The sequence below is a fragment of the Phyllobates terribilis genome, unplaced genomic scaffold (assembly GCF_046119375.1).
Source record: "Phyllobates terribilis strain yellow unplaced genomic scaffold, ASM4611937v1 Scaffold_12__6_contigs__length_324123572, whole genome shotgun sequence".
Lineage (NCBI taxonomy): Eukaryota > Metazoa > Chordata > Amphibia > Anura > Dendrobatidae > Phyllobates > Phyllobates terribilis.
Window position 1 is genome coordinate 312,511,982 of NW_027362772.1, and position 72,089 is coordinate 312,584,070.

Below are 72,089 nucleotides of genomic sequence, written 5' to 3' on the forward strand. Positions count from 1 at the left end.
TCTTGTACATAGGAGCAGTATTATAGTAGTTATATTCTTATATAGTAGTTATATTCTTGTACATAGGAGCAGTATTATAGTAGTTATATTCTTGTACATAGGAGCAGTATTATAGCAGTTATATTCTTGTACATAGGAGCAGTATTATAGTAGTTATATTCTTATATAGTAGTTATATTCTTGTACATAGGAGCAGTATTATAGTAGTTATATTCTTGTGCATAGGAGCAGTATTATAGTAGTTATATTCTTGTACATAGGAGCAGTATTATAGTAGTTATATTCTTATACATAGGGGCAGTATTATAGTAGTTATATTCTTGTACAAAGGGGGCAGTATTATAGGAGTTATATTCTTGTACATAGGAGCAGTATTATAGTAGTTATATTCTTGTACATAGGAGCAGTATTATAGCAGTTATATTCTTGTACATAGGAGCAGTATTATAGTAGTTAAATTCTTATATAGTAGTTATATTCTTGTACAAAGGAGCGGTATTATAGTAGTTATATTCTTGTACATAGGAGCAGTATTATAGTAGTTATATTCTTATACATAGGGGGCAGTATTATAGTAGTTATATTCTTGTACAAAGGGGGCAGTATTATAGTAGTTATATTCTTGTACATAGGAGTAGTATTATAGTAGTTATATTCTTGTACATAGGGGGCAGTATTATAGTAGTTATATTCTTGTACATAGGGGGCAGTATTATAGTAGTTATATTCTTGTACATAGGGAGCAGTATTATAGTAGTTATATTCTTGTACATAGGGGGCAGTATTATAGTAGTTATATTATTGTACATAGCAGCAGTATTATAGTAGTTATATTCTTGTACATAAGAGCAGTATTATAGTAGTTATATTCTTGTACATAGGGGGCAGTATTATAGTAGTTATATTCTTCTACATAGGGGCAGTATTATAGTAGTTATATTACTGTACACAGGGGGCAGAATTATAGTAGTTATATTCTTGTACAAAGGGGGCAGTATTATAGTAGTTATATTCTTGTACATAGGAGCAGTATTATAGTAGTTATATTCTTGTACACAGGAGCAGTATTATAGTAGTTATATTCTTGTACATAGGAGCAGTATTATAGCAGTTATATTCTTGTACATAGGAGCAGTATTATAGTAGCATATTCTTGTACATAGGGAGCAGTATTATAGTAGTTATATTCTTGTACATAGGGGGCAGTATTATAGTAGTTATATTCTTGTATATAGGGGGCAGTATTATAGTAGTTATATTCTTGTACATAGGAGCAGTATTATAGTAGTTATATTCTTATACATAGGGGCAGTATTATAGTAGTTATATTCTTGTACAAAGGGGGCAGTATTATAGTAGTTATATTCTTGTACATAGGAGCAGTATTATAGTAGTTATATTCTTGTACATAGGAGCAGTATTATAGCAGTTATATTCTTGTACATAGGAGCAGTATTATAGTAGTTAAATTCTTATATAGTAGTTATATTCTTGTACAAAGGAGCAGTATTATAGTAGTTATATTCTTGTGCATAGGAGCAGTATTATAGTAGTTATATTCTTGTACATAGGAGCAGTATTATAGTAGTTATATTCTTATACATAGGGGGCAGTATTATAGTAGTTATATTCTTGTACAAAGAGGGCAGTATTATAGTAGTTATATTCTTGTACATAGGAGCAGTATTATAGTAGTTATATTCTTGTACATAGGGGGCAGTATTATAGTAGTTATATTCTTGTACATAGGGGGCAGTATTATAGTAGTTATATTCTTGTACATAGGGAGCAGTATTATAGTAGTTATATTCTTGTACATAGGGGGCAGTATTATAGTAGCTATATTATTGTACATAGCAGCAGTATTATAGTAGTTATATTCTTGTACATAAGAGCAGTATTATAGTAGTTATATTCTTGTACATAGGGGGCAGTATTATAGTAGTTATATTCTTGTACATAGGGGCAGTATTATAGTAGTTATATTATTGTACACAGGGGGCAGAATTATAGTAGTTATATTCTTGTACAAAGGGGGCAGTATTATAGTAGTTATATTCTTGTACATAGGAGCAGTATTATAGTAGTTATATTCTTGTACACAGGAGCAGTATTATAGTAGTTATATTCTTGTACATAGGAGCAGTATTATAGCAGTTATATTCTTGTACATAGGGGACAGTATTATAGTAGTTATATTCTTGTACATAGGAGCAGTATTATAGCAGTTATATTCTTGTACATAGGGGGCAGTATTATAGTAGTTATATTCTTGTACACAGGAGCAGTATTATAGTAGTTATATTCTTGTACATAGGAGCAGTATTATAGCAGTTATATTCTTGTACATAGGGAGCAGTATTATAGTAGTTATATTCTTGTACATAGGGAGCAGTATTATAGTAGTCATATTCTTGTACATAGGGAGCAGTATTATAGTAGTTATATTCCTGTACATAGGAGCAGTATTATAGTAGTTATATTCTTGTACATAGGAGCAGTATTATAGTAGTCATATTCTTGTACATAGGGAGCAGTATTATAGTAGTTATATTCTTGTACATAGGGGGCAGTATTATAGTAGTTATATTCTTGTACATAGGGGGCAGTATTATAGTAGTTATATTCTTGTATATAGGGGGCAGTATTATAGTAGTCATATTCTTGTACATAGGGAGCAGTATTATAGTAGTTATATTCTGGTACATAGGGGGCAGTATTATAGTAGTTATATTCTTGTACATAGCAGCAGTATTATAGTAGTTATATTCTCGTACATAGCAGCAGTATTATAGTAGTTATATTCTTGTACATAGCAGCAGTATTATAGTAGTTATATTCTTGTACATAGGGGCAGTATTATAGTAGTTATATTCTTGTACATAGCAGCAGTATTATAGTAGTTATATTCTTGTACATAGGGGCAGTATTATAGTAGCTATATTCTTGTACATAGCAGCAGTATTATAGTAGTTATATTCTTGTACATAAGAGCAGTATTATAGTAGTTATATTCTTGTACATAGGGGGCAGTATTATAGTAGTTATATTCTTCTACATAGGGGCAGTATTATAGTAGTTATATTCTTATACATAGCAGCAGTATTATAGTAGTTATATTCTTGTACATGGTAGCAGTATTATAGTAGTTATATTCTTGTACATAGGGGCAGTATTATAGTAGATATATTCTTGTACATATGGGCAGTATTATAGTAGTTATATTCTTGTACATAGCAGCAGTATTATAGTAGTTATATTCTTGTACATAGCAGCAGTATTATAGTAGTTATATTCTGGTACATAGGGGCAGTAGTATAGTAGATATATTCTTGTACATAGGAGCAGTATTATAGTAGTTATATTCTTGTACATAGGAGCAGTATTATAGTAGTTATATTCTTGTACATAGGGGGCAGTATTATAGTAGTTATATTCTTGCACATAGGGGGCAGTATTATAGTAGTTATATTCTTGTACATAGGGAGCAGTATTATAGTAGTTATATTCTTGTACATAGGGGGCAGTATTATAGTAGTTATATTCTTGTACATAGCAGCAGTATTATAGTAGTTATATTCTTGTACATAAGAGCAGTATTATAGGAGTTATATTCTTGTACATAGGGGGCAGTATTATAGTAGTTATATTCTTGTACATAGGGGCAGTATTATAGTAGTTATATTCTTGTACATAGGAGCAGTATTATAGTAGTTATATTCTTGTACATAGCAGCAGTATTATAGTAGTTATATTCTTGTACATAGGGGCAGTATTATAGTAGATATATTCTTGTACATAGGAGCAGTATTATAGTAGTTATATTCTTGTACATAGCAGCAGTATTATAGTAGTTATATTCTTGTACATAGGGGGCAGTATTATAGTAGTTATATTCTTGTACATAGCAGCAGTATTATAGTAGTTATATTCTTGTACATAGCAGCAGTATTATAGTAGTTATATTCTTGTACATACGGGGCAGTATTATAGTAGTTATAGTCTTGTACATAGGGGCAGTATTATAGTAGTTATATTCTTGTACATAGGGGACAGTATTATAGTAGTTATATTCTTGTACATAGGAGCAGTATTATAGTAGTTATAGTCTTGTACATAGGGGTCAGTATTATAGTAGTTATATTCTTGTACATAGGGAGAAGTATTATAGTAGTAATATTCGTATACATAGGGGCAGTATTATAGTAGTTATATTCTTGTACATAGGAGCAGTATTATAGTAGTTATATTCTTGTACATAGGGGCAGTATTATAGTAGTTATATTCTTGTACATAGGAGCAGTATTATAGTAGTTATATCCTTGTACATAGGAGACAGTATTATAGTAGTTATAGTCTTGTACACAGGAGCAGTATTATAGTAGTTATATTCTTGTACATAGGGAGAAGTATTATAGTAGTAATATTCGTATACATAGGGGCAGTATTATAGTAGTTATATTCTTGTACATAGGAGCAGTATTATAGTAGTTATATTCTCGTACATAGGGGCAGTATTATAGTAGTTATATTCTTGTACATAGGAGCAGTATTATAGTAGTTATATCCTTGTACATAGGAGACAGTATTATAGTAGTTATAGTCTTGTACATAGGAGCAGTATTATAGTAGTTATATTCTTGTACATAGGGAGAAGTATTATAGTAGTAATATTCGTATACATAGGGGCAGTATTATAGTACTTATATTCTTGTACATAGGGGGCAGTATTATAGTAGTTATATTCTTGTATATAGGGGGCAGTATTATAGTAGTTATATTCTTGTATATAGGGGCAGTATTATAAAGCTATATTCTTGTATATCGGGGCAGTATTATAGTAGTTATATTCTTGTACATAGCAGCAGTATTATAGTAGTTATATTCTTGTACATAGGGGGCAGTATTATAGTAGTTATATTCTTGTATATAGGGGACAGTATTATAGTAGTTATATTCTTGTATATAGGGGCAGTATTATAAAGTTATATTCTTGTATATCTGGGCAGTATTATAGTAGTTATATTCTTGTACATAGGGGGCAGTATTATAGTAGTTATATTCTTGTACATAGCAGCAGTATTATAGTACTTATATTCTTGTACATAGAAGGCAGTATTATAGTAGTTATATTCTTGTATATAGGGGCAGTATTATAGTAGTTATATTCTTGTATATAGGGGCAGTATTATAAAGTTATATTCTTGTATATCTGGGCAGTATTATAGTAGTTATATTCTTGTACATAGGGGGCAGTATTATAGTAGTTATATTCTTGTACATAGCAGCAGTATTATAGTACTTATATTCTTGTACATAGGGGACAGTATTATAGTAGTTATATTCTTGTATATAGGGGGCAGTATTATAGTAGTTATATTCTTGTATATGGGGGCAGTATTATAAAGTTATATTCTTGTATATCTGGGCAGTATTATAGTAGTTATATTCTTGTACATAGGAGCAGTATTATAGTAGTTATATTCTTGTACATAAGAGCAGTATTATAGTAGTTATATTCTTGTACATAGGGGGCAGTATTATAGTAGTTATATTCTTGCACATAGGGGGCAGTATTATAGTAGTTATATTCTTGTACATAGGGAGCAGTATTATAGTAGTTATATTCTTGTACATAGGGGGCAGTATTATAGTAGTTATATTCTTGTACATAGCAGCAGTATTATAGTAGTTATATTCTTGTACATAAGAGCAGTATTATAGTAGTTATATTCTTGTACATAGGGGCAGTATTATAGTAGTTATATTCTTGTACATAGGGGCAGTATTATAGTAGTTATATTCTTGTACATAGGGGGCAGTATTATAGTAGTTATAGTCTTGTACATAGGGGCATTATTATAGTAGTTATATTCTTGTACATAGGGGACAGTATTATAGTAGTTATATTCTTGTACATAGGAGCAGTATTATAGTAGTTATAGTCTTGTACATAGGGGTCAGTATTATAGTAGTTATATTCTTGTACATATGGGACAGTATTATAGTAGTTATATTCTTGTACATAGGAGCAGTATTATAGTAGTTATAGTCTTGTACATAGGGGCAGTATTATAGTAGTAATATTCGTATACATAGGGGCAGTATTATAGTAGTTATATTCTTGTACATAGGAGCAGTATTATAGTAGTTATATTCTTGTACATAGGGGCAGTATTATAGTAGTTATATTCTTGTACATAGGAGCAGTATTATAGTAGTTATATCCTTGTACATAGAAGACAGTATTATAGTAGTTATATTCTTGTACATAGGAGCAGTATTATAGTAGTTATATTCTTGTACATAGAGGGCAGTATTATAGTAGTTATATTCTTGTACATAGGAGCAGTATTATAGTAGTTATATTCTTGTACAAAGGGGGCAGTATTATAGTAGTTATATTCTTGTACATAGGAGCAGTATTATAGTAGTTATATTCTTGTACATAGGAGCAGTATTATAGTAGATATATTCTTGTACATAGGAGCAGTATTATAGTACTTATATTCTTGTACATAGGGGCAGTATTATAGTAGTTATATTCTTGTACATAGGAGCAGTATTATAGTAGTTATATTCTTGTGCATAGGAGCAGTATTATAGTAGTTATATTCTTATATAGTAGTTATATTCTTGTACATAGGAGCAGTATTATAGTAATTATATTCTTGTGCATAGGAGCAGTATTATAGTAGTTATATTCTTGTACATAGGAGCAGTATTATAGCAGTTATATTCTTGTACATAGGAGCAGTATTATAGCAGTTATATTCTTGTACATAGGAGCAGTATTATAGTAGTTATATTCTTATATAGTAGTTGTATTCTTGTACATAGGAGCAGTATTATAGTAGTTATATTCTTGTACATAGGAGCAGTATTATAGCAGTTATATTCTTGTACATAGGAGCAGTGTTATAGTAGTTATATTCTTATATAGTAGTTATATTCTTGTACATAGGAGCAGTATTATAGTAGTTATATTCTTGTACATAGGAGCAATATTATAGTAGTTATATTCTTGTACATAGGAGCAGTATTATAGTAGTTATATTCTTGTACATAGGGAGCAGTATTATAGTAGTTATATTCTTGTGCATAGGAGCAGTATTATAGTAGTTATATTCTTGTACATAGGAGCAGTATTATAGTAGTTATATTCTTATACATAGGGGCAGTATTATAGTAGTTATATTCTTGTACAAAGGGGGCAGTATTATAGTAGTTATATTCTTGTACATAGGAGCAGTATTATAGTAGTTATATTCTTGTACATAGGAGCAGTATTATAGCAGTTATATTCTTGTACATAGGAGCAGTATTATAGTAGTTAAATTCTTATATAGTAGTTATATTCTTCTACAAAGGAGCAGTATTATAGTAGTTATATTCTTGTACATAGGAGCAGTATTATAGTAGTTATATTCTTATACATAGGGGGCAGTATTATAGTAGTTATATTCTTGTACAAAGGGGGCAGTATTATAGTAGTTATATTCTTGTACATAGGAGTAGTATTATAGTAGTTATATTGTTGTACATAGGGGGCAGTATTATAGTAGTTATATTCTTGTACATAGGGGGCAGTATTATAGTAGTTATATTCTTGTACATAGGGAGCAGTATTATAGTAGTTATATTCTTGTACATAGGGGACAGTATTATAGTAGTTATATTATTGTACATAGCAGCAGTATTATAGTAGTTATATTCTTGTACATAAGAGCAGTATTATAGTAGTTATATTCTTGTACATAGGGGGCAGTATTATAGTAGTTATATTCTTGTACATAGGGGCAGTATTATAGTAGTTATATTACTGTACACAGGGGGCAGAATTATAGTAGTTATATTCTTGTACAAAGGGGGCAGTATTATAGTAGTTATATTCTTGTACATAGGAGCAGTATTATAGTAGTTATATTCTTGTGCACAGGAGCAGTATTATAGTAGTTATATTCTTGTACATAGGAGCAGTATTATAGCAGTTATATTCTTGTACATAGGAGCAGTATTATAGTAGTCATATTCTTGTACATAGAGAGCAGTATTATAGTAGTTATATTCTTGTACATAGGGGGCAGTATTATAGTAGTTATATTCTTGTATATAGGGGGCAGTATTATAGTAGTTATATTCTTGTACATAGGAGCAGTATTATAGTAGTTATATTCTTATACATAGGGGCAGTATTATAGTAGTTATATTCTTGTACAAAGGGGGCAGTATTATAGTAGTTATATTCTTGTACATAGGAGCAGTATTATAGTAGTTATATTCTTGTACATAGGAGCAGTATTATAGCAGTTATATTCTTGTACATAGGAGCAGTATTATAGTAGTTAAATTCTTATATAGTAGTTATATTCTTCTACAAAGGAGCAGTATTATAGTAGTTATATTCTTGTGCATAGGAGCAGTATTATAGTAGTTATATTCTTGTACATAGGAGCAGTATTATAGTAGTTATATTCTTATACATAGGGGGCAGTATTATAGTAGTTATATTCTTGTACAAAGAGGGCAGTATTATAGTAGTTATATTCTTGTACATAGGAGCAGTATTATAGTAGTTATATTCTTGTACATAGGGGGCAGTATTATAGTAGTTATATTCTTGTACATAGGGGGCAGTATTATAGTAGTTATATTTTTGTACATAGGGAGCAGTATTATAGTAGTTATATTCTTGTACATAGGGGGCAGTATTATAGTAGCTATATTATTGTACATAGCAGCAGTATTATAGTAGTTATATTCTTGTACATAAGAGCAGTATTATAGTAGTTATATTCTTGTACATAGGGGGCAGTATTATAGTAGTTATATTCTTGTACATAGGGGCAGTATTATAGTAGTTATATTACTGTACACAGGGGGCAGAATTATAGTAGTTATATTCTTGTACAAAGGGGGCAGTATTATAGTAGTTATATTCTTGTACATAGGAGCAGTATTATAGTAGTTATATTCTTGTACACAGGAGCAGTATTATAGTAGTTATATTCTTGTACATAGGAGCAGTATTATAGCAGTTATATTCTTGTACATAGGAGCAGTATTATAGTAGTCATATTCTTGTACATAGGGAGCAGTATTATAGTAGTTATATTCTTGTACATAGGGGGCAGTATTATAGTAGTTATATTCTTGTATATAGGGGGCAGTATTATAGTAGTTATATTCTTGTACATAGGGAGCAGTATTATAGTAGTTATATTCTAGTACATAGGGGGCAGTATTATAGTAGTTATATTCTTGTACATAGCAGCAGTATTATAGTAGTTATATTCTCGTACATAGCAGCAGTATTATAGTAGTTATATTCTTGTACATAGCAGCAGTATTATAGTAGTTATATTCTTGTACATAGGGGCAGTATTATAGTAGTTATATTCTTGTACATAGCAGCAGTATTATAGTACTTATATTCTTGTACATAGGGGCAGTATTATAGTAGCTATATTCTTGTACATAGCGGCAGTATTATAGTAATTATATTCTTGTACATAAGAGCAGTATTATAGTAGTTATATTCTTGTACATAGGGGGCAGTATTATAGTAGTTATATTCTTGTACATAGGGGCAGTATTATAGTAGTTATATTCTTGTACATAGCAGCAGTATTATAGTAGTTATATTCTTGTACATAGTAGCAGTATTATAGTAGTTATATTCTTGTACATAGGGGCAGTATTATAGTAGATATATTCTTGTACATCGGGGCAGTATTATAGTAGTTATATTCTTGTACATAGCAGCAGTATTATAGTAGTTATATTCTTGTACATAGCAGCAGTATTATAGTAGTTATATTCTGGTACATAGGGGCAGTAGTATAGTAGATATATTCTTGTACATAGGAGCAGAATTATAGTAGTTATATTCTTGTACATAGGAGCAGTATTATAGTAGTTATATTCTTGTACATAGGGGGCAGTATTATAGTAGTTATATTCTTGCACATAGGGGGCAGTATTATAGTAGTTATATTCTTGTACATAGGGAGCAGTATTATAGTAGTTATATTCTTGTACATAGGGGGCAGTATTATAGTAGTTATATTCTTGTACATAGCAGCAGTATTATAGTAGTTATATTCTTGTACATAAGAGCAGAATTATAGTAGTTATATTCTTGTACATAGGGGGCAGTATTATAGTAGTTATATTCTTGTACATAGGGGCAGTATTATAGAAGTTATATTCTTGTACATAGCAGCAGTATTATAGTAGTTATATTCCTGTACATAGCAGCAGTATTATAGTAGTTATATTCTTCTACATGGGGCAGTATTATAGTAGATATATTCTTGTACATAGGAGCAGTATTATAGTAGTTATATTCTTGTACATAGCAGCAGTATTATAGTAGTTATATTCTTGTACATAGGGGGCAGTATTATAGTAGTTATATTCTTGTACATAGCAGCAGTATTATAGTAGTTATATTCTTGTACATAGCAGCAGTATTATAGTAGTTATATTCTTGTACATACGGGGCAGTATTATAGTAGTTATAGTCTTGTACATAGGGGCAGTATTATAGTAGTTATATTCTTGTACATAGGGGACAGTATTATAGTAGTTATCTTCTTGTACATAGGAGCAGTATTATAGTAGTTATAGTCTTGTACATAGGGGTCAGTATTATAGTAGTTATATTCTTGTACATAGGGAGAAGTATTATAGTAGTAATATTCGTATACATAGGGGCAGTATTATAGTAGTTATATTCTTGTACATAGGAGGAGTATTATAGTAGTTATATTCTTGTACATAGGGGCAGTATTATAGTAGTTATATTCTTGTACATAGGAGCAGTATTATAGTAGTTATATCCTTGTACATAGGAGACAGTATTATAGTAGTTATAGTCTTGTACATAGGAGCAGTATTATAGTAGTTATATTCTTGTACATAGGGAGAAGTATTATAGTAGTAATATTCGTATACATAGGGGCAGTATTATAGTAGTTATATTCTTGTACATAGGAGCGGTATTATAGTAGTTATATTCTTGTACATAGGGGCAGTATTATAGTAGTTATATTCTTGTACATAGGAGCAGTATTATAGTAGTTATATCCTTGTACATAGGAGACAGTATTATAGTAGTTATAGTCTTGTACATAGGAGCAGTATTATAGTAGTTATATTCTTGTACATAGGGAGAAGTATTATAGTAGTAATATTCGTATACATAGGGGCAGTATTATAGTACTTATATTCTTGTACATAGGGGGCAGTATTATAGTAGTTATATTCTTGTATATAGGGGGCAGTATTATAGTAGTTATATTCTTGTATATAGGGGCAGTATTATAAAGCTATATTCTTGTATATCGGGGCAGTATTATAGTAGTTATATTCTTGTACATAGCAGCAGTATTATAGTAGTTATATTCTTGTACATAGGGGGCAGTATTATAGTAGTTATATTCTTGTATATAGTGGACAGTATTATAGTAGTTATATTCTTGTACATAGGGGCAGTATTATAAAGTTATATTCTTGTATATCTGGGCAGTATTATAGTAGTTATATTCTTGTACATAGGGGGCAGTATTATAGTAGTTATATTCTTGTACATAGCAGCAGTATTATAGTACTTATATTCTTGTACATAGGGGGCAGTATTATAGTAGTTATATTCTTGTATATAGGGGGCAGTATTATAGTAGTTATATTCTTGTATATGGGGGCAGTATTATCAAGTTATATTCTTGTATATCTGGGCAGTATTATAGTAGTTATATTCTTGTACATAGGAGCAGTATTATAGTAGTTATATTCTTGTACATAGGAGCAGTATTATAGTAGTTATATTCTTGTACATAGGGGGCAGTATTATAGTAGTTATATTCTTGCACATAGGGGGCAGTATTATAGTAGTTATATTCTTGTACATAGGGAGCAGTATTATAGTAGTTATATTCTTGTACATAGGGGGCAGTATTATAGTAGTTATATTCTTGTACAGAGCAGCAGTATTATAGTAGTTATATTCTTGTACATAAGAGCAGTATTATAGTAGTTATATTCTTGTACATAGGGGCAGTATTATAGTAGTTATATTCTTGTACATAGGGGGCAGTATTATAGTAGTTGTAGTCTTGTACATAGGGGCAGTATTATAGTAGTTATATTCTTGTACATAGGGGACAGTATTATAGTAGTTATATTCTTGTACATAGGAGCAGTATTATAGTAGTTATAGTCTTGTACATAGGGGTCAGTATTATAGTAGTTATATTCTTGTACATATGGGACAGTATTATAGTAGTTATATTCTTGTACATAGGAGCAGTATTACAGTAGTTATAGTCTTGTACATAGGGGCAGTATTATAGTAGTAATTTTCGTATACATAGGGGCAGTATTATAGTAGTTATATTCTTGTACATAGGAGCAGTATTATAGTAGTTATATTCTTGTACATAGGGGCAGTATTATAGTAGTTATATTCTTGTACATAGGAGCAGTATTATAGTAGTTATATCCTTGTACATAGGAGACAGTATTATAGTAGTTATATTCTTGTACATAGGAGCAGTATTATAGTAGTTATATTCTTGTACATAGAGGGCAGTATTATAGTAGTTATATTCTTGTACTTAGGAGCAGTATTATAGTAGTTATATTCTTGTACATAGGAGCAGTATTATAGTAGTTATATTCTTGTACATAGAGGGCAGTATTATAGTAGTTATATTCTTGTACACAGGAGCAGTATTATAGTAGTTATATTCCTGTACATAGGGGGCAGTATTATAGTAGTTATATTCTTGTACATAGGAGCAGTATTATAGTAGTTATATTCTTGTACATAGGAGCAGTATTATAGTAGTTATATTCTTGTACATAGGGGCAGTATTATAGTAGTTATATTCTTGTACATAGGAGCAGTATTATAGTAGTTATATTCTTGTGCATAGGAGCAGTATTATAGTAGTTATATTCTTATATAGTAGTTATATTCTTGTACAAAGGAGCAGTATTATAGTAGTTATATTCTTGTGCATAGGAGCAGTATTATAGTAGTTATATTCTTGTACATAGGGAGCAGTATTATAGTAGTTATATTCTTGTACATAGGGGGCAGTATTATAGTAGTTATATTCTTGTACAGAGCAGCAGTATTATAGTAGTTATATTCTTGTACATAAGAGCAGTATTATAGTAGTTATATTCTTGTACATAGGGGCAGTATTATAGTAGTTATATTCTTGTACATAGGGGCAGTATTATAGTAGTTATATTCTTGTACATAGGGGGCAGTATTATAGTAGTTGTAGTCTTGTACATAGGGGCAGTATTATAGTAGTTATATTCTTGTACATAGGGGACAGTATTATAGTAGTTATATTCTTGTACATAGGAGCAGTATTATAGTAGTTATAGTCTTGTACATAGGGGTCAGTATTATAGTAGTTATATTCTTGTACATATGGGACAGTATTATAGTAGTTATATTCTTGTACATAGGAGCAGTATTACAGTAGTTATAGTCTTGTACATAGGGGCAGTATTATAGTAGTAATTTTCGTATACATAGGGGCAGTATTATAGTAGTTATATTCTTGTACATAGGAGCAGTATTATAGTAGTTATATTCTTGTACATAGGGGCAGTATTATAGTAGTTATATTCTTGTACATAGGAGCAGTATTATAGTAGTTATATCCTTGTACATAGGAGACAGTATTATAGTAGTTATATTCTTGTACATAGGAGCAGTATTATAGTAGTTATATTCTTGTACATAGAGGGCAGTATTATAGTAGTTATATTCTTGTACTTAGGAGCAGTATTATAGTAGTTATATTCTTGTACATAGGAGCAGTATTATAGTAGTTATATTCTTGTACATAGAGGGCAGTATTATAGTAGTTATATTCTTGTACACAGGAGCAGTATTATAGTAGTTATATTCCTGTACATAGGGGGCAGTATTATAGTAGTTATATTCTTGTACATAGGAGCAGTATTATAGTAGTTATATTCTTGTACATAGGAGCAGTATTATAGTAGTTATATTCTTGTACATAGGGGCAGTATTATAGTAGTTATATTCTTGTACATAGGAGCAGTATTATAGTAGTTATATTCTTGTGCATAGGAGCAGTATTATAGTAGTTATATTCTTATATAGTAGTTATATTCTTGTACAAAGGAGCAGTATTATAGTAGTTATATTCTTGTGCATAGGAGCAGTATTATAGTAGTTATATTCTTGTACATAGGAGCAGTATTATAGTAGTTATATTCTTGTGCATAGGAGCAGTATTATAGTAGTTATATTCTTGCACATAGGGGCAGTATTATAGTAGTTATATTCTTGTACATAGGGGCAGTATTATAGTAGTTATATTCTTGTACATAGGAGCAGTATTATAGTAGTTATATTCTTGTACATAGGGGGCAGTATTATAGTAGTTATATTCTTGTACATAGCAGCAGTATTATAGTAGTTATATTCTTGTACATAAGAGCAGTATTATAGTAGTTATATTCTTGTACATAGGGGACAGCATTATAGTAGTTATATTCTTGTACATAGGAGCAGTATTATAGTAGTTATAGTCTTGTACATAGGGGCAGTATTATAGTAGTTATATTCTTGTACATAGCAGCAGTATTATAGTAGTTATATTCTTGTACATAGTAGCAGTATTATAGTAGTTATATTCTTGTACATAGGGGCAGTATTATAGTAGATATATTCTTGTACATAGGGGCAGTATTATAGTAGTTATATTCTTGTTCATAGCAGCAGTATTATAGTAGTTATATTCTTGTACATAGCAGCAGTATTATAGTAGTTATATTCTGGTACATAGGGGCAGTAGTATAGTAGATATATTCTTGTACATAGGAGCAGTATTATAGTAGTTATATTCTTGTACATAGGAGCAGTATTATAGTAGTTATATTCTTGTACATAGGGGGCAGTATTATAGTAGTTATATTCTTGTACATAGGGGGCAGTATTATAGTAGTTATATTCTTGTACATAGGGAGCAGTATTATAGTAGTTATATTCTTGTACATAGGGGGCAGTATTATAGTAGTTATATTCTTGTACATAGGGGGCAGTATTATAGTAGTTATATTCTTGTACATAGCAGCAGTATTATAGTAGTTATATTCTTGTACATAGGGGCAGTATTATAGTAGTTATATTCTTGTACATAGCAGCAGTATTATAGTAGTTATATTCTTGTACATAGCAGCAGTATTATAGTAGTTATATTCTTGTACATGGGGCAGTATTATAGTAGATATATTCATGTACATAGGAGCAGTATTATACTAGTTATATTCTTGTACATAGCAGCAGTATTATAGTAGTTATATTCTTGTAGATAGGGGGCAGTATTATAGTAGTTATATTCTTGTACATAGCAGCAGTATTATAGTAGTTATATTCTTGTACATAGCAGCAGTATTATAGTAGTTATATTCTTGTACATACGGGGCAGTATTATAGTAGTTATAGTCTTGTACATAGGGGTCAGTATTATAGTAGTTATATTCTTGTACATAGGGAGAAGTATTATAGTAGTAATATTCGTATACATAGGGGCAGTATTATAGTAGTTATATTCTTGTACATAGGAGCAGTATTATAGTAGTTATATTCTTGTACATAGGGGCAGTATTATAGTAGTTATATTCTTGTACATAGGAGCAGTATTATAGTAGTTATATCCTTGTACATAGGAGACAGTATTATAGTAGTTATATTCTTGTACATAGGAGCAGTATTATAGTAGTTATATTCTTGTACATAGGGAGAAGTATTATAGTAGTAATATTCGTATACATAGGGGCAGTATTATAGTAGTTATATTCTTGTACATAGGAGCAGTATTATAGTAGTTATATTCTTGTACATAGGGGCAGTATTATAGTAGTTATATTCTTGTACATAGGAGCAGTATTATAGTAGTTATAGTCTTGTACATAGGAGCAGTATTATAGTAGTTATATTCTTGTACATAGGGAGAAGTATTATAGTAGTAATATTCGTATACATAGGGGCAGTATTATAGTACTTATATTCTTGTACATAGGGGGCAGTATTATAGTAGTTATATTCTTGTATATAGGGGGCAGTATTATAGTAGTTATATTCTTGTATATAGGGGCAGTATTATAAAGCTATATTCTTGTATATCGGGGCAGTATTATAGTAGTTATATTCTTGTACATAGCAGCAGTATTATAGTAGTTATATTCTTGTACATAGGGGGCAGTATTATAGTAGTTATATTCTTGTATATAGGGGACAGTATTATAGTAGTTATATTCTTGTATATAGGGGCAGTATTATAAAGTTATATTCTTGTATATCTGGGCAGTATTATAGTAGTTATATTCTTGTACATAGGGGGCAGTATTATAGTAGTTATATTCTTGTACATAGCAGCAGTATTATAGTACTTATATTCTTGTACATAGGGGGCAGTATTATAGTAGTTATATTCTTGTATATAGGGGGCAGTATTATAGTAGTTATATTCTTGTATATGGGGGCAGTATTATCAAGTTATATTCTTGTATATCTGGGCAGTATTATAGTAGTTATATTCTTGTACATAGGAGCAGTATTATAGTAGTTATATTCTTGTACATAGGAGCAGTATTATAGTAGTTATATACTTGTACATAGGGGGCAGTATTATAGTAGTTATATTCTTGCACATAGGGGGCAGTATTATAGTAGTTATATTCTTGTACATAGGGAGCAGTATTATAGTAGTTATATTCTTGTACATAGGGGGCAGTATTATAGTAGTTATATTCTTGTACATAGCAGCAGTATTATAGTAGTTATATTCTTGTACATAAGAGCAGTATTATAGTAGTTATATTCTTGTACATAGGGGCAGTATTATAGTAGTTATATTCTTGTACATAGGGGCAGTATTATAGTAGTTATATTCTTGTACATAGGGGGCAGTATTATAGTAGTTGTAGTCTTGTACATAGGGGCAGTATTATAATAGTTATATTCTTGTACATAGGGGACAGTATTATAGTAGTTATATTCTTGTACATAGGAGCAGTATTATAGTAGTTATAGTCTTGTACATAGGGGTCAGTATTATAGTAGTTATATTCTTGTACATATGGGACAGTATTATAGTAGTTATATTCTTGTACATAGGAGCAGTATTATAGTAGTTATAGTCTTGTACATAGGGGCAGTATTATAGTAGTAATATTCGTATACATAGGGGCAGTATTATAGTAGTAATATTCGTATACATAGGGGCAGTATTATAGTAGTTATATTCTTGCACATAGGAGCAGTATTATAGTAGTTATATTCTTGTACATAGGGGCAGTATTATAGTAGTTATATTCTTGTACATAGGAGCAGTATTATAGTAGTTATATCCTTGTACATAGGAGACAGTATTATAGTAGTTATATTCTTGTACATAGGAGCAGTATTATAGTAGTTATATTCTTGTACATAGAGGGCAGTATTATAGTAGTTATATTCTTGTACATAGGAGCAGTATTATAGTAGTTATATTCTTGTACATAGGAGCAGTATTATAGTAGTTATATTCTTGTACATAGAGGGCAGTATTATAGTAGTTATATTCTTGTACATAGGAGCAGTATTATAGTAGTTATATTCCTGTACATAGGGGGCAGTATTATAGTAGTTATATTCTTGTACATAGGAGCAGTATTATAGTAGTTATATTCTTGTACATAGGAGCAGTATTATAGTAGTTATATTCTTGTACATAGGGGCAGTATTATAGTAGTTATATTCTTGTACATAGGAGCAGTATTATAGTAGTTATATTCTTGTGCATAGGAGCAGTATTATAGTAGTTATATTCTTATATAGTAGTTATATTCTTGAACAAAGGAGCAGTATTATAGTAGTTATATTCTTGTGCATAGAAGCAGTATTATAGTAGTTATATTCTTGTACATAGGAGCAGTATTATAGTAGTTATATTCTTGTGTATAGGAGCAGTATTATAGTAGTTATATTCTTGTACATAGGAGCAGTATTATAGTAGTTATATTCTTGTACATACGGGCAGTATTATAGTAGTTATATTCTTATACATAGGGGGCAGTATTATAGTAGTTATATTCTTGTACAAAGGGGGCAGTATTATAGTAGTTATATTCTTGTACATAGGAGCAGTATTATAGTAGTTATATTCTTGTACATAGGGGGCAGTATTATAGTAGTTATATTCTTGTACATAGGGGGCAGTATTATAGTAGCTATATTATTGTACATAGCAGCAGTATTATAGTAGTTATATTCTTGTACATAAGAGCAGTATTATAGTAGTTATATTCTTGTACATAGGATCAGTATTATAGCAGTTATATTCTTGTACATAGGAGCAGTATTATAGTAGTCATATTCTTGTACATAGGGAGCAGTATTATAGTAGTTATATTCTTGTACATAGGGGGCAGTATTATAGTAGTTATATTCTTGTATATAGGGGGCAGTATTATAGTAGTTATATTCTTGTACATAGGGAGCAGTATTATAGTAGTTATATTCTGGTACATAGGGGGCAGTATTATAGTAGTTATATTCTTGTACATAGGGGGCAGTATTATAGTAGTTATATTACTGTACACAGGGGGCAGAATTATAGTAGTTATATTCTTGTACAAAGGGGGCAGTATTATAGTAGTTATATTCTTGTACATAGGAGCAGTATTATAGTAGTTATATTCTTGTACACAGGAGCAGTATTATAGTAGTTATATTCTTGTACATAGGATCAGTATTATAGCAGTTATATTCTTGTACATAGGAGCAGTATTATAGTAGTCATATTCTTGTACATAGGGAGCAGTATTATAGTAGTTATATTCTTGTACATAGGGGGCAGTATTATAGTAGTTATATTCTTGTATATAGGGGGCAGTATTATAGTAGTTATATTCTTGTACATAGGGAGCAGTATTATAGTAGTTATATTCTGGTACATAGGGGGCAGTATTATAGTAGTTATATTCTTGTACATAGCAGCAGTATTATAGTAGTTATATTCTCGTACATAGCAGCAGTATTGTAGTAATTATATTCTTGTACATAGCAGCAGTATTATAGTAGTTATATTCTTGTACATAGGGGCAGTATTATAGTAGTTATATTCTTGCACATAGCAGCAGTATTATAGTAGTTATATTCTTGTACATAGGGGCAGTATTATAGTAGTTATATTCTTGTACATAGCAGCAGTATTATAGTAGTTATATTCTTGTACATAAGAGCAGTATTATAGTAGTTATATTCTTGTACATAGTAGCAGTATTATCGTAGTTATATTCTTGTACATAGGGGCAGTATTATAGTAGATATATTCTTGTACATAGGGGCAGTATTATAGTAGTTATATTCTTGTACATAGCAGCAGTATTATAGTAGTTATATTCTTGTACACAGCAGCAGTATTATAGTAGTTATATTCTTGTACATAAGAGCAGTATTATAGTAGTTATATTCTTGTACATATGGGCAGTATTATAGTAGTTATATTCTTGTACATAGCAGCAGTATTATAGTAGTTATATTCTTGTACATAGTAGCAGTATTATAGTAGTTATATTCTTGTACATAGGGGCAGTATTATAGTAGATATATTCTTGTACATAGGGGCAGTATTATAGTAGTTATATTCTTGTACATAGCAGCAGTATTATAGTAGTTATATTCTTGTACATAGCAGCAGTATTATAGTAGTTATATTCTGGTACATAGGGGCAGTATTATAGTAGATATATTCGTGTACATAGGAGCAGTATTATAGTAGTTATATTCTTGTACATAGGAGCAGTATTATAGTAGTTTTATTCTTGTACATAGGGGGCAGTATTATAGTAGTTATATTCTTGCACATAGGGGCAGTATTATAGTAATTATATTTTTGTACATAGGGAGCAGTATTATAGTAGTTATATTCTTGTACATAGGGGGCAGTATGATAGTAGTTATATTCTTGTGCATAGCAGCAGTATTATAGTAGTTATATTCTTGTACATAAGAGCAGTATTATATTAGTTATATTCTTGTACATAGGGGGCAGTATTATAGTAGTTATATTCTTGTACAAAGGGGGCAGTATTATAGTAGTTATATTCTTGTACATAGGAGCAGTATTATAGTAGTTATATTCTTGTACATAGGGGGCAGTATTATAGTAGTTATATTCTTGTACATAGGGGGCAGTATTATAGTAGTTATATTCTTGTACATAGGGAGCAGTATTATAGTAGTTATATTCTTGTACATAGGGGGCAGTATTATAGTAGTTATATTATTGTACATAGCAGCAGTATTATAGTAGTTATATTCTTGTACATAAGAGCAGTATTATAGTAGTTATATTCTTGTACATAGGGGGCAGTATTATAGTAGTTATATTCTTGTACATAGGGGCAGTATTATAGTAGTTATATTACTGTACACAGGGGGCAGAATTATAGTAGTTATATTCTTGTACAAAGGGGGCAGTATTATAGTAGTTATATTCTTGTACATAGGAGCAGTATTATAGTAGTTATATTCTTGTACACAGGAGCAGTATTATAGTAGTTATATTCTTGTACATAGGAGCAGTATTATAGCACTTATATTCTTGTACATAGGAGCAGTATTATAGTAGTTATATTCTTGTACATAGGGAGCAGTATTATAGTAGTTATATTCTTGTACATAGGGGGCAGTATTATAGTAGTTATATTCTTGTATATAGGGGGCAGTATTATAGTAGTTATATTCTTGTACATAGGGAGCAGTATTATAGTAGTTATATTCTTGTACATAGGGAGCAGTATTATAGTAGTTATATTCTTGAACATAGGGGGCAGTATTATAGTAGTTATATTCTTGTACATAGCAGCAGTATTATAGTAGTTATATTATTGTACATAGCAGCAGTATTATAGTAGTTATATTCTTGTACATAGCAGCAGTATTATAGTAGTTATATTCTTGTACATAGGGGCAGTATTATAGTAGTTATATTCTTGTACATAGCAGCAGTATTATAGTAGTTATATTCTTGTACATAGCAGCAGTATTATAGTAGTTATATTCTTGTACATAGGGGCAGTATTATAGTAGTTATATTCTTGTACATAGCAGCAGTATTATAGTAGTTATATTCTTGTACATAAGAGCAGTATTATAGTAGTTATATTCTTGTACATAGGGGGCAGTATTATAGTAGTTATATTCTTGTACATAGGGGCAGTATTATAGTAGTTATATTCTTGTACATAGCAGCAGTATTATAGTAGTTATATTCTTGTACATAGTAGCAGTATTATAGTAGTTATATTCTTGTACATAGGGGCAGTATTATAGTAGATATATTCTTGTACATAGGGGGCAGTATTATAGTAGTTATATTCTTGTACATAGGAGCAGTATTATAGTAGTTATATTCTTGTACATAGCAGCAGTATTATAGTACTTATATTCTTATACATAGCAGCAGTATTATAGTAGTTATATTCTTGTACATAGGGGCAGTATTATAGTAGATATATTCTTGTACATAGGAGCAGTATTATAGTAGTTATATTCTTGTACATAGGAGCAGTATTATAGTAGTTATATTCTTGTACATAGGGGGCAGTATTATAGTAGTTATATTCTTGCACATAGGGGGCAGTATTATAGTAGTTATATTCTTGTACATAGGGAGCAGTATTATAGTAGTTATATTCTTGTACATAGGGGGCAGTATTATAGTAGTTATATTCTTGTACATAACAGCAGTATTATAGTAGTTATATTCTTGTACATAAGAGCAGTATTATAGTAGTTATATTCTTGTACATAGGGGGCAGTATTATAGTAGTTATATTCTTGTACATAGGGGCAGTATTATAGTAGTTATATTCTTGTACATAGCAGCAGTACTATAGTAGTTATATTCTTGTACATAGCAGCAGTATTATAGTAGTTATATTCTTGTACATAGGGGCAGTATTATAGTAGATATAGTCTTGTACATAGGGGCAGTATTATAGTAGTTATATTCTTGTACATAGGGGACAGTATTATAGTAGTTATATTCTTGTACATAAGAGCAGTATTATAGTAGTTATAGTCTTGTACATAGGGGTCAGTATTATAGTAGTTATATTCTTGTACATAGGGAGAAGTATTATAGTAGTAATATTCGTATACATAGGGGCAGTATTATAGTAGTTATATTCTTGTACATAGGAGCAGTATTATAGTAGTTATATTCTTGTACATAGGGGCAGTATTATAGTAGTTATATTCTTGTACATAGGAGCAGTATTATAGTTGTTATATGCTTGTACATAGGAGACAGTATTATAGTAGTTATATTCTTGTACATAGGAGCAGTATTATAGTAGTTATATTCTTGTACATAGGGAGAAGTATTATAGTAGTTATATTCTTGTATATAGGGGGCAGTATTATAGTAGTTATATTCTTGTATATAGGGGCAGTATTATAAAGCTATATTCTTGTATATCGGGGCAGTATTATAGTAGTTATATTCTTGTACATAGCAGCAGTATTATAGTAGTTATATTCTTGTACATTGGGGGCAGTATTATAGTAGTTATATTCTTGTATATAGGGGGCAGTATTATAGTAGTTATATTCTTGTATATAGGGGCAGTATTACAAAGTTATATTCTTGTATATCTGGGCAGTATTATAGTAGTTATATTCTTGTACATAGGGGGCAGTATTATAGTAGTTATATTCTTGTACATAGCAGCAGTATTATAGTACTTATATTCTTGTACATAGGGGGCAGTATTATAGTAGTTATATTCTTGTATATAGGGGGCAGTATTATAGTAGTTATATTCTTGTATATAGGGACAGTATTATAAAGTTATATTCTTGTATATCTGGGCAGTATTATAGTAGTTATATTCTTGTACATGGGGAGCAGTATTATAGTAGTTATATTCTTGTACATAGCAGCAGTATTATAGTACTTATATTCTTGTACATAGGGGCAGTATTATAGTATTTATATTCTTGTATATAGGGGGCAGTATTATAGTAGTTATATTCTTGTATATAGGGGCAGTATTATAAAGTTATATTCTTGTATATCTGGGCAGTATTATAGTAGTTATATTCTTGTACATAGGAGCAGTATTATAGTAGTTATATTCTTGTACATAGGAGCAGTATTATAGTAGTTATATTCTTGTACATAGGGGGCAGTATTATAGTAGTTATATTCTTGCACATAGGGGGCAGTATTATAGTAGTTATATTCTTGTACATAGGGAGCAGTATTATAGTAGTTATATTCTTGTACATAGGGGGCAGTATTATAGTAGTTATATTCTTGTACATAGCAGCAGTATTATAGTAGTTATATTCTTGTACATAAGAGCAGTATTATAGTAGTTATATTCTTGTACATAGGGGCAGTATTATAGTAGTTATATTCTTGTACATAGGGGCAGTATTATAGCAGTTATATTCTTGTACATAGGGGCAGTATTATAGTAGTTATATTCTTGTACATAGGGGGCAGTATTATAGCAGTTATATTCTTGTACATAGGGGGCAGTATTATAGTAGTTATATTCTTGTACATAGGGGGCAGTGTTATAGTAGTTATATTCTTGTACATAGGGGCAGTATTATAGTAGTTATATTCTTGTACATAGCAGCAGTATTATAGTAGTTATATTCTTGTACATAGCAGCAGTATTATAGTAGTTATATTCTTGTACATAGGGGCAGTATTATAGTAGATATATTCTTGTACATAGGAGCAGTATTATAGTAGTTATATTCTTGTACATAGCAGCAGTATTATAGTAGTTATATTCTTGTACATAGGGGGCAGTATTATAGTAGTTATATTCTTGTACATAGCAGCAGTATTATAGCAGTTATATTCTTGTACATAGCAGCAGTATTATAGTAGTTATATTCTTGTACATAGGGGGCAGTATTATAGTAGTTATAGTCTTGTACATAGGGGCAGTATTATAGTAGTTATATTCTTGTACATAGGGGACAGTATTATAGTAGTTATATTCTTGTACATAGGAGCAGTATTATAGTAGTTATAGTCTTGTACATAGGGGTCAGTATTATAGTAGTTATATTCTTGTACATAGGGAGAAGTATTATAGTAGTAATATTCGTATACATAGGGGCAGTATTATAGTAGTTATATTCTTGTACATAGGGGGCAGTATTATAGTAGTTATATTCTTGTACATAGGGGGCAGTATTATAGTAGTTATATTCTTGTATATAGGGGGCAGTATTATAGTAGTTATATTCTTGTATATAGGGGCAGTATTATAAAGCTATATTCTTGTATATCGGGGCAGTATTATAGTAGTTATATTCTTGTACATAGCAGCAGTATTATAGTAGTTATATTCTTGTACATAGGGGCAGTATTATAGTAGTTATATTCTTGTATATAGGGGGCAGTATTATAGTAGTTATATTCTTGTATATAAGGGCAGTATTATAAAGTTATATTCTTGTATATCTGGGCAGTATTATAGTAGTTATATTCTTGTACATAGGAGCAGTATTATAGTAGTTATAGTCTTGTACATAGGGGCAGTATTATAGTAGTAATATTCGTATACATAGGGGCAGTATTATAGTAGTTATATTCTTGTACATAGGAGCAGTATTATAGTAGTTATATTCTTGTACATAGGAGCAGTATTATAGTAGTTATATTCTTGTACATAGAGGGCAGTATTATAGTAGTTATATTCTTGTACATAGGAGCAGTATTATAGTAGTTATATTCCTGTACATAGGGGGCAGTATTAGAGTAGTTATATTCTTGTACATAGGAGCAATATTATAGTAGTTATATTCTTGTACATAGGAGCAGTATTATAGTAGTTATATTCTTGTACATACGGGCAGTATTATAGTAGTTATATTCTTATACATAGGGGGCAGTATTATAGTAGTTATATTCTTGTACAAAGGGGGCAGTATTATAGTAGTTATATTCTTGTACATAGGAGCAGTATTATAGTAGTTATATTCTTGTACATAGGGGGCAGTATTATAGTAGTTATATTCTTGTACATAGGGGGCAGTATTATAGTAGTTATATTCTTGTACATAGGAGCAGTATTATAGTAGTTATATTCTTGTGCATAGGAGCAGTATTATAGTAGTTATATTCTTATATAGTAGTTATATTCTTGTACAAAGGAGCAGTATTATAGTAGTTATATTCTTGTGCATAGGAGCAGTATTATAGTAGTTATATTCTTGTACATAGGGAGCAGTATTATAGTAGTTATATTCTTGTACATAGGGGGCAGTATTATAGTAGTTATATTCTTGTACAGAGCAGCAGTATTATAGTAGTTATATTCTTGTACATAAGAGCAGTATTATAGTAGTTATATTCTTGTACATAGGGGCAGTATTATAGTAGTTATATTCTTGTACATAGGGGCAGTATTATAGTAGTTATATTCTTGTACATAGGGGGCAGTATTATAGTAGTTGTAGTCTTGTACATAGGGGCAGTATTATAGTAGTTATATTCTTGTACATAGGGGACAGTATTATAGTAGTTATATTCTTGTACATAGGAGCAGTATTATAGTAGTTATAGTCTTGTACATAGGGGTCAGTATTATAGTAGTTATATTCTTGTACATATGGGACAGTATTATAGTAGTTATATTCTTGTACATAGGAGCAGTATTACAGTAGTTATAGTCTTGTACATAGGGGCAGTATTATAGTAGTAATTTTCGTATACATAGGGGCAGTATTATAGTAGTTATATTCTTGTACATAGGAGCAGTATTATAGTAGTTATATTCTTGTACATAGGGGCAGTATTATAGTAGTTATATTCTTGTACATAGGAGCAGTATTATAGTAGTTATATCCTTGTACATAGGAGACAGTATTATAGTAGTTATATTCTTGTACATAGGAGCAGTATTATAGTAGTTATATTCTTGTACATAGAGGGCAGTATTATAGTAGTTATATTCTTGTACTTAGGAGCAGTATTATAGTAGTTATATTCTTGTACATAGGAGCAGTATTATAGTAGTTATATTCTTGTACATAGAGGGCAGTATTATAGTAGTTATATTCTTGTACACAGGAGCAGTATTATAGTAGTTATATTCCTGTACATAGGGGGCAGTATTATAGTAGTTATATTCTTGTACATAGGAGCAGTATTATAGTAGTTATATTCTTGTACATAGGAGCAGTATTATAGTAGTTATATTCTTGTACATAGGGGCAGTATTATAGTAGTTATATTCTTGTACATAGGAGCAGTATTATAGTAGTTATATTCTTGTGCATAGGAGCAGTATTATAGTAGTTATATTCTTATATAGTAGTTATATTCTTGTACAAAGGAGCAGTATTATAGTAGTTATATTCTTGTGCATAGGAGCAGTATTATAGTAGTTATATTCTTGTACATAGGAGCAGTATTATAGTAGTTATATTCTTGTGCATAGGAGCAGTATTATAGTAGTTATATTCTTGCACATAGGGGCAGTATTATAGTAGTTATATTCTTGTACATAGGGGCAGTATTATAGTAGTTATATTCTTGTACATAGGAGCAGTATTATAGTAGTTATATTCTTGTACATAGGGGGCAGTATTATAGTAGTTATATTCTTGTACATAGCAGCAGTATTATAGTAGTTATATTCTTGTACATAAGAGCAGTATTATAGTAGTTATATTCTTGTACATAGGGGACAGCATTATAGTAGTTATATTCTTGTACATAGGAGCAGTATTATAGTAGTTATAGTCTTGTACATAGGGGCAGTATTATAGTAGTTATATTCTTGTACATAGCAGCAGTATTATAGTAGTTATATTCTTGTACATAGTAGCAGTATTATAGTAGTTATATTCTTGTACATAGGGGCAGTATTATAGTAGATATATTCTTGTACATAGGGGCAGTATTATAGTAGTTATATTCTTGTTCATAGCAGCAGTATTATAGTAGTTATATTCTTGTACATAGCAGCAGTATTATAGTAGTTATATTCTGGTACATAGGGGCAGTAGTATAGTAGATATATTCTTGTACATAGGAGCAGTATTATAGTAGTTATATTCTTGTACATAGGAGCAGTATTATAGTAGTTATATTCTTGTACATAGGGGGCAGTATTATAGTAGTTATATTCTTGTACATAGGGGGCAGTATTATAGTAGTTATATTCTTGTACATAGGGAGCAGTATTATAGTAGTTATATTCTTGTACATAGGGGGCAGTATTATAGTAGTTATATTCTTGTACATAGGGGGCAGTATTATAGTAGTTATATTCTTGTACATAGCAGCAGTATTATAGTAGTTATATTCTTGTACATAGGGGCAGTATTATAGTAGTTATATTATTGTACATAGCAGCAGTATTATAGTAGTTATATTCTTGTACATAGCAGCAGTATTATAGTAGTTATATTCTTGTACATGGGGCAGTATTATAGTAGATATATTCATGTACATAGGAGCAGTATTATACTAGTTATATTCTTGTACATAGCAGCAGTATTATAGTAGTTATATTCTTGTAGATAGGGGGCAGTATTATAGTAGTTATATTCTTGTACATAGCAGCAGTATTATAGTAGTTATATTCTTGTACATAGCAGCAGTATTATAGTAGTTATATTCTTGTACATACGGGGCAGTATTATAGTAGTTATAGTCTTGTACATAGGGGTCAGTATTATAGTAGTTATATTCTTGTACATAGGGAGAAGTATTATAGTAGTAATATTCGTATACATAGGGGCAGTATTATAGTAGTTATATTCTTGTACATAGGAGCAGTATTATAGTAGTTATATTCTTGTACATAGGGGCAGTATTATAGTAGTTATATTCTTGTACATAGGAGCAGTATTATAGTAGTTATATCCTTGTACATAGGAGACAGTATTATAGTAGTTATAGTCTTGTACATAGGAGCAGTATTATAGTAGTTATATTCTTGTACATAGGGAGAAGTATTATAGTAGTAATATTCGTATACATAGGGGCAGTATTATAGTAGTTATATTCTTGTACATAGGAGCAGTATTATAGTAGTTATATTCTTGTACATAGGGGCAGTATTATAGTAGTTATATTCTTGTACATAGGAGCAGTATTATAGTAGTTATAGTCTTGTACATAGGAGCAGTATTATAGTAGTTATATTCTTGTACATAGGGAGAAGTATTATAGTAGTAATATTCGTATACATAGGGGCAGTATTATAGTACTTATATTCTTGTACATAGGGGGCAGTATTATAGTAGTTATATTCTTGTATATAGGGGGCAGTATTATAGTAGTTATATTCTTGTATATAGGGGCAGTATTATAAAGCTATATTCTTGTATATCGGGGCAGTATTATAGTAGTTATATTCTTGTACATAGCAGCAGTATTATAGTAGTTATATTCTTGTACATAGGGGGCAGTATTATAGTAGTTATATTCTTGTATATAGGGGACAGTATTATAGTAGTTATATTCTTGTATATAGGGGCAGTATTATAAAGTTATATTCTTGTATATCTGGGCAGTATTATAGTAGTTATATTCTTGTACATAGGGGGCAGTATTATAGTAGTTATATTCTTGTACATAGCAGCAGTATTATAGTACTTATATTCTTGTACATAGGGGGCAGTATTATAGTAGTTATATTCTTGTATATAGGGGGCAGTATTATAGTAGTTATATTCTTGTATATGGGGGCAGTATTATCAAGTTATATTCTTGTATATCTGGGCAGTATTATAGTAGTTATATTCTTGTACATAGGAGCAGTATTATAGTAGTTATATTCTTGTACATAGGAGCAGTATTATAGTAGTTATATACTTGTATATAGGGGGCAGTATTATAGTAGTTATATTCTTGCACATAGGGGGCAGTATTATAGTAGTTATATTCTTGTACATAGGGAGCAGTATTATAGTAGTTATATTCTTGTACATAGGGGGCAGTATTATAGTAGTTATATTCTTGTACATAGCAGCAGTATTATAGTAGTTATATTCTTGTACATAAGAGCAGTATTATAGTAGTTATATTCTTGTACATAGGGGCAGTATTATAGTAGTTATATTCTTGTACATAGGGGCAGTATTATAGTAGTTATATTCTTGTACATAGGGGGCAGTATTATAGTAGTTGTAGTCTTGTACATAGGGGCAGTATTATAATAGTTATATTCTTGTACATAGGGGACAGTATTATAGTAGTTATATTCTTGTACATAGGAGCAGTATTATAGTAGTTATAGTCTTGTACATAGGGGTCAGTATTATAGTAGTTATATTCTTGTACATATGGGACAGTATTATAGTAGTTATATTCTTGTACATAGGAGCAGTATTATAGTAGTTATAGTCTTGTACATAGGGGCAGTATTATAGTAGTAATATTCGTATACATAGGGGCAGTATTATAGTAGTAATATTCGTATACATAGGGGCAGTATTATAGTAGTTATATTCTTGCACATAGGAGCAGTATTATAGTAGTTATATTCTTGTACATAGGGGCAGTATTATAGTAGTTATATTCTTGTACATAGGAGCAGTATTATAGTAGTTATATCCTTGTACATAGGAGACAGTATTATAGTAGTTATATTCTTGTACATAGGAGCAGTATTATAGTAGTTATATTCTTGTACATAGAGGGCAGTATTATAGTAGTTATATTCTTGTACATAGGAGCAGTATTATAGTAGTTATATTCTTGTACATAGGAGCAGTATTATAGTAGTTATATTCTTGTACATAGAGGGCAGTATTATAGTAGTTATATTCTTGTACATAGGAGCAGTATTATAGTAGTTATATTCCTGTACATAGGGGGCAGTATTATAGTAGTTATATTCTTGTACATAGGAGCAGTATTATAGTAGTTATATTCTTGTACATAGGAGCAGTATTATAGTAGTTATATTCTTGTACATAGGGGCAGTATTATAGTAGTTATATTCTTGTACATAGGAGCAGTATTATAGTAGTTATATTCTTGTGCATAGGAGCAGTATTATAGTAGTTATATTCTTATATAGTAGTTATATTCTTGAACAAAGGAGCAGTATTATAGTAGTTATATTCTTGTGCATAGAAGCAGTATTATAGTAGTTATATTCTTGTACATAGGAGCAGTATTATAGTAGTTATATTCTTGTGTATAGGAGCAGTATTATAGTAGTTATATTCTTGTACATAGGAGCAGTATTATAGTAGTTATATTCTTGTACATACGGGCAGTATTATAGTAGTTATATTCTTATACATAGGGGGCAGTATTATAGTAGTTATATTCTTGTACAAAGGGGGCAGTATTATAGTAGTTATATTCTTGTACATAGGAGCAGTATTATAGTAGTTATATTCTTGTACATAGGGGGCAGTATTATAGTAGTTATATTCTTGTACATAGGGGGCAGTATTATAGTAGTTATATTCTTGTACATAGGGAGCAGTATTATAGTAGTTATATTCTTGTACATAGGGGGCAGTATTATAGTAGCTATATTATTGTACATAGCAGCAGTATTATAGTAGTTATATTCTTGTACATAAGAGCAGTATTATAGTAGTTATATTCTTGTACATAGGATCAGTATTATAGCAGTTATATTCTTGTACATAGGAGCAGTATTATAGTAGTCATATTCTTGTACATAGGGAGCAGTATTATAGTAGTTATATTCTTGTACATAGGGGGCAGTATTATAGTAGTTATATTCTTGTATATAGGGGGCAGTATTATAGTAGTTATATTCTTGTACATAGGGAGCAGTATTATAGTAGTTATATTCTGGTACATAGGGGGCAGTATTATAGTAGTTATATTCTTGTACATAGGGGGCAGTATTATAGTAGTTATATTACTGTACACAGGGGGCAGAATTATAGTAGTTATATTCTTGTACAAAGGGGGCAGTATTATAGTAGTTATATTCTTGTACATAGGAGCAGTATTATAGTAGTTATATTCTTGTACACAGGAGCAGTATTATAGTAGTTATATTCTTGTACATAGGATCAGTATTATAGCAGTTATATTCTTGTACATAGGAGCAGTATTATAGTAGTCATATTCTTGTACATAGGGAGCAGTATTATAGTAGTTATATTCTTGTACATAGGGGGCAGTATTATAGTAGTTATATTCTTGTATATAGGGGGCAGTATTATAGTAGTTATATTCTTGTACATAGGGAGCAGTATTATAGTAGTTATATTCTGGTACATAGGGGGCAGTATTATAGTAGTTATATTCTTGTACATAGCAGCAGTATTATAGTAGTTATATTCTCGTACATAGCAGCAGTATTGTAGTAGTTATATTCTTGTACATAGCAGCAGTATTATAGTAGTTATATTCTTGTACATAGGGGCAGTATTATAGTAGTTATATTCTTGCACATAGCAGCAGTATTATAGTAGTTATATTCTTGTACATAGGGGCAGTATTATAGTAGTTATATTCTTGTACATAGCAGCAGTATTATAGTAGTTATATTCTTGTACATAAGAGCAGTATTATAGTAGTTATATTCTTGTACATAGTAGCAGTATTATCGTAGTTTTATTCTTGTACATAGGGGCAGTATTATAGTAGATATATTCTTGTACATAGGGGCAGTATTATAGTAGTTATATTCTTGTACATAGCAGCAGTATTATAGTAGTTATATTCTTGTACACAGCAGCAGTACTATAGTAGTTATATTCTTGTACATAAGAGCAGTATTATAGTAGTTATATTCTTGTACATATGGGCAGTATTATAGTAGTTATATTCTTGTACATAGCAGCAGTATTATAGTAGTTATATTCTTGTACATAGTAGCAGTATTATAGTAGTTATATTCTTGTACATAGGGGCAGTATTATAGTAGATATATTCTTGTACATAGGGGCAGTATTATAGTAGTTATATTCTTGTACATAGCAGCAGTATTATAGTAGTTATATTCTTGTACATAGCAGCAGTATTATAGTAGTTATATTCTGGTACATAGGGGCAGTATTATAGTAGATATATTCGTGTACATAGGAGCAGTATTATAGTAGTTATATTCTTGTACATAGGAGCAGTATTATAGTAGTTTTATTCTTGTACATAGGGGGCAGTATTATAGTAGTTATATTCTTGCACATAGGGGCAGTATTATAGTAATTATATTTTTGTACATAGGGAGCAGTATTATAGTAGTTATATTCTTGTACATAGGGGGCAGTATGATAGTAGTTATATTCTTGTGCATAGCAGCAGTATTATAGTAGTTATATTCTTGTACATAAGAGCAGTATTATATTAGTTATATTCTTGTACATAGGGGGCAGTATTATAGTAGTTATATTCTTGTACAAAGGGGGCAGTATTATAGTAGTTATATTCTTGTACATAGGAGCAGTATTATAGTAGTTATATTCTTGTACATAGGGGGCAGTATTATAGTAGTTATATTCTTGTACATAGGGGGCAGTATTATAGTAGTTATATTCTTGTACATAGGGAGCAGTATTATAGTAGTTATATTCTTGTACATAGGGGGCAGTATTATAGTAGTTATATTATTGTACATAGCAGCAGTATTATAGTAGTTATATTCTTGTACATAAGAGCAGTATTATAGTAGTTATATTCTTGTACATAGGGGGCAGTATTATAGTAGTTATATTCTTGTACATAGGGGCAGTATTATAGTAGTTATATTACTGTACACAGGGGGCAGAATTATAGTAGTTATATTCTTGTACAAAGGGGGCAGTATTATAGTAGTTATATTCTTGTACATAGGAGCAGTATTATAGTAGTTATATTCTTGTACACAGGAGCAGTATTATAGTAGTTATATTCTTGTACATAGGAGCAGTATTATAGCAGTTATATTCTTGTACATAGGAGCAGTATTATAGTAGTTATATTCTTGTACATAGGGAGCAGTATTATAGTAGTTATATTCTTGTACATAGGGGGCAGTATTATAGTAGTTATATTCTTGTATATAGGGGGCAGTATTATAGTAGTTATATTCTTGTACATAGGGAGCAGTATTATAGTAGTTATATTCTTGTACATAGGGAGCAGTATTATAGTAGTTATATTCTTGAACATAGGGGGCAGTATTATAGTAGTTATATTCTTGTACATAGCAGCAGTATTATAGTAGTTATATTATTGTACATAGCAGCAGTATTATAGTAGTTATATTCTTGTACATAGCAGCAGTATTATAGTAGTTATATTCTTGTACATAGGGGCAGTATTATAGTAGTTATATTCTTGTACATAGCAGCAGTATTATAGTAGTTATATTCTTGTACATAGCAGCAGTATTATAGTAGTTATATTCTTGTACATAGGGGCAGTATTATAGTAGTTATATTCTTGTACATAGCAGCAGTATTATAGTAGTTATATTCTTGTACATAAGAGCAGTATTATAGTAGTTATATTCTTGTACATAGGGGGCAGTATTATAGTAGTTATATTCTTGTACATAGGGGCAGTATTATAGTAGTTATATTCTTGTACATAGCAGCAGTATTATAGTAGTTATATTCTTGTACATAGTAGCAGTATTATAGTAGTTATATTCTTGTACATAGGGGCAGTATTATAGTAGATATATTCTTGTACATAGGGGGCAGTATTATAGTAGTTATATTCTTGTACATAGGAGCAGTATTATAGTAGTTATATTCTTGTACATAGCAGCAGTATTATAGTACTTATATTCTTATACATAGCAGCAGTATTATAGTAGTTATATTCTTGTACATAGGGGCAGTATTATAGTAGATATATTCTTGTACATAGGAGCAGTATTATAGTAGTTATATTCTTGTACATAGGAGCAGTATTATAGTAGTTATATTCTTGTACATAGGGGGCAGTATTATAGTAGTTATATTCTTGCACATAGGGGGCAGTATTATAGTAGTTATATTCTTGTACATAGGGAGCAGTATTATAGTAGTTATATTCTTGTACATAGGGGGCAGTATTATAGTAGTTATATTCTTGTACATAACAGCAGTATTATAGTAGTTATATTCTTGTACATAAGAGCAGTATTATAGTAGTTATATTCTTGTACATAGGGGGCAGTATTATAGTAGTTATATTCTTGTACATAGGGGCAGTATTATAGTAGTTATATTCTTGTACATAGCAGCAGTACTATAGTAGTTATATTCTTGTACATAGCAGCAGTATTATAGTAGTTATATTCTTGTACATAGGGGCAGTATTATAGTAGATATAGTCTTGTACATAGGGGCAGTATTATAGTAGTTATATTCTTGTACATAGGGGACAGTATTATAGTAGTTATATTCTTGTACATAAGAGCAGTATTATAGTAGTTATAGTCTTGTACATAGGGGTCAGTATTATAGTAGTTATATTCTTGTACATAGGGAGAAGTATTATAGTAGTAATATTCGTATACATAGGGGCAGTATTATAGTAGTTATATTCTTGTACATAGGAGCAGTATTATAGTAGTTATATTCTTGTACATAGGGGCAGTATTATAGTAGTTATATTCTTGTACATAGGAGCAGTATTATAGTTGTTATATGCTTGTACATAGGAGACAGTATTATAGTAGTTATATTCTTGTACATAGGAGCAGTATTATAGTAGTTATATTCTTGTACATAGGGAGAAGTATTATAGTAGTTATATTCTTGTATATAGGGGGCAGTATTATAGTAGTTATATTCTTGTATATAGGGGCAGTATTATAAAGCTATATTCTTGTATATCGGGGCAGTATTATAGTAGTTATATTCTTGTACATAGCAGCAGTATTATAGTAGTTATATTCTTGTACATTGGGGGCAGTATTATAGTAGTTATATTCTTGTATATAGGGGGCAGTATTATAGTAGTTATATTCTTGTATATAGGGGCAGTATTACAAAGTTATATTCTTGTATATCTGGGCAGTATTATAGTAGTTATATTCTTGTACATAGGGGGCAGTATTATAGTAGTTATATTCTTGTACATAGCAGCAGTATTATAGTACTTATATTCTTGTACATAGGGGGCAGTATTATAGTAGTTATATTCTTGTATATAGGGGGCAGTATTATAGTAGTTATATTCTTGTATATAGGGACAGTATTATAAAGTTATATTCTTGTATATCTGGGCAGTATTATAGTAGTTATATTCTTGTACATAGGGAGCAGTATTATAGTAGTTATATTCTTGTACATAGCAGCAGTATTATAGTACTTATATTCTTGTACATAGGGGCAGTATTATAGTATTTATATTCTTGTATATAGGGGGCAGTATTATAGTAGTTATATTCTTGTATATAGGGGCAGTATTATAAAGTTATATTCTTGTATATCTGGGCAGTATTATAGTAGTTATATTCTTGTACATAGGAGCAGTATTATAGTAGTTATATTCTTGTACATAGGAGCAGTATTATAGTAGTTATATTCTTGTACATAGGGGGCAGTATTATAGTAGTTATATTCTTGCACATAGGGGGCAGTATTATAGTAGTTATATTCTTGTACATAGGGAGCAGTATTATAGTAGTTATATTCTTGTACATAGGGGGCAGTATTATAGTAGTTATATTCTTGTACATAGCAGCAGTATTATAGTAGTTATATTCTTGTACATAAGAGCAGTATTATAGTAGTTATATTCTTGTACATAGGGGCAGTATTATAGTAGTTATATTCTTGTACATAGGGGCAGTATTATAGCAGTTATATTCTTGTACATAGGGGCAGTATTATAGTAGTTATATTCTTGTACATAGGGGGCAGTATTATAGCAGTTATATTCTTGTACATAGGGGGCAGTATTATAGTAGTTATATTCTTGTACATAGGGGGCAGTGTTATAGTAGTTATATTCTTGTACATAGGGGCAGTATTATAGTAGTTATATTCTTGTACATAGCAGCAGTATTATAGTAGTTATATTCTTGTACATAGCAGCAGTATTATAGTAGTTATATTCTTGTACATAGGGGCAGTATTATAGTAGATATATTCTTGTACATAGGAGCAGTATTATAGTAGTTATATTCTTGTACATAGCAGCAGTATTATAGTAGTTATATTCTTGTACATAGGGGGCAGTATTATAGTAGTTATATTCTTGTACATAGCAGCAGTATTATAGCAGTTATATTCTTGTACATAGCAGCAGTATTATAGTAGTTATATTCTTGTACATAGGGGGCAGTATTATAGTAGTTATAGTCTTGTACATAGGGGCAGTATTATAGTAGTTATATTCTTGTACATAGGGGACAGTATTATAGTAGTTATATTCTTGTACATAGGAGCAGTATTATAGTAGTTATAGTCTTGTACATAGGGGTCAGTATTATAGTAGTTATATTCTTGTACATAGGGAGAAGTATTATAGTAGTAATATTCGTATACATAGGGGCAGTATTATAGTAGTTATATTCTTGTACATAGGGGGCAGTATTATAGTAGTTATATTCTTGTACATAGGGGGCAGTATTATAGTAGTTATATTCTTGTATATAGGGGGCAGTATTATAGTAGTTATATTCTTGTATATAGGGGCAGTATTATAAAGCTATATTCTTGTATATCGGGGCAGTATTATAGTAGTTATATTCTTGTACATAGCAGCAGTATTATAGTAGTTATATTCTTGTACATAGGGGCAGTATTATAGTAGTTATATTCTTGTATATAGGGGGCAGTATTATAGTAGTTATATTCTTGTATATAAGGGCAGTATTATAAAGTTATATTCTTGTATATCTGGGCAGTATTATAGTAGTTATATTCTTGTACATAGGAGCAGTATTATAGTAGTTATAGTCTTGTACATAGGGGCAGTATTATAGTAGTAATATTCGTATACATAGGGGCAGTATTATAGTAGTTATATTCTTGTACATAGGAGCAGTATTATAGTAGTTATATTCTTGTACATAGGAGCAGTATTATAGTAGTTATATTCTTGTACATAGAGGGCAGTATTATAGTAGTTATATTCTTGTACATAGGAGCAGTATTATAGTAGTTATATTCCTGTACATAGGGGGCAGTATTAGAGTAGTTATATTCTTGTACATAGGAGCAATATTATAGTAGTTATATTCTTGTACATAGGAGCAGTATTATAGTAGTTATATTCTTGTACATACGGGCAGTATTATAGTAGTTATATTCTTATACATAGGGGGCAGTATTATAGTAGTTATATTCTTGTACAAAGGGGGCAGTATTATAGTAGTTATATTCTTGTACATAGGAGCAGTATTATAGTAGTTATATTCTTGTACATAGGGGGCAGTATTATAGTAGTTATATTCTTGTACATAGGGGGCAGTATTATAGTAGTTATATTCTTGTACATAGGGAGCAGTATTATAGTAGTTATATTCTTGTACATAGGGGGCAGTATTATAGTAGCTATATTATTGTACATAGCAGCAGTATTATAGTAGTTATATTCTTGTACATAGGGGGCAGTATTATAGTAGTTATATTCTTGTACATAGGGGCAGTATTATAGTAGTTATATTACTGTACACAGGGGGCAGAATTATAGTAGTTATATTCTTGTACAAAGGGGGCAGTATTATAGTAGTTATATTCTTGTACATAGGAGCAGTATTATAGTAGTTATATTCTTGTACACAGGAGCAGTATTATAGTAGTTATATTCTTGTACATAGGATTAGTATTATAGCAGTTATATTCTTGTACATAGGAGCAGTATTATAGTAGTCATATTCTTGTACATAGGGAGCAGTATTATAGTAGTTATATTCTTGTACATAGGGGGCAGTATTATAGTAGTTATATTCTTGTATATAGGGGGCAGTATTATAGTAGTTATATTCTTGTACATAGGGAGCAGTATTATAGTAGTTATATTCTGGTACATAGGGGGCAGTATTATAGTAGTTATATTCTTGTACATAGCAGCAGTATTATAGTAGTTATATTCTCGTACATAGCAGCAGTATTGTAGTAGTTATATTCTTGTACATAGCAGCAGTATTATAGTAGTTATATTCTTGTACATAGGGGCAGTATTATAGTAGTTATATTCTTGCACATAGCAGCAGTATTATAGTAGTTATATTCTTGTACATAGGGGCAGTATTATAGTAGTTATATTCTTGTACATAGGGAGCAGTATTATAGTAGTTATATTCTTGTACATAGGAGCAGTATTATAGTAGTTATATTCTTGTACATAGGAGCAGTATTATAGTAGTTATATTCTTGTACATAGGGAGCAGTATTATAGTAGTTATATTCTTGTACATAGCAGCAGTATTATAGTAGTTATATTCTTGTACATAAGAGCAGTATTATAGTAGTTATATTCTTGTACATAGTAGCAGTATTATCGTAGTTATATTCTTGTACATAGGGGCAGAATTATAGTAGATATATTCTTGTACATAGGGGCAGTATTATAGTAGTTATATTCTTGTACATAGCAGCAGTATTATAGTAGTTATATTCTTGTACACAGCAGCAGTATTATAGTAGTTATATTCTTGTACATAAGAGCAGTATTATAGTAGTTATATTCTTGTACATATGGGCAGTATTATAGTAGTTATATTCTTGTACATAGCAGCAGTATTATAGTAGTTATATTCTTGTACATAGTAGCAGTATTATAGTAGTTATATTCTTGTACATAGGGGCAGTATTATAGCAGATATATTCTTGTACATAGGGGCAGTATTATAGTAGTTATATTCTTGTACATAGCAGCAGTATTATAGTAGTTATATTCTTGTACATAGCAGCAGTATTATAGTAGTTATATTCTGGTACATAGGGGCAGTATTATAGTAGATATATTCGTGTACATAGGAGCAGTATTATAGTAGTTATATTCTTGTACATAGGAGCAGTATTATAGTAGTTTTATTCTTGTACATAGGGGGCAGTATTATAGTAGTTATATTCTTGCACATAGGGGCAGTATTATAGTAGTTATATTTTTGTACATAGGGAGCAGTATTATAGTAGTTATATTCTTGTACATAGGGGGCAGTATTATAGTAGTTATATTCTTGTGCATAGCAGCAGTATTATAGTAGTTATATTCTTGTACATAAGAGCAGTATTATATTAGTTATATTCTTGTACATAGGGGGCAGTATTATAGTAGTTATATTCTTGTACAAAGGGGGCAGTATTATAGTAGTTATATTCTTGTACATAGGAGCAGTATTATAGTAGTTATATTCTTGTACATAGGGGGCAGTATTATAGTAGTTATATTCTTGTACATAGGGGGCAGTATTATAGTAGTTATATTCTTGTACATAGGGAGCAGTATTATAGTAGTTATATTCTTGTACATAGGGGGCAGTATTATAGTAGTTATATTATTGTACATAGCAGCAGTATTATAGTAGTTATATTCTTGTACATAAGAGCAGTATTATAGTAGTTATATTCTTGTACATAGGGGGCAGTATTATAGTAGTTATATTCTTGTACATAGGGGCAGTATTATAGTAGTTATATTACTGTACACAGGGGGCAGAATTATAGTAGTTATATTCTTGTACAAAGGGGGCAGTATTATAGTAGTTATATTCTTGTACATAGGAGCAGTATTATAGTAGTTATATTCTTGTACAAAGGAGCAGTATTATAGTAGTTATATTCTTGTACATAGGAGCAGTATTATAGCAGTTATATTCTTGTACATAGGAGCAGTATTATAGTAGTTATATTCTTGTACATAGGGGCAGTATTATAGTAGTTATATTCTTGTACATAGGGGCAGTATTATAGCAGTTATATTCTTGTACATAGGGGCAGTATTATAGTAGTTATATTCTTGTACATAGGGGGCAGTATTATAGCAGTTATATTCTTGTACATAGGGGGCAGTATTATAGTAGTTATATTCTTGTACATAGGGGGCAGTATTATAGTAGTTATATTCTTGTACATAGGGGCAGTATTATAGTAGTTATATTCTTGTACATAGCAGCAGTATTATAGTAGTTATATTCTTGTACATAGCAGCAGTATTATAGTAGTTATATTCTTGTACATAGGGGCAGTATTATAGTAGATATATTCTTGTACATAGGAGCAGTATTATAGTAGTTATATTCTTGTACATAGCAGCAGTATTATAGTAGTTATATTCTTGCACATAGGGGGCAGTATTATAGTAGTTATATTCTTGTACATAGCAGCAGTATTATAGTAGTTATATTCTTGTACATAGCAGCAGTATTATAGTAGTTATATTCTTGTACATAGGGGGCAGTATTATAGTAGCTATAGTCTTGTACATAGGGGCAGTATTATAGTAGTTATATTCTTGTACATAGGGGACAGTATTATAGTAGTTATATTCTTGTACATAGGAGCAGTATTATAGTAGTTATAGTCTTGTATATAGGGGTCAGTATTATAGTAGTTATATTCTTGTACATAGGGAGAAGTATTATAGTAGTAATATTCGTATACATAGGGGCAGTATTATAGTAGTTATATTCTTGTACATAGGGGGCAGTATTATAGTAGTTATATTCTTGTACATAGGGGGCAGTATTATAGTAGTTATATTCTTGTATATAGGGGGCAGTATTATAGTAGTTATATTCTTGTATATAGGGGCAGTATTATAAAGCTATATTCTTGTATATCGGGGCAGTATTATAGTAGTTATATTCTTGTACATAGCAGCAGTATTATAGTAGTTATATTCTTGTACATAGGGGCAGTATTATAGTAGTTATATTCTTGTATATAGGGGGCAGTATTATAGTAGTTATATTCTTGTATATAAGGGCAGTATTATAAAGTTATATTCTTGTATATCTGGGCAGTATTATAGTAATTATTTTCTTGTACATAGGGGGCAGTATTATAGTAGTTATATTCTTGTACATAGCAGCAGTATTATAGTACTTACATTCTTGTACATAGGGGGCAGTATTATAGTAGTTATATTCTTGTATATAGGGGGCAGTATTATAATAGTTATATTCTTGTATATAGGGGCAGTATTATAAGGTTATATTCTTGTATATCTGGACAGTATTATAGTAGTTATATTCTTGTACATAGGAGCAGTATTATAGTAGTTATGTTCTTGTACATAGGAACAATATTATAGCAGTTATATTCTTGTACATAAGAGTAGTATTATAGTAGTTATATTCTTGTACATAGGGGCAGTATTATAGTAGTTATATTCTTGTACATAGGGGCAGTATTATAGTAGATATATTCTTGTACATAGGGGGCAGTATTATAGTAGTTATATTCTTGTACACACGGGCCTTTATTATAGTAGTTATATTCTTGTACATAGTGGGCAGTATTATAGTAGTTATATTCTTGTACATAGGGGCAGTATTATAGTAGTTATATTCTTGTACATAGGAGGCAGTATTATAGTAGTTATATTCTTGTATATAGGGGCAGTATTATAGTAGTTATATTCTTGTATATAGGGGGCAGTATCATAGTAGTTATATTCTTGTACATAGGGGCAGTATTATAGCAGTTATATTCTTGTACATAGGGGGCAGTATTATAGTAGTTATATTCTTGTACATAGGGGGCAGTATTATAGTAGTTATATTCTTGTACATAGGAGCAGTATTATATTAGTTATATTCTAGTACATAGGAGCACTATTATTGTAGTTATATTCTTGTACATAGGGGGCAGTATTATAGTAGTTATATTCTTGTACATATGGGGCTTTATTATAGTAGTTATATTCTTGTACATAGGGGCAGTATTACAGCAGTTATATTCTTGTACATAGGGGGCAGTATTATAGTAGTTATATTCTTTTACATAGGGGGCAGTATTATAGTAGTTATATTCTTGTACATAGGAGCAGTATTATAGTAGTTATATTCTTGTACATAGGAGCAGTATTATAGTAGTTATATTCTTGTATATAGGGGCAGTATTATAGTAGCTATATTCTTGTACATAGGGACAGTATTATAGTAGTTATATTCTTGTACATAGGAGCAGTATTATATTAGTTATATTCTTGTACTTATGAGCAGTATTATAGTATTTATATTCTTGTATATAGGGGGCAGAATTATAGTAGTTATATTCTTGTACATAGGAGCAGTATTATAGTAGTTATATTCTTGTACATAGGGGGCAGTATGATAGTAGTTATATTCTTGTACATAGGAGCAGTATTATAGTAGTTATATTCTTGTATACAGGGGGCAGTATTATAGTAGTTATATTCTTGAACATAGGAGCAGTATTATAGTAGTTATATTCTTGTATACAGGGGGCATTATTATAGTAGTTATATTCTTGTACATAGGAGCAGTATTATAGTAGTTATATTCTTGTACATAGGGGGCAGTATTATAGTAGTTATTTTCTTGTACATAGGAGCAGTATTATAGTAGTTATATTCTTGTATACAGGGGGCAGTATTATAGTAGTTATATTCTTGTACATAGTAGCAGTATTATAGTAGTTATATTCTTGTATATAGGGGCAGTATTATAGTAGTTATATTCTTGTACATAGGGACAGTATTATAGTAGTTATATTCTTGTACATAGGAGCAGTATTATATTAGTTATATTCTTGTACATAGGAGCAGTATTATAGTATTTATATTCTTGTATATAGGGGGCAGTATTATAGTAGTTATATTCTTGTACATAGGGGTCAGTATTGTAGTAATTATATTCTTGTACATAGGAGCAGTATTAAAGTAGTTATAGTTCCCCCCTAGTTAAAGTCTGTTCTCCCGGACTGAAATTTTTTTTCGTATAACAGGTAACACAAGGATAACATATTTTTAAACATTACAACAACTTTTCTTCCCTTTATGGGAGGCACATAGCTTGAACGTTGCAGTAACAAATTTAATAAACATTATTTATGCTTTACTGTAGCGACCAGTTTTGATGAGATCCCTCCTCGGGTGTGTCCCTATCATCCGGGTAAGCTGGCTTGTGGGGAACCTGCTCCAAACCCCCAACGAAGGTCCTGGGTGGGCTGCAGGACTGATGTAAGACCACTGGTTCGGCCACGCCAAGCAGGTTTTAGTGGTGGTGGTCTTGTGAAAACCACCAGGCGGCACCTCAGGAGGTGCAAACTATGTACAATGCGGGTCGTTCTCAGTTCACGGACTCCAAGTTCAGGTTAACTTATACTTAACATGAGAGCTACCGGGGAACTAGTTGCTCAAGGGCGCCCCCTCCAGGGATGCGCCTGGGGATGGGAGGTAGGTGACCCGTCCTGGTCATCCTCCCGTTCAGTCAGGGTGTCCTCCTGCAGAAGTTCCGTCACCCTCTGAACATCTAGGGCATACGGCAGAGCAATGGGCATCAACGGGGTCACAACCCCTGCCGGTGGAGCGGCCGCTCCGGCCTGTGCAGCGCCAGGCGCAGGTTGGGCATCCGGAATGTTAACCGGTGCTCCGGCGGCTTGCTGGTCTTCGGCCATGGTTGCATCCCCCTAGTGAACCGGAGCCTACCTTCTTCACTTTCTTTTTCAGGTAGGCCACAGCTCCGCGGGCGACGGTTTCTTCCAGGACCTTGTGCCGCTCGCGTCTGACGTCAGAGCATCCTCTGGGCTCCTTCCAGGACCTGACGCTTCCTGGTTCGACGTCAGGGGCGGGGCGTGTCCTGGGCTTCGCGCGCTTCCAGCGGTTACGCCTCTCCGATTCCCGCGGTTACGCCCCTCTTCTTCCCGCGCGGCGACAGGAAGATGGCGGACAATGGCGGGAAATCTCAGGAATGGCGGGAAAACTTCACCACAGTGAGTATTACAGTCTCTTAAGGCGCACAGTACCCGGTGGCAATGGGCACGGAATCCTGTTCGTGACGCCAAGGCTGACGGGCCCCCTGGGCCGTGGGGTACTCGGCAGCCGGGCCTCTGGTTGCCGGGGGATATCACGGTAGCTGGCCCGGTCCGTGACCCAGGGCGGTCAGTAAAAGGGGGGGATATTTGTAAGGGATTTATAGTGTTCGTGACGCCACCTGTGGAATGCGGCTAAGGGGGTGCCGCCGCTACGGAGCAGTCCTCTGGAGCTGGTGTTACGGCAGCAGGGATGCTGTGGCTCTCCACAGGTAGAGCTAGCTCCAGGCAGTGTAAGGGTAGATGGTGGATGCTGGGGAGATGGGACCCAGCCGGGTCAGAGGAAGAATAGACACACACACCGGGGCTAGTTTCAGTACCTTTACTGCAGATGGTAGTCAGGTACGGTCCGGGGTACTTGTAGGTGGTGTGCACTTCTGGTCTTGCTCCCTAGTGAGCGGGTGTAAGGCCTCCTTTCTGTATCTTCCTGTCTCTCTCCCTGGAACTTCTGACCTGCCTCAATGCTGACGATCTGGCCAATTATTTCAAAGAAAAAATTGACCATATCCGACAGGAAATTTTCTCCCAATCCCGAAATGTTATGCATGCTCTCCCCCGCCACATTGTATCTTGCTCATTTTCTGACTTCGAACCAGTCACGGAAGATGAAGTGATCAGGCTCCTTGCATCTTCTCGCCCTACCACCTGCACCAGTGACCCTATTCCCTCACATCTCCTTCAGTCCCTTGCTCCAGCTGTCGCCACTCACCTAACTAAAATTTTCAACCTTTCCCTCTCATCTGGTATCTTTCCCTCTTCTTTTAAACACGCCAGCATACAACCATTACTTAAAAACCATCCCTCGACCAGAACTGCACGGCCAACTACAGACCTGTTTCCAATCTTCCCTTTATCTCTAAACTCCTGGAACGCCTGGTCCACTCCCGTCTCATCCGCTATCTCTCAGACAACTCTCTTCTTGACCCTTTACAATCTGGTTTCCGCTCTTTACATTCTACTGAAACTGCCCTCACTAAAGTCTCTAATGATCTACTAACAGCTAAATCTAATGGTCACTACTCCCTGCTGATTCTCCTGGATCTCTCTGCAGCATTCTACACTGTGGATCACCAGCTCCTCCTCACTATGCTCCGCTCTATTGGCCTCAAGGACACTGTTCTCTCCTGGTTCTCCTCCTACCTCTCTGACCGCTCCTTCTCTGTGTCTTTCGCCGGCTCCTCCTCCTCCCTACTTCCCCTTACTGTCGGGGTTCCTCAAGGATCAGTTTTAGGTCCCCTTCTTTTCTCCTTATACATCGCTCCCATTGGACAAACAATCAGCAGATTCGGTTTTCAGTACCATCTCTATGCTGATGACACCAATTATACACCTCTGCTCCGGATATCACCCCGGCATTACTACAAAAGACCAGTGATTGTCTTTCTGCTGTGTCTAACATTATGTCGTCCCTCTGTCTAAAACTGAATCTGTCAAAAACTGAACTCCTCGTCTTCCCTCCCTCCACTAACCTACCTGTGCCCGATATTGCCATTTCCGTTTGTGACTCAACCATTACTCCCCAGCAACAAGCCCGCTGTCTTGGGGTCATTTTTGACTCAGATCTTTCTTTCACTCCTCACATCAAATCACTCGCTCGTTCATGTCATCTACACCTCAAAAACATCTCAAGAATCAGGACTTTTCTCACCTTTGCGCAGCAAAAACTCTTACTGTCGCTCTTATTCATTTTCATCTTGACTATTGCAACTCTCTACTTATCGGTCTCCTCTTACTAAACTCTCCCCTCTCCAATCCATCCTTAACGCAGCAGCCAGGATCATATTCCTCGCCAACCGCTACACCAATGCCTCTTCCCTGTGCCAGTCATTGCATTGGTTACCCATCCAATATAGAGTTCAATATAAACTTATCACGCTTACCCACAAAGCGCTCCATGCTTCAGTACCCCCCTACATCTCCTCCCTTGTCTCAGTCTACCACCCTACACATGCCCTCCGTTCTGTGAGTGACTTAAAACTAAAATCCTCTATAATCCGAACTTCCCACTCCCGTCTCCAAGATTTCTCGCGTGCTGCGCCAATTCTTTGGAATGCACTACCCAGGACAGTTCGATTAATTCCCAATACCCACAGTTTCAAGCGGACCCTAAAAACCCATTTCTTTAGACTGGCGTATCGCCTCCACACACTATCTGTCCATCCCAGTTGTCCGTCCCAGTTTTCTCCCATATTAAAATCTTCTTCAACTTCAGGTTCATACCAACCATGCACTGATTAGCCTCTGTCAGGACTGTACACATACTGGCTGGCGACCAGTCCATGTATTATTTATCCTATTTAGTATATCAAGGCGGCATTATACAATATATGTACATTCTACCTTTTGTGTCTCCCCCATTTCCTCAGACTGTAAGCTCGCGAGCAGCCGGACCCTCACTGCTTTCGATATGAGATATGCTTATTCTGTATTGTCTGTATAAGTCCCCCCTAAAATTTGTAAAGTGCTGCGGAATATGTTGGCGCTATAAAAATAAAAACTATTATTATTATTATTACTACCTGCCTGGAACAGGGTCTGGCTCCCTTGATGTTTCTCTCACCCGTATGCTTGGCTGCGAGGGCTTTCCTACTGGTTACCACGATCCCTGGATGCTGGGGCCTTCGTGGTACCCAGTCCTCTGAGTGTGCACTATTCACGGGTGGACTGAGGGATATGAAATCCTCCTCAGTATGCCGGATTCCCTACTGGGCATAGAGATCCCAATAGGCTCGGGCCCGGCTTGCAACAGGGGACGAACTCTCTGTGGTTCCTCTGTCCCTCATGGCTCTTCTCCTTGCCTTCTAGCCCACTCTAGACTCTCACTGGCCAGACTAGCCCGCACCTTGGGCCTAGCCTGGCTTTCAGCCACACAGACTTCAGCTTGTCTCGTGCTGCAGCATCGTGTCTCACACACTGCTTCCCACTGACTGACTTCCTGAACGCCACACCCCAGTGTATATATATATACCTGACAGGGCTCCATCTAGTGGACTTGGGTGGAGGTGTCTGCATGTATTGAGGCCACTGGGGAGAATCCCATCTGTGCAACACCCAGGAGTTCTGTGACAGCCTGCAGCCGCAGGGCGTCACAGATTGCTTCTACGGGAACCGCATCTGTACGGTCCCTCAACAATCCGAGATGATCTCCTGCCACCATAGTTTGAGAGAGAAGATGAACGATTCATCTTTGCAAAAGTAGTTAGGAAATCTCCAAAGAAAGTCAGAGCCCCGGGGGAAGGTCTTGGATAACTCTATAGTTACTGAGCATGATCTGATATGACTATGTCATTAATATGTACCGTAATTAATTTGGATACCATAGAGGGGGAGACAAGTATATAGTCGATCCGAGTCACGGCACCAGCTGTTGAAGGAGGGCAATAACCCTTCACGGTTGACCAAGTGAGTGTCAAATTATTATGTTGATTGCGCAATCCACAGAAAACCAAACGGAGGCAATGCGTGCTCTGTATGGGAGGATTCAGAGAATCTCTGATCCCGTTTATTTTGCTTAGCATTTTATATTTTTTTGAGTCTATTAATGTCCAATCATCTACAGCCGTACTACAGGCTTGAACCAATGTTTGTACAATTATTACGGAAATACACATATGGTCATATTATCGTTAGTTCGAAGCACGCTGGAAATTTACAAGGTCAATCCTGGCCTAGACTAGTTAGATAACAGGAGCGGGGTGTCTCGCAGAATGTTCTCTTTAGAAAAAGTTAGTGTGAGAAAGTTGCATGGGAAGAGAAAGAAAGAATGTATGTTATGCAAGGAGTGATCATAACATGATTTTAAAGCAAGCAGACAAAATGGAGTTGCTCTAGCATGAGTATCAATATGTCCTTTACAGTATTATTGTAGTCATATTCTTGTACATAGGAGCAGTATTATAGTAGTTATATTCTTGTACATAGGGGGCAGTATTATAGTAGTTATATTCTTGTACATAGGGGCAGTATTATAGTAGTTATATTCTTGTACATAGGAGCAGTATTATAGTAGTTATATTCTTGTACATAGGAGGCAGTATTATAGTAGTTATATTCTTGTACACAGGGGCAGTATTATAGTAGTTATATTCTTGTACATAGGGGACAGTATTATAGTAGTTATATTCTTGTACATAGGAGCAGTATTATAGTAGTTATATTCTTGTACATAGGGGACAGTATTATAGTAGTTATATTCTTGTACATAGGAGCAGTATTATAGTAGTTATATTCTTGTACATAGGGGGCAGTATTATAGTAGTTATATTCTTGTACATAAGAGCAGTATTATAGTAGTTATATTCTTGTACATAGGGGACAGTATTATAGTAGTTATATTTGTGGCGCCCCTGAGGGTTCAGTCGCCACAGAGGTACTGCATCTCACCCAGAGGTGTGGTATCTCACTATCAGGTAAGGAAGGAGTATGGCTCAGGACCCTAACACCTGCATTCACTACACCACATTTCCGGGGGACAGGGCGAGATTGCTCCTACGGGAGAGCACAGTCCCTGGTCCCTGGCTGGAGTGGGGGGGAACCACCTAGAGAGGGGGAACCATGTAGTGGATGGGGTGGAGGAAGTAGATCCTGGGAGCACATGACAGAGAGAGTATAAAATAGAGACACCATCTTAGGTCAGTGTGGAGTTCAGTCAGTCAGAGGAGGAGAAGTGACAGGAGCAGAGGCGGGCCTAGCCTTTGAGGCCCAGGACTGAAGGAGAGAAGAGAGGAGAGGGAGCAGGAAGGCTCCAGGCAGGGGTGGATTAAGAGTAGCAAGGGCCCCGGGCAGTTTAGAAGGCGCGGGCCCCCCCCCCAGACACCCCCCCCTCAACACACACCTGATTTATCACGTGACATGTCACATGATCCCCTGTGATAGTTCACGTGAAATTAATTTGCCACAATATTAATTATAATATTTTTTTTTTAGGCTGTGTGCCCACTATGCGTTTCTTAAGCGTTTCCGCAGCGGCAATTGCGCTGCGGAAATGCTTAAAAAACGCTTGGTAAAAGGCCTGCCATGTTCCCCAATGATAATCCCCATGTGCTGTGCACATGCTGCGGAAATTTCCGCTGCGGATTATCATTGCGGAAAAATCTGCAGCATTACCAATTATTTTGCGGAAGTGCGGCGTTTTCGCCGCCATTGACTTGCATTAGAACGCATGGAATCTGCATCCCTGCATCTGTAGATGCGGAATCCAAGCGTTTCAATGTGCGGATGGTACCCGGGTGTGGAGGACAGGAGACTCTCCTCCGGACCCGGGTACCATAGAACCTGTAAAAAAAAGAATAAAATAAAAAATAAATATTATACTTACCTTCTGGCGGCCCCCGGTGTCTTTATCCGATGCGTCCTGGCTCCCCGGCAGCTCGCGATGGTCTGAAAAGGACCTGCCGTGATGTCATTTGGTCATGTGATGGGTCATGCGACCGCTGACGTCGGCAGGCCATCAGAAGGTAAGTATATATTTTTTATTTTTTACCATTCTTTTACGGTCACACTATATAAATCCATGCTGGTTGCTGGTTGCATGGATTTATATAATATGACCAAGTTGTCAAGCACTTTCCAAGTTATGCTAAAATCGCTTGTCAACCCGCATGCAGAAATGCTTGTGAAGAACGCTTCACATCCGCATGTCCCTGGCAGAAAAAACGAATGTACAATCCGCATGTACAATCCGCATCTAAAATCCGCATGCATTTTTTCTGCCAGGGAGATGCAGAAACGCTAAAAAAAAAATCCGGAACATTTCTGTATCGTGGGCACATAGCCTTACATTAATTGTGTGACTCAATATTGAGAACACGTAGCCATCTATACACAGCGGGAGGCAGCACGGTGCCATTTATACACAGCGGGAGGCCGCACGTAGCCATCTATACACAGCGGGAGGCCGCACGGCGCCATCTATACACAGCAGGGGGCCGCACGGCGCCATCTATACACAGCAGGAGGCCACACGGTGCCATCTATACACAGCGGGAGGCCGCACGGCGCTATCTATACACAGCAGGAGGCCGCACGGCGCCATCTATACACAGCAGGGGGCCGCATGGCGCCATCTATACACAGCAGGGGGCCGCACGGCGCCATCTATAAACAGCAGGGGGGCGCACGGCGCCATCTATACACAGCAGGGGGCTGCACGGCGTCATCTATACACAGCGGGAGGCCGCACGGTGCCATCTATACACAGTGGGAGGCCGCACGGCACCCCCCCCCAGAAACAGCAGGAGGCCGCACGGCGCCATCTATACTCAGCAGGAGGCCGCACGCAGTCGCACACACACACAAACATATACAGATATACATACACGCATAAACACATTTGAAACACAAAAATACATATAAACAAACATCACACAATGATATCTGCCTGCACATACACACACACACATATATACACATACACACACATACATACATATACACACACATACATACACACACACATACATATACACACATACATACATATATACACACACACACACATACATATACACATACATACATACACACACACATGCACACACATATGTAGCACCCTGAGGATTCGGCTGCTACAGGGGTATTGCACCTCAACCCAGAGGTGTGGTATTCCACTCCCGGGTAAGGATGGAGTGTGAAACTGAGCCCAGAAAGCTGCATGCACTACACACATCCCATTTCCGAGGAACAGACCAACGGTACTCCCACTTAGAAATGTGCAGGTACGACCGAGTCTGTTCCTGGCTGGAGTGGGAGGGGGGTGGTACATCCCAGTAGTGTAGGGGCAGATAGGGGGAGCAGCCTGGGTAAGGTTAGGAGCTCATTGGGTGCTGGTCACCTGAGCTCACACATAGAGGAAGTATATAAGGTGGGCACCATCTAAGATCAGGGTCAGTCAGCCAGTCTTTGCAGAGAAGCCAGAGGAAGAAAGCAGAGGAGCAGAGCAGCCCAAGGCCCAGAGAGAGAGAGAGGAGAAAGGAAGAAAGACCCAGAGGGGGTGAAAGAAAAGGACTCTGAGAACCCAAAGTCCATCACCGGGTGAAGAGTTGGCAACTGGGTACCGGATCCCAAACTGGTGGGGGCTAAAGCACACCCTAGCCAGAGACCGGAGGCCGTGGGCAGGATCTGCCACGGCCACCCACCACATCCACCCTGAAGGCAAACCACGTGTAGGGTCAGGGAACCCAAGGCCAAGGGCCTCCCAACAGAAGGCCCGAGGGAGCTGGACCTAGGTGGATCCCTGGTGGGGACGGCCAGAAGACAGGACAGGAAGGAGGGCTCAGGGTCACGCTCCGGACTTGCTTGGGGGTTGGCTGAATCCAGGACCTGGTGGACGCAGCACGGCTCGGGTGGTCACTTGAAGCTGGAGTGACCGGAACATCAGCAGTAAGTAAATACCCTAAACTGCACAACCCGACTCTGTCTTTAATTACCATCTATGCTGCACCACCACAACCCCCATCCTCTGCACCTGACCCCCTGAGGCTATACCCCACCCGTTGGGGGTTATACTATCAAAAGCTGCGGACCCTGCTGCAGCGGCGGCCGTAGTGACCGCAATACAACGGGTGGCGTAGTCGACATAAAGAACTTTATAACATCTGTAGGACTGCCACATACTCTGAGCTTGACACCCTGGGCACGGACCGGGTCACAGCCACTCGGAGACTACAACCCCCATCTGATCCGGCTCCGGGTATTCCCCTAACGAATATGGCCCAGGGGGTGCGTCAACTTTGGCGTAGTCGGCAGGATTACGTGCCCGCAACATCCGGGTACTGCGTGCCTGAAGAAAAGAACGAGTTTACCTCAAAAAGAAGTCTCCTGCCGGTTCCGGAGGGTCCCCGCCATCGGACTCCATCACAGGTCGATTCCCGCCGGTTGTCCGCCATTAACAGCTTTTTCCCGCCATCTGCAGAGTTTCCCGCCACTGGGAGACGATTCCCGCCATTTCCAAAGGTTTCCCGCCTTGGAAGAGCGGACGCCATTATGGGCGTGCCAGAGGGTGGCAAGAGGCCACCTCCCATCGTGGGCCAGGACCGAAAATGGCGCCAAAAGTGGAAACCGCCCCCACCAACAGAGACTGTGATGCTAGAGGTGTCTGTCAGCGTGAAAGAACTGCCCCTGGAGCTGACAATCACCAAGTGGCCCCGGGACCGCCCTCGAAGTGGGAGGACTGAGAAGAAGAGAGCAAAGATGGGTGTCGCCTGGAGCAGTCTGGAGAGAGCGCACCCGGAGACAAGAAGCCTAGAGCTGAGTCCAGAAGAAGCTTACCCGGAGATGGGAGAAGAGCAGAGCAGCACCGGCCCGCTGGCCAGGAGCCTGCCGGGAACAGCAGAAGGAGAGCAGAGCAGCACCGACCCGTTGGTCAGGAGCCTGCTAGAAGCAACGACCCCACTAGGCCGAGTGGGGGTCCTAGCACAGCTCCCCCGAGACCGGGAGTGTGCGCAGACCGCTCTGGAGGGCCTCGCAAGGAGGATGGCCCGGGTGCAACGAGAGACGTTGACGCAGTGGAGCCGAGAGATGGCCCAGCGGACCGAGACTCGTCAGCGGAGCACGCCACCCGAGACGAGGAGACAGACCGCCTCTGAGGATGGCGCAGGAGGACTGAAGGCCGGAGACGGCGCCGAGAAGGGAGCCGAACGAAAGGAGGCAGGTAAAGGGGACGTCTCTACCCCAAACCGGGAAACCGCGCACCTGCCCCAGCTCCCCGTCGCAGAGCCCGAAGTACCCCCTGCCGTGCCCGTAACCGCAACGTCACCGCCACAGACTAGGCCTCAACCGGAAGCCGCAGCCGCGACCCCTGTGACGTCACACGCCTCGACCCCGAGCGTGACCAAGCAGGAAGTACCACCAGCCTGGTCGCAAGGCCTAGTACCCCCGGGCGCCGCAATACCAACAGCGCCCCCTACCTCCGCGGAGCCACCGGCCTGGTCGCAGGGCCAAGTAGCCCAGGGCGCCGCCGTCCTTACGGTGCCCTTCACTTTCCAGGTGCCCCAGGCCTGGCCGCAAGGCCTGGGCAACCCGGGCGCCACCACCACCGCGCCCATAAAACCAAGAGTGCCGCATCTGGGAGAAGATCTGTTTGCCCAACATACGTGCCCGGATGGGCAGCCCTTTATTTGGCCACCGGAGTTTCACCATCCCCGACTCCGGAAAGAGAGACTCCTAGATGAACCCCTGATCCCGGCTCCAAAGCCCGTAAAAAGGACCTCGCCCCCGCTAGAGGAGGCACAGTTTGAGTGGGACCCCACCGGAGAAGATCTCATGGGGTTCACTCAGGAGACCCGGGCAGCTGCAGCGGAGCGTGCAGAGTGCTGCCGCCAGCAGCTCGAGGTCTTTGAGAGGGAGCGGAGAGAGAGGCGGGTCCGGGAACAACAAGCCCAAATAAAGAGCGCGGAGCAGAAGAGCCGGGCCAGGATGAGTCCCCGTGCAGCTCATGGTCCCCCTTCCACCGGGACTATCATCAAGTTTAATATGCAGCACGGGTGGGGCTTCATCCGAGATCACCGCACCCCAGGCGACGTCTTCGTGACAAGAAGAGACGTTGAGTCCCACCTACCGGAGGGACACAGAGGACGTGACCTGTATATAGGGGACGAGGTCACCTTCACCCGGCACAAGTGTGCCAAAGGACCCTACGCCCTCCATGTGCATCGCCTGACGGAGGAGGAGCTGCGGTGTGAGGAAGAGCAAGAGGACCCGGACGGGTCTGAAGCTAAAGGTAACCACAAAGAAAGAGCAGGAGGACGTCGTCGTTGAGTACGGCAGAGTAGAAGCTGTATATAGTTACCCGTAGGGGTACCAAAGAAACTGTTGCTGATAATATAGTCCCCGTTGGGACCAGCAAGTGTGAACTGTTTACCCGTTTATCCCTTAAATACCTGGCCGAGGACTGAGAGCGGCCATATCCCTTGTAAATAGTTGCGCGTCCTAAAGCGCCCCCTACTGGTTTTATAGGAAAGCCACGAGTTCCAAAGACTGTCGCACTTTACCCGGTCACACGTTGCACAGTGACCGGAGGAGGAGCCAGAGGCGACGAGAATGTTGTTAATATGAAAAGTTTTATGATGATGCTGATATATATATGATATTTTATATGTTTTTATTATGTTGTTTATATGAAAAAAAAAATGTATGTTTGTGGATGTTCATATCTTACAGCCCGAGGACGTGCTGTGGTTTACCAGGGGGGAATGTAGCACCCTGAGGATTCGGCTGCTACAGGGGTATTGCACCTCAACCCAGAGGTGTGGTATTCCACTCCCGGGTAAGGATGGAGTGTGAAACTGAGCCCAGAAAGCTGCATGCACTACACACATCCCATTTCCGAGGAACAGACCAACGGTACTCCCACTTAGAAATGTGCAGGTACGACCGAGTCTGTTCCTGGCTGGAGTGGGAGGGGGGTGGTACATCCCAGTAGTGTAGGGGCAGATAGGGGGAGCAGCCTGGGTAAGGTTAGGAGCTCATTGGGTGCTGGTCACCTGAGCTCACACATAGAGGGAGTATATAAGGTGGGCACCATCTAAGATCAGGGTCAGTCAGCCAGTCTTTGCAGAGAAGCCAGAGGAAGAAAGCAGAGGAGCAGAGCAGCCCAAGGCCCAGAGAGAGAGAGAGGAGAAAGGAAGAAAGACCCAGAGGGGGTGAAAGAAAAGGACTCTGAGAACCCAAAGTCCATTACCGGGTGAAGAGTTGGCAACTGGGTACCGGATCCCAAACTGGTGGGGGCTAAAGCACACCCTAGCCAGAGACCGGAGGCCGTGGGCAGGATCTGCCACGGCCACCCACCACATCCACCCTGAAGGCAAACCACGTGTAGGGTCAGGGAACCCAAGGCCAAGGGTCTCCCAACAGAAGGCCCGAGGGAGCTGGACCTAGGTGGATCCCTGGTGGGGACGGCCAGAAGACAGGACAGGAAGGAGGGCTCAGGGTCACGCTCCGGACTTGCTTGGGGGTTGGCTGAATCCAGGACCTGGTGGACGCAGCACGGCTCGGGTGGTCACTTGAAGCTGGAGTGACCGGAACATCAGCAGTAAGTAAATACCCTAAACTGCACAACCCGACTCTGTCTTTAATTACCATCTATGCTGCACCACCACAACCCCCATCCTCTGCACCTGACCCCCTGAGGCTATACCCCACCCGTTGGGGGTTATACTATCAAAAGCTGCACCAACACCATCAGCCTCAGCGGACCCTGCTGCAGCGGCGGCCGTAGTGACCGCAATACAACGGGTGGCGTAGTCGACATAAAGAACTTTATAACATCTGTAGGACTGCCACACACTCTGAGCTTGACACCCTGGGCACGGACCGAGTCACAGCCACTCGGAGACTACAACCCCCATCTGATCCGGCTCCGGGTATTCCCCTAACGAATATGGCCCAGGGGGTGCGTCACATACACACACATACATATACACATACATATACATACACACACACATACATACATACATACATATATACACACACACACACACACACACAGACTCACCATCTCCCGGCTCGGCTCCAGTCCTCAGGCTCTCCGGTGGTAAGTAGCAGTGCAGGCCGGGGCGCACTGCATGACGTCACAGCTAGGAGACACGGCCGCGCACAGGGCCGTGTCTCCTAGCAGTGACGCGGCCGGGCCAGCACAGGGAAGTTAACTGCTGCAGTGCTGGCCCGGCCGATGAAGAAATAGCGGCCGTGCGCCGCTGCTGGGGGAGCGGTCCGGGCCCCCCCTCCCGCCACTGATGCCGGTATGTGCCGCGGCGGCGGCCCGCACATATAATGAGGGCAATCCGGACATAGACACCCCGCCCGGAGCCACGGGCCCTCTGGAGGCTCGGGGCCCCGGGCGGTCGCCCGGATTGCCCTCATTATAATCCGCCTATGGCTCCAGGAGTAGAAGAGAAGGGACCCTAGGGGTGCGGGCCGTGCAGAAAGCCACCCGTACGCCCGCTGCTACCAGGAGGTAGAGGGGTCAGGCCAGAAGAAGGGAACCGGTCCCTCAACTAGCGGAGAAACAGCAAGGCTCAACTAGAAACCGGAGGCTGCAGCACTTTATGTACAGTAAGCCAAAAGTCCACACCAGTCTCACTAAGAAGGTAGCCACATAGGACCCAGGGGACGGAACACACGTCGCCTGCCAAGGCCCGAGGGTACCGGATAGAAGTGTCACTGAGTGTGAGGTGCAGGGAGAAGGCCAGAGAAAGGACACACAGAAGGGGGTCCTGCTAAATACTCCGGAGTTACCTGGGGGTCAGCTGAACCCCTCACTGAGTGAGCACAGAATGACGAGGGCCGTTACATGGGTCCCTGTAACCCGAACTGCAATAACTGTGAGTAAAGATCTTGGGACTGCATCACACAGACTCTGTGTTCATTACTGACTCCCTGCACTACAACCACTATCATCCACACACACTGCCCTGAAGCTACACTCTTCCTGTGGGGAGTTATACTACCCTTGCTGCCAAACCACCAGCTTCAGAGGACTGCTCCGCAGCGGCGGCCTCATTAGCCGCACTCCACAGGTGGCGTAGTCGGACATTATATAACCTATATACATCTACTACCCTTGGATTGACCGCCCTGGGTCAGGGACCGGGTCACCGCCACTGTGACTACAAATCCCAGCATCTACCGGCCCGGCTCCGGGTACCCCATGGCCCAGGGGGCGCGTCAACTTTGGCGTAGTCGGCAGGATTCGAAACCCACCCATTATAATCGGGTATTGTGTGCCTAGAGACTGTTTTACTGTACTGGATGTGGCGCCCGCCCCAGAAGAACGGGCGCCATTATGTGCGCGACCAAAAACAACAATACAGAACCTCCCATTGTGGGCCGGGTTCCAGAATGGCGCCAAAAGCGGAGCCCGCCCCAAACAACAGTGATTATGTATGTGGATGTGTCCATCGACGTGGGGGGTCTGCCCCTGGGAGTGACCGACAGCAGACTGCAATGGAACAGCCCCCGAAAGGGGAGAGGAGAAAGGAAAACTGGGAGACAGGGTGTGGCCTGGACCAGTTCAGGCAGACCGCACCCGGGAGAGGATATGGAGAGCAGCACCAGCGCACCTGCCAGCAGCCTGCTGCAGGCCGAAGCACCCTATACCCTGGAGGAGTTAGTGGCCAAGCTCCCCTGGGAGGATACAGAATTCCTCCGCTCCTGCATGGAAGACCTGGGCCGGAGAATGGCAAGGGCCCAGCAGGACGCCATAGAGGAATGGAGAAGAGAGATGGAGCAGAGGATGGCGGCCAAGCAGCCATCAACGCTGCCAAGCACCGGCAGCACCCTGGCCTCCGAGGACCGATACCAGCATCAGGAGTCAGCGTGTGACGAAGGAGCGACCACAGGAGCAGGTAGGAGGAGTCTCCCTGTCCCAGGCGCTGCAAGCACCGACCTGCTCCTGGGCCCCCTGGTGGAACCGCTAACCCCAGGTGCCGCTGAAGCCACCCCGCTCCTGATGCCTGAACCAGGCCCTCCAGCCCCAGGCGAAACCGCTGCCGGCTCACTCTACTCACACCAGAGCAGCCCTGTACCTGCGAGCGCATCCCAGGCCCCGGAACCGTCACCTCTGGGCACCCGCGACACCGACCTGCTCCTAGGCCCTCTCCAGGAACCGCCCTCTCCAACACCCGCATGGGTGTATGGGCGTCACCCATGGGACTGGTCCGCGTAAGTAGAGGACCAGCGTCCCTCGCTCCTATCCGCTCCGCAGCCCGCTGCCGTCGACCCGAAGCCGGAAGATGAGGCCCAACTTGAATGGGATCACGCTGGGGAAGACCTGATGGGGTTTACCCAGGAGTCAAGGGCAGCGGCGGCTCGCAGGAGGGAGTTCTGCCACCAACAGCTGGCCCAGTTGGAGAAGGAACGCAAATTACGGCGCGTGCGGTGGGAGAGGTTAGAGGCCAGAAATATGGAGGAGAAGGCCCGGGCCCGCAAAGACAGGCAAGCAGCTCGTGGTCCCAGAGTCACCGGGACTGTGGTCAAGTTTAATCTGGACGCAGGATGGGGGTTCATCCGGGACCCGCTGTCCGACACAGATCTCTTCGTGAACAGGAGAGATGTGGAGTCCCGCTTACAGGAAGGACACCTGGATCGGGACCTGTATCCAGGGGACCTCGTGTCCTATACCAGGCACCGAGGTGAGAGGGGCTGGTATGCCCTGAACGTCCACCGGGTGGAGACAACGAGCCACTTTCTACCATACAGTGATGAAGACCCGGCTGGGTCAGCCTGCGGTGGACCAGAGCTTCCCCGGAGGGAGCACCCTAACTGAAGCACAGTAAGTGGGACTGAACTGAACTGTTATTGTAAATAGTTACCCGTCAGGGTGCAGCAGAGACACTGCAAGGTTGAAAAGTTTATTTGTTTAGTGGTGTTCACATAGTTACCCGGAACGGGTCTAAAGACTGACCGGCTGAGGACTGGGAGCAGCCACTTCCTGTAAATAGTTGCACCTCTTGAGGTGCCCCCTATTGGTTTAATATTAATGCAACCTATGACCTCAGAACAAAAACCCGTTGGAGGTGGCCGAAGATGTGGTCCAACATCTGGATCATCTATGCCCTGCAGCCACCCCAGGGCCTCCGTTGAGGGTTTTGGACGGGTCCCTCATGTTCGTGTTTGCTAGTTTGCACCTTACTAAAGAATGGACACCTGGTTGCAAATTGCACTGTGACCAGTTGACAAAAGTTTTATATGAAGAATGTGATGTCAAGAAAAATATTTTAATATGATAAATGCTTGATATGAAGAAAAATGTATTACATGTGAGAGATGTGGTTATAAAAGTGAAAAGAGTTTTATAATGTTTTATATATGTGAAGAAAGTTTTATAATATTATTGAAAGAGAAAATGTACCAGTAACGTTAAAGAAAAAGAGCCTCCCATAAAAGTAAGAAATATTGTGTTTGTAATCTTCTATGCGAATGCATTCAAAAAATTTTGCATGTCTTTAAAATTGTCTTTTACTCTGTTCCAGCACGCGGACGTGCTGTGTTTTACCAGGGGTGCGTGTGGCGCCCCTGAGGGTTCAGTCGCCACAGAGGTACTGCATCTCACCCAGAGGTGTGGTATCTCACTCTCAGGTAAGGAAGGAGTATGGCTCAGGACCCTAACACCTGCATTCACTACACCACATTTCCGGGGGACAGGGCGAGATTGCTCCTACGGGAGAGCACAGTCCCTGGTCCCTGGCTGGAGTGGGGGGGGACCACCTAGAGAGGGGGAACCATGTAGTGGATGGGGTGGAGGAAGTAGATCCTGGGAGCACATGACAGAGAGAGTATAAAATAGAGACACCATCTTAGGTCAGTGTGGAGTTCAGTCAGTCAGAGGAGGAGAAGTGACAGGAGCAGAGGCTCTGTATGAGCTCTGCTCCAGAGGTGGGCCTAGCCTGTGAGGCCCAGGACTGAAGGAGAGAAGAGAGGAGAGGGAGCAGGAAGGCTCCAGGAGTAGAAGAGAAGGGACCCTAGGGGTGCGGGCTGTGCAGAAAGCCACCCGTACGCCCGCTGCTACCAGGAGGTAGAGGGGTCAGGCCAGATAAGGGGAACCGGTCCCTCAACTAGCGGAGAAACAGCAAGGGTCAACTAGAAACCGGAGGCTGCAGCACTTTATGTACAGTAAGCCAAAAGTCCACACCAGTCTCACTAAGAAGGTAGCCACATAGGACCCAGGGGACGGAACACACGTCACCCGCCAAGGCCCGAGGGTACCGATAGAAGTGTCACTGGGTGTGAGGTGCAGGGAGAAGGCCAGAGAAAGGACACACAGAAGGGGGTCCTGCTAAATACTCCGGAGTTACCTGGGGGTCGGCTGAACCCCTCACCGAGTCAGCACAGAACGACGAGGGCCGTTACATGGGTCCCTGTAACCAAAACTGCAATAACTGTGAGTAAAGATCTTGGGACTGCATCACACGGACTCTGTGTTCATTACTGACTCCCTGCAGTACAACCACCATCATCCACCCACACTGCCCTGAAGCTACACTCTTCCTGTGGGGAGTAATCATACCCTTGCTGCACACACCACCAGCTTCAGAGGACTGCTCCGCAGCGGCGGCCTCATTAGCCGCACTCCACAGGTGGCGTAGTCGGACATTATAAAAACCTATACATAAATTGCCCTTGGATTGACCGCCCTGGGTCACGGACCGGGACACTGCCACTGTGACTACAACCCCCAGCATCTACTGGCCCGACTCCGGGTACCCCACGGCCCAGGGGGCGCGTCATATTCTTATACATAGGGATTAGTATTATAGTAGTTATATTCTTGTACATAGGGAGCAGTATTATAGTAGTTATATTCTGTACATAGGAGCAGTATTATAGTAGTTATATTCTTGTACATAGGGGGCAGTATTATAGTAGTTATATTCTTGTACATAGGGGCAGTATTATAGTAGCTATATTATTGTACATAGGGAGCAGTATTATAGTAGTTATATTCTTGTACATAGGGGCAGTATTATAGTAGTTCTATTCTTGTCCATAGGAGCAGTATTATAGTAGTTATATTCTTGTACATAGGGAGCAGTATTATAGTAGTTATATTCTTGTACATAGGGGCAGTATTATAGTAGTTCTATTCTTGTCCATAGGAGCAGTATTATAGTAGTTATATTCTTGTACATAGGAGCAGTATTATAGTAGTTATATTCTTGTACATAGGGGCAGTATCATAGTAGTTATATTCTTGTACATAGCAGCAGTATTATAGTAGTTATATTCTTGTACATAGGGGGCAGTATCATAGTAGTTATATTCTTGTACATAGGAGCAGTATTATAGTAGATATATTCTTGTACATAGGATCAGTATTATAGTAGTTATATTCTTGTACATAGGGGGTAGTATTATAGTAGTTATATTCTTGTACATAGGGAGCAGTATTATAGTAGTTATATTCTTGTACATAGGGGACAGTATTATAGTAGTTATGTTCTTGTACATAGCAGCAGTATTATAGTAGTTATATTCTTGTACATAGGGGGCAGTATCATAGTAGTTATATTCTTGTACATAGGAGCAGTATTATAGTAGTTATATTCTTGTACATAGGATCAGTATTATAGTAGTTATATTCTTGTACATAGGGGGTAGTATTATAGTAGTTATATTCTTGTACATAGGGAGCAGTATTATAGTAGTTATATTCTTGTACATAGGGGACAGTATTATAGTAGTTATGTTCTTGTACATAGCAGCAGTATTATAGTAGTTATATTCTTGTACATAGGGGGCAGTATCATAGTAGTTATATTCTTGTACATAGGAGCAGTATTATAGTAGATATATTCTTGTACATAGGAGCAGTATTATAGTAGTTATATTCTTGTACATAGGGGCAGTATTATAGTAGTTATATTCTTGTACATAGGGGCAGTATTATAGTAGTTATATTCTTGTACATAGGAGCAGTATTATAGTAGTTATATTCTTGTACATAGGGGGTAGTATTATAGTAGTTCTATTCTTGTCCATAGGAGAGGATAGACGTGTGCTTGTGAGCTCTCAGCAGGGCGGAGGCTTCTGACCCAGGTGGAGGGGAGGGGAGCTGGGCTGATGATCCAGGGAAAGCCCCTGGTCTGGAGTCCGGCCTGCAGCCTGCACCTGATGGTAATGGAAAGCTGGAGATGGTGGCTGGTGAGTCTTCTAAACCTGCTTGTTATGTTGGAGGATTAAATGCTAAAGTTACAAGGCAAAGTATATTTAAGCTGGAATTGCATATCAGCAAAATAAAAGAAGAAATTAAGAAAGAGACTGATCCTAAGGTAAAACTGATGAAGTGCGAGTGTCTGGATGATTGCAGCCGAGAGCTGCTGATCAGGAAAGAAAAACTGGAGAAAGGTTTAATCTCTGCGCCCAGAAAGGAGACTTGGGCTAAAGAGAAAAAGAAGGAATCCAGAGCCCAGACTGTGAGCAGAAAACGCTTCATAGGGAATAAGGACATTAAATATAAAACTGTGTGCAGCATTGTGGAGCAAGGAAGCCCAGTGAGAAGTGCAGCGCTGATATCAGGGGCACAATGTGAGGGGTCCGAGACACCAGAAAGTGCTGCAGAGGAAAGTGTGCCAGCAAACGAGGGGTTAACTGCAGTGACCTCTCTATGCAGCAATGAAGTAAGCTCAGCTGCTGAGAGTGAGAAAGAAAGTGCACCCTGTACTGATACTGTGAGTGAGACCCCCCTCAGCGCTGTGAGTGAGACCCCGCTCACTGGTGCTAGTGAATGTCTGTCTACAGCAGATAATACAAATATTATAATGGACTCTGAACTAGAGATGAGCGGTGTTCGACTAGAACTGTTCGCCAATCTCAAATTCGAGCTGTTTTGGGCGGTGTTCGAGTTGTTCGACGAACCCGAACGATTTGCAAAAAATTCGGCTGTTCGAGGTTATGTTCGATAACTGTTCGTGCACCAAAAGCGTGTCCTGCATGTCTGGCGCTATTTAGAGCACCAATCATGCAGGGATTGTCTGCCACTCACTGTAATGCCACAGCCATGGTAGTTGTGGCATTACAGTGATTGCCCAAATCGATGGGAACAGTGCTCACAGTGAAACATGAAAAGCCGGCAATTCAGCAGCGGCATACACCGGTACCCGACAATTTAGAACCGAAAGAATAGAGCTTCACACATAGATTAGATAGATATAAACATGTCAGCCACATATATACGAAGTACAGTGAAAGTGCTGCTTACTGTACTTGTCATTTAGCGTAAAGGATTTATCAAAAAAAATAATAGTGTTTTCATGCACCGTCTCTTTAAAAAAGCCGGCCGGCAATTCAGCATCTGTACCCGACAATTTATAACAGACAGAATAGAGCTTCACACATAGATTAGATAGATAGAAACATGTCAGTCACATATATATGAAGTACAGTGATAGTGTTGGTTACTGTACTTGTCATTTAGTATTAAAATAAAGGATTTATTATTAAAAAAATTGGCGTGGGGTTCCCCTTAATTTTAGGCTCTAGCGGAGGTTAAGCAGACGGCTGGGGCAGATGTTTGAAGCCTGGGAAGGGGGTAATACCCACGGAGCTTCCCAGGCTACTAATATCAGCCCCCAGCTGAATACATAGCCTTTACTAGCTATTAAAATGGGGGACCCCCCAAAAAAATGACGTGGGGTCCCCCCTAATTTAATAGCTAGCAAAGGCTAGGCAGACAGCTGGGGGCTGATATTAATAGCCCAGGAAGGGAGCCATGAATATTGGCCCCCTCCCATGCTAGAAACACCAGCCGTCAGCCGCCCCAGAAATGGCGCATTCATAGGATGCGCCAATTCTGGCACTTAGCCTCGCTCTTCCACGCTGCCCTGTAGCGGTGGCAGGGGGTAATAGGGCTGGGGTTGATGTCAGCTTATAATGCCAGCTGACATCAAGCCCAGGTTAGTAATGGAGAGGCGTCTATAAGATACCCCCATTACTAACCCCATAGTCAAAGTTAAAAAAAACACAAACACCCAGAATAAAGTCCTTTAATTGAAATAAAGACACAATTCTTTATTGTTCTAAATTAAACCATACTTACCATCACACCCATTCCAGCTGAAGCCAACGATCTCCTGTAATAAAAGAAAAATAATAAAGCAACCTCATCCTTACCTTTCCATGGTTCCCACGACAGCTTCAGCTCTGCTACATCGAGATGACAGGCTGGACCGCAGCAGAACGCTGCCATCCAGCCTGTCATCCCGCAGACACTGAGAAGCGCAGGCATGCTTGCGCTCCTCAGTGTCTCGCTGTGACGGCATAAAGATGAGACGAGTTCATGTCCAATGAACTCGGCTCACCTCATGCACGTCACTTACAGCGTGGGAGAATTCTCACGCTGAAGCGCTGAGTGCAGGAGAATTCTCCCACGCTGTCAGTGAGGTGCATGAGGTCAGCTGAGTTCATTGGACATGAGCTCACCTTATGCACGTCACTGACAGCGTGGGAAAATTCTCCTGCACTCAGCGCTTCAGCGTGGGAGAATTCTCACGCTGAAGCGCTGAGTGCAGGAGAATTCTCCCACGCTGTCAGTGACGTGCAGGAGGTGAGCTGAGTTCATTGGACATGAACTCGTCTCATCTTTATGCCGTCACAGCCAGACACTGCAGAGCGCAAGCATGCCTGCGCTTCTCAGTGTCTGCGGGATGACAGGCTGGATGGCAGCGTTCTGCTGCGGTCCAGCCTGTCATCTCGATGTAGCAGAGCTGAAGCTGTCGTGGGAACCATGGAAAGGTAAGGATGATGTTGCTTTATTATTTTTCTTTTATTGCAGGAGATCGTTGGCTTCAGCTGGAATGGGCGTGATGGTAAGTATGGTTTAATTTAGAACAATAAAGGATTGTGTCTTTATTTCAATTAAAGGACTTTATTCTGGGTGTTTGTGTTTTCTTTTAACTTTGACTATGGGGTTAGTAATGGGGGTGTCTTATAGACGCCTCTCCATTACTAACCTGGGCTTGATGTCAGCTGGCATTATAAGCTGACATCAACCCCAGCCCTATTACCCCCTGCCACCGCTACAGGGCAGCGTGGAAGAGCGAGGCTAAGTGCCAGAATTGGCGCATCCTATGAATGCGCCATTTCTGGGGCGGCTGACGGCTCGTGTTTCTAGCCTGGGAGGGGGCCAATATTCATGGCACCCTTCCTGGGCTATTAATATCAGCCCCCAGCTGTCTGCCTAGCCTTTGCTAGCTATTAAATTAGGGGGGACCCCACGTCATTTTTTTGGGGGGGTCCCCCATTTTAATAGCTAGTAAAGGCTATGTATTCAGCTGGGGGCTCATATTAGTAGCCTGGGAAGCTCCGTGGGTATTACCCCCTTCCCAGGCTTCAAACATCTGCCCCAGCTGTCTGCTTAACCTCCGCTAGAGACTAAAATTAAGGGGAACCCCACGCCAATTTTTTTTAATAATAAATCCTTTATTTTAATACTAAATGACAAGTACAATAACCAACACTATCACTGTACTTCCTATATATGTGACTGACATGTTTCTATCTATCTAATCTATGTGTGAAGCTCTATTCTGTCCGTTATAAATTGTCGGGTACAGATGCTGAATTGCCGGCCGGCTTTTTTAAAGAGACAGTGCATGAAAACACTATTATATTTTTTAATAAATCCTTTACACTAAATGACAAGTACAGTAAGCAACACTGTCACTGTACTTCATATATATGTGACTGACATGTTTCTATCTATCTAATCTATGTGTGAGGCTCTATTCCTTCTTGTCTAAATTGTCGGGTACCGGTGTATGCCGCTGCTGAATTGCCGGCCGGCTTTTTTAAAGAAAGCGTCTTCTGAGCAGTTTGTCAGCTTTTGGACACCTTTGAAGGTGTTTTCTATGTGTTTCTATGTGTTTTTGTTTGCCTGCCATTGGTTTTAACGGTGTTCGACGGTGTTCTAAGGTGTTCGACGAACAGTTCGAAGAACAGTTCCTCGAACATCCCGGTGTTCGACGAACCGAACCGAACCCGAACACTACGGGGGTGGCTCAACACTACTCTGAACCTTCCATGTCAGTGAATTGAGATAATACTGTGCAGCAATCAGTGGTAATGGACTCTATGTCATGTATGTCAGCGGATGGAGACCACACTGCAGTGGTAATGGACTCTCAACACTCCATGTCAGTGAATGGAGACAATACTGTACAACAATCAGTAGTAGATCTGGGCATTGTTGCAGCACGGTCAGGTGTCAGTAATCATGGAGCTAGGGAGATCTCCAGCACTAATCCTCCAGCAGCGGTGGAGATCTCCAGCACTGATCCACCTGCGGCTGGGGAAAGCTCCAGCACTGATCCACCTGCGGCTGGGGACAGCTCCCGCACTGATCCACCTGCGGCTGGGGAAAGCTCCAGCACTGATCCATCTGGTGACCATCAGTCCAGGAGACTGTTCTCTAATGTCACCAGACCAGTGAACCCCCCACCTCAGAGGAGAAACGCAGTCAGGATAAAATACACAGGACCAGAGGAGAACATCCCATCCAGAATTTACATTGGGAAAGTTCTCCTAAAAGACTTCATGAAGTTCAATGCGTCTGAGGTCTACGCTCTGATCCATATCCCATCCAGCAGGATCTATGACATCAGCTTTAAGCTCCAGTGCGATCTGGATTTTGTTCTGGAACATTTATAATGACACCAGAGAAGATGAGATCTGGGATCACCTCCATTGTATCCAGCTGTCTAAGCCGCAGGAGATAACAGCCACTGTCCTGTTCCAGTCTGAGGTGGTGGCGGTGGCGGATCTGCAGCACTGGCTGAACCGACAGTGCATAGTGAGAAGTCATCCCGACAAGATCTATGATGAGGAGCAGATATGGAATGGAGGATATACAGTGAAAATCCAGCTGATACAAGAGAGCGGTGTGACCAGACATCTGCTGCACTCCTTCTACCTGGGCTCAGAGAGGGGGATCTGCTACTACCCTGGTCAGCCACGTCTGTGCCATAGATGTGGGGGCCGGCATCTCGCCATAAACTGCTCTTGTATCACATGCTCATTATGTGGACAGTCAGGTCATACAAAGGACAAATGCACAGGACCCGTCATCTGTAATCTGTGCTCAGAACCAGGGCATACGTTCCGGGATTGCCGGCATGCAGAACACAATAAATATAATGGCCAGACCTCCTCTGAAGTTATTCAGGAAGATGTCACCAGACGTTCTGATGTCCCAGAGGCTGGTATGGATGAGGAGAGAAGTCACAGTATCAGTGAACCTGCTCCAGAGTCTGAGGTACTAACGGATGCTGCACTACTAGGACCACCAGCCACTGAAGAACCACCTAAAGGCCCACCAGCCACTAAAGAAAGACCTAAACCGCCATCAGCCAATATAATAAGACCTAAGCTTCGATCAGCCACTAAAGAAAGACCTAAACCGCCATCAGCCAATATAATAAGACCTAAGCTTCGATCAGCCACTAAAGTAGGGCCTAAAATGCCAGTTGTTAAAGAGAGGCCTAAGGTGTCCAGAAAGCCTGCCACCAAACCATCCAAACATCAGCCCAGTACATCTGTGGAAGCAGTTAGTCCGCCTGCACTGTCCAGTGTGGATGAGGAAGGCTTTGTGACCGTAAAAAGAAAAAATGCATCTGTGGATCCCACCAGAAAAGTCACAACAGTACAGAAAACCTCTGAGCCTCCAGTGCTGGCGATAAGTCCTGGACGTTACAATGTGTTGGGAGAAGACCAAGATGAAGAGTCACAAATGGAGCAAAGTCCTTCATGCGTCCTCGAAAACGTCTCTGATGAGGGGGATCCTGACCCTCCCGTGTCCACAAAGAGATGGGGCACTACAGGTGACAGCAGTGGAAGGAGGAAGAAGACCAAAAAGTCTAAGTGATCAGGATGCGGCTGAGAATTAACTCCATTAATGTGAACAGTGTGAGGACTGTGAGCCGGCACCAGGCGATTTACCAGCGTTTGTCTGACGAGAGATCTGACGTCTTCTTCTTGCAGGAGACGTATTTGAAGAGCAATGCTCATGTGTATGCAGCCAAGAGAGACTGGAGACTTGGGCCGTCATACTGGTCCTTCGGTCTGGAGAGAAATGACGGTGTGGGGGTCCTCTTTAATACCATGAATGTCCAGGTGGACAGAGTCCTGGAGATCTGTCCGGGCCGCTGTCTGATGCTGGACTTTACATTGGACTCCATCCATTATAGAGCGATAAACATTTATGCTCCGCAGACCAGGAAAGAGCGGAGGGAACTATTTGACCACATGAAACCATATTGCTTTACATCTAAAGTATTTATATTGTGTGGGGACTTTAATAATGTGTCCTGTAATGTGGACAGATCCAGCAGTCATAAGCAACTAAGATATGATGAGACGTTCCTTAATAATATAGTCCAGCAGGCCCACCTAGTAGACCCCTATGGGTCTCATCATACCAGTAAGACGTACACTTACCATAAGGGTGGTAATGCCAGTAGGATAGACCGGGTGTATATAAAGAGGGAGGTGAGATGCTCTCAGTACAGGATCAGCCCCCTGGAGTATTCGGACCATTGTATGGTGAGTGTGACGCTGGATCTGGCCCAAGCTGTGGTCTGTGGAAAGGGGTACTGGAAGGTGAACAGCTCTGTAGTCCAAGATCCTCGGTTCAGAGAGGCCTTCACCACATTCTATAATGAACGTAGGACCACCCAGTGTATGTGTGATGACACAGCTGAGTGGTGGGAGATCATGAAGAGTGACATCAAGCAGTTTATTATACGAGCAGCCAGGAGACGTAGTAATATGGATTATATGAGATACACAGCCCTGAGACTGCACCTCAGCCGGCTATACAGCAGGATGAATGGTGGTGAGGAGGTGGACGGACGGAGCGTCAGCCATATAAAGCAGCGGATGAGGGAGCTGCAGTACGATCGCCTCAAGTCTCTCAAGGCGGAGGGACAGTTTGATAGTTGGGGCGTCCATAACCCAGATCCCTTTATTGCCTGTAAGAACAGGGTTAGTAAGAAGCTGATCACTGGCTTGTTAGATGAGAATGGGGTGGAGCAGTCAGAGCCGGAGAAAGTCCACAGGATCATTGGGGATTATTATAGAGATCTGTATAAAGGGGCTCATATTGATAAAGATGCCATTAAAGCCTATCTGAAGGGGGCATCCCTACCAACGTTAGACCCGGTGCAGGCAGAGAGTATGGCCGATCCCATAGCTGAGGATGAGGTGAAGAGAAGCATTGACTCCTTAAAGGCCAACAAGAGCACAGGACTGGACGGCCTGACCAGCGAGTTTTACAGAGAGTTCAGGGACTTGTTGGCTCCGGACCTGGTGCAGGTCTATAATGATTGCCTCTCTGCAGGGAAGCTCCTACAGTCCCAGTATAGATCTGTTCTGGTTCTCTTAGCAAAGAAGGGAAATCTAAAAGATATTAAGAACTGGCGTCCACTGTCTTTGCTAAACACTGACTATAAAATCCTGGCCAAGATCTTGTATTATCGGCTGAGTGAGGTGGCAGGTGAGCTGATCATCGCCAACCAGACGTGTGGTGTGAAGGGTCGGACGATAGAGGACTCATTGCTGCTGGTGAGAGAAGCTGTGACGTACATTAAGCAGCACAATGTGGGGGCGTATATTGTGGGCTTAGACCAGAGTAAAGCCTTTGATAGAGTCCATCATGACTACCTGTACCAGGTGTTGTTACACTATGGCCTCCCGGTGCGGTTTGTGCAGTGGCTGCAGGTTGTGTATAAGGAGGCTGTAAGCCTGCCGCTGATTAATGGTCACTTGGCTGAGCCCTTCAGGATCATGCCAGGGGTGAGGCAGGGCTGTCCTCTCAGCCCATTGTTGTATGTCTTTAGTCTGCATCCATTCCTCAGAAAAGTGCAGGGTCATAGAGGTTTCACAGGGCTGAGGTGTCACCTGCAGAGTACAGTGGAGGATGTAAAGTTCTGCGCCCATGCCGATGACGTGTTGGTGGTGGTGTCTTCTAGAGAAGACTGTACGGCTCTACAGCAGGAGATCACAGCCTTCTCCAATGTGTCTAACTCCTCTGTGAACGTGGAGAAGAGCGAGGCGTTGTGGTTGGGGGGTGACAGTGATGTCTTCTCTGCACCTATGCGGATGACGTGTCGGTCTTGGTTTCTTCTAGAGATGACTGTGTGGCTCTACAGCAGGAGATCACAGCTTTCTCTAATGTGTCTAACTCCTCTGTGAACATGGAGAAGAGCGAGGCGTTGTGGTTGGGGGGTGAGAGTGATGTCTTCTCTGCGCCTATGCGGATGACGTGTCGGTGGTGGTTTCTTCTAGAGATGACTGTGTGGCTCTACAGCAGGAGATCACAGCCTTCTCTAATGTGTCTAACTCCTCTGTGAACGTGGAGAAGAGCGAGGCGTTGTGGTTGGGGGGTGAGAGTGATGTCTTCTCTGCGCCTATGCGGATGACGTGTCGGTGGTGGTTTCTTCTAGAGATGACTGTGTGGCTCTACAGCAGGAGATCACAGCCTTCTCTAATGTGTCTAACTCCTCTGTGAACGTGGAGAAGAGCGAGGCGTTGTGGTTGGGGGGTGACAGTGATGTCTTCTCTGCGCCTATGCGGATGACGTGTCGGTGGTGGTGTCGTCTAGAGATGACTGTGCGGCTCTACAGCAGGAGATCACAGCCTTCTCTAATGTGTCTAACTCCTCTGTGAACATGGAGAAGAGCGAGGCGTTGTGGTTGGGGGGGTGACAGTGATGTCTTCTCTGCGCCTATGCGGATGACGTGTCGGTGGTGGTGTCTTCTAGAGATGACTGTGCGGCTCTACAGCAGGAGATCAAAGCCTTCTCCAATGTGTCTAACTCCTCTGTGAACGTGGAGAAGAGCGAGGCGTTGTGGTTGGGGGGTGACAGTGATGTCTTCTCTGCGCCTATGCGGATGACGTGTCGGTGGTGGTGTCGTCTAGAGATGACTGTGCGGCTCTACAGCAGGAGATCACAGCCTTCTCTAATGTGTCTAACTCCTCTGTGAACACGGAGAAGAGCGAGGCGTTGTGGTTGGGGGGGTGACAGTGATGTCTTCTCTGCGCCTATGCGGATGACGTGTCGGTGGTGGTGTCGTCTAGAGATGACTGTGCGGCTCTACAGCAGGAGATCACAGCCTTCTCCAATGTGTCTAACTCCTCTGTGAACGTGGAGAAGAGCGAGGCGTTGTGGTTGGGGGGTGACAGTGATGTCTTCTCTGCGCCTATGCGGATGACGTGTCGGTGGTGGTGTGACTGGTGTCGTCTAGAGATGACTGTGACTGTGCGGCTCTACAGCAGGAGATCACAGCCTTCTCTAATGTGTCTAACTCCTCTGTGAACATGGAGAAGAGCGAGGCGTTGTGGTTGAGGGGTGACAGTGATGTCTTCTCTGCGCCTATGCGGATGACGTGTCGGTGGTGGTGTCGTCTAGAGATGACTGTGCGGCTCTACAGCAGGAGATCACAGCCTTCTCTAATGTGTCTAACTCCTCTGTGAACATGGAGAAGAGCGAGGCGTTGTGGTTGGGGGGTGACAGTGATGTCTTCTCTGCGCCTATGCGGATGACGTGTCGGTGGTGGTGTCGTCTAGAGATGACTGTGCGGCTCTACAGCAGGAGATCACAGCCTTCTCCAATGTGTCTAACTCCTCTGTGAACATGGAGACGAGCGAGGCTTTGTGGCTGGGGGGTGACAGTGATGTCTTCTCTGTGCCCTTCAGAACAGTTCAGGGTCAGATAAAGATTTTGGGAGTAGTGTTTGGAGCTGTAGATGATGGGAAGGTGAACTGGGAGGAGAAGCTGGTGGTGTGTGAGCAGAAGGTGCAGAGCTGGAGACACTGGAAGCTGTCGTATCTGGAGAAGGTCCGCCTGCTGAAGACCTTCCTGCTCCCGCTCTTCCTCTATATCAGTGTGGTGTTCCCTGTGCCCGATGTGTTACTCCCCAGACTTACCAATGTCTTCTTTCACTTCTTGTGGGGTAACAGAGTGAATGTGGTCAGGAGAAACATTGTCTATCTCCCCCATAAGGAGGGTGGTCTCTCCATGCCCTGTCCTGAGTAGAGATGAGCGGTGTTCGACTAGAACTGTTCGCCAATCTCAAATTCGAGCTGTTTTGGGCGGTGTTCGAGTTGTTCGACGAACCCGAACGATTTGCAAAAAATTCGGCTGTTCGAGGTTATGTTCGATAACTGTTCGTGCACCAAAAGCGTGTCCTGCATGTCTGGCGCTATTTAGAGCACCAATCATGCAGGGATTGTCTGCCACTCACTGTAATGCCACAGCCATGGTAGTTGTGGCATTAGAGTGATTGCCCAAATCGATGGGAACTGTGCTCACAGTGAAACATGAAAAGCCGGCAATTCAGCAGCGGCATACACCGGTACCCGACAATTTAGAACCGAAAGAATAGAGAATCACACATAAATTAGATAGATAGAAACATGTCAGTCACATATATAAGAAGTACAGTGACAGTGTTGATTACTGTACTTGCCATTTAGTGTAAAGGATTTATTAAAAAAAATAATAGTGTTTTCATGCACTGTCTCTTTAAAAAAGCCGGCCGGCAATTCAGCAGCGGTACCCGACAATTTAGAATGGAAGGAATAGAGCATCACACATAGATTAGATAGATAGAAACATGTCAGTCACATATAT